Genomic DNA, 72,089 nt, shown 5'->3' on the forward strand with positions numbered 1-72,089 from the left:
GGGGGCTGGGTGGCATTACCTACAGGGGGCAGGGTGGTATTACCTGCAGGGGGCAGGGTGGCATTACCTGCAAGGGGCTGGGTGGCATTACCTACAGGGGGCAGGGTGGCATTACCTGCAGGGGGCAGGGTGACATTACCTGCAGGGGGCTGTGTGGCATTACCTACAGGGGACTGGGTGACATTACCTACAGGGGGCAGGGTGGCATTACCTACAGGGGGCAGGGTGGCATTGCCTGCAGGGGGCTGGGTGGAATTACCAACAGGCAGCAGTGTGGCATTACCCGCAGGGGGCTGTGTGGCATTGCCTACAGGGGACTGGGTGACATTACCTACAGGGGGCAGGGTGGTATTACCTACAGGGGGCAGGGTGGCATTGCCTGCAGGGGGCTGGTGGAATTACCAACAGGGGGCTGGGTGGCATTACCTGCAGGGGGCAGGGTGACATTACCTACAGGGGGCAGGGTGGCATTGCCTGCAGGGGGCTGGGTGGAATTACCAACAGGCTGCAGGGTGGCATTACCTGCAGGGGGCTGTGTGGCATTGCCTGCAGGGGGCTGGGTGGCATTACCTGCAGGGGGCTGGGTGGCATTACCAACAGGGGGCTGGGTGGCATTACCTACAGGGTGCTGTGTGGCATTATCTACAGAGGGCTGTGTGTGGCAACAAATTTAAATGAAATTCATCCGATTTTAAAAAGGACAGGGAAAAAAACGGATTCAAAACGGGTCAAAATCGGCCGTTAAAAACGGCAACACGGAATCGGAATGGATGCAAAACGGATGCAAACCGGTCGTGATTTTATCGGCCGACACTCGGACCCTGTCGTGTGAATGAGGCGTAAGTATAGGATAAAAATTGTGGTTTTTTTCTGTGTGTGGAGGGACAAACAAATAATATAGTAAATCATGTGAGAGAAGATATTTCGTCCCCTAAAACTTAAAGGGGTTGGTCGGTTTCAGTAAAATAATGTTATTTTTTGTATAATTAAAAGTTATACATTTTTTCAATATCCTTTCTGTAATAATTCCTCACGATTTTCAAGATCTCTACTTCCTGTTATTCATTAGAAACATTCATTACATTGTGGATAAAATTCTGTCCATGGTCATGTGATGAACTCAAAGGTGCTAGGATCGTTAGAAGACACAACTCTGATACACATACTGTAACTGTAACAAGCTGTGCACCTCTGTGTTTATCACATGACAATGGAAATAATTTTACCCACTGGAAATAAACAGTTAATATTCCAGAAAAAAATCACAACATGCTCCATCAGATGCTGTATTACACAGTTTCTAGAGGAGAACAGTTTTGTAATATAATGCTAGATAAAGGAATTATACTGCAGCACACAAAATACATATAGCTCTTTAGTATGTTCCTTTCTTGGTGCCTAGTTATCGTTAGTCCCATCCACATATTTCGAAATGGAAATACAGCAAACATAAATTGTAGAAAAATACAAAACACAATTGCGGGATCTTGTATTATAGTTTAGTGTGATATTCTAAAATAAAATGAATCAAGTCAAAGGAATTACATTTTTTGCATATTTTTTTTAATTAAAAATGATCTAAACTTCTGAACAATAGCATACTTTTACAAGCTTATATCTACCATAGAGCTGTTAGACATAAATGTAGGGTAATGAGCACGCACAAGAGCTGAATAATTGTTTAACAAGATCAATTAAATCAATATAGTAGAAACAAAAGTCTTTTTATTTTTAATAGAAATCCTCTGGGAAAAAAATCAATTGTAGGAATAAGTTGGAATGTAAATACAATCAATCTACTCATTGCATACAAAAGAAGCATCACTAATGAAAATGAATGTCAGAAAAGTTCATAAAACATAATCACAGTCAAATATTCATTATTGAGTGTTACATTTAATGAGAACTTTAAGAGTGTTTTACTTACTATGCAAAAAAAGTAAATCTGGTAAGTTCTTGTAAAACTTTCATGAAATGTAATAGATTCCATACTTCTTCATGTTTTAAAATTACCAGTCCCTTAAAATAAATATGCATAGGAAAATCATATAATGTTGGTCGATATTTCTATAGATAATGTTTCGGTGAATCTTCCAAAATATCTGAGAATGGTAAATATGCTAAATACATTAAATAACTTTAGAAATGTAAAATGGGAAATCAATGCAACCAGCAAAAATACTGAAAAGTTAATTCATGAATCAATCATTTCCTAAACTTTCTGAACTAGAATTTGGAAACCAAAAGCTAACAACTGTTATATAGGGTATTATTGTACTATTGTGTCAGTGGTAACACTTATGATAGAGATCAAATCAACAAAAATGCTACTCTACATTGAATATTCATAATACGAACAATTCTAATTTGCTGTTAAACTGTTAAATTCTTTCTACAATCTAAAGTCAATTGTCTTGACCCCTGTTCACTACACTGTAGATACTATAAAAAGCCAGTTATTTCTCAAATTTAAAATGAGATATAAGGCCCACACTGGCATAATTTGCTTTCTGTCATAAGTTCTGGTATTTTTTACAGCAAGAGTAGTATAGCCTGGAGATGATATTTGACCTTTAGCACTTACTGCTAAAATTGTCAATCCTGCCATTCCCTCCCTCGGCATTGTGCTATTCGAGCCTACATACCTTTCCACCGGCAACTAAAGTACTCATAGTGCATGATAATGGTGCAGCAAATTCTACTCTGCACTTTAAAGAATTCCTTAGGCTGGGTTCCCATGTAGCGCAAATGCTGCGGAATTTCCGCAACAGAATTCTGTGTTGAAATTCCGCAGAATTTACAGTAGCAGCAAAGTGAATGAGATTTGGAAAATCTCATGCCCATGCTGCGGAAAAAAACCTCAGAAAAGTCATGAAAGTGTTCTGCGGTGCGTTTTTCAATTCCGCAGCTTGTCAATTTATGCTGCGTTTTCTGTGAGGAGATGCTGAGTGTTTGGCCCATACATTTCCATGGGGAGCAGAAATTCTGCAACAGATTTATGTTGTTGCGGTTTTTACAGCGTACACGCATCGGAAACGTAGTAAAACCGCTGGAAATCCGCAGGTGCACATATACTTTGCTATAACCAATGTTTAACACTAAATACGCAGGTAAAACTGCTGAGGAAATTACGCAGCGTTTCCGCAGCAATATGAGCAGAAAAAGCGCACTATTTGGTGCGGATTTCTGTGACCGATTTACCAGCGTTTTTCTGGAGATTCTGCTGCAGATTTTCCGTTGCAGAAACTATGCAGCGTATCCTGTGTGTGGGAACATGCCTTTAGTATTCTAAAAATTCCTATGCACAGTAGATTGCATTTTTGTTTATATGGCAATTTAAATGATTCACCTTTTTGATAAAGTGATCCCTTTTCATCAAATATAAAGCGACAAATTACAATTCTTCATCCAAACATACAAGACGAGGTAGTCTGACAACTGTTTGATCTGTGCTCTTAGTATGATATAAGCTTATCAACATTAGTGCTATGGTGCCTCAGGTTGTCTTATTGTATGGCTTCCTTCCATAAGTCTGGCTGGCCTACCCATCCCCACACATTCTCTTTATTTGCTTCTGCGATGTTGCTCATGTGCTTATTCTATCATGCGCTATGTTCTTATTTGTGTTAACCCCTTCCCTCTTTGGCCACTTTTGACCTTCCTGACAGAGCCTCATTTTTCAAATCTGACATGTTTCACTTTATGTGGTAATAACTCCGGAATGCTTTTACCTATCCAAGCAATTCTGAGATTGTTTTCTCGTGACACATTGGACTTTATGTTACTGGCAAAATTTGCCCAATACATTCAGTATTTAATTGTGAAAAACACCAAAATTTTGTGAAAAATTTAAATGTATCTGCTTGTAGGACAGGCAGTTATACCACACAAAAATGTTGCTAATTAACATCACCCATATGTCTACTTTAGTTTAGCATCGTTTTTTGAACATCATTTTATTTTTCTAGGACGTTACAAGGCTTAGAACTTTAGCAGCAATTTCTCACATTTTCAAGAAAATTTCAAAATGCTATTTTTACAGGGGCCAGTTCAGTTGTGAAGTGGCTTTGAGGTCCTTAGATATTAGAAACCCCCAATAAGTCACCCCATTTTAAAAACGGCACCCCTCAAAGTATTCAAAACAGCATTTATGAAGTTTCTTAACCCTTTAGACATTGCGCAGGAATTAAGGCAAAGTAAAGGTGAAATTTACAAAGTTCATTATTTTTTTCCAGAAGTTCATTTTGAATCCATTTTTTTTGTACCACAGAATGTTTTACCCAAGAAATGCAACTCAATATTTATTACCCAGGTTCTGCAGTTTAGGAAATATCCCACATGTGGCCCTAGTGTGCTAATGGACTGACGCACCGGCCTCCGAAGCAAAAGGAGCACCTAGTGGATTTTGGGCCTCCTTTTTATTAGAATATATTTTAGGCACCATGTCAGCTTTGAAGAGGTCTTGTGGAACTAAAACAGTGGAAACCCCCCAAAAGTGAACCCATTTGGAAAACTACACCCCTCGAGGAATTTATTTAGGGGTGTAGCAAGCATTTTGACCCGCCAGTTTTTTTTGCAAAAATTTTTGGAACTAGGCCATGAAAATGAAAATCTACATTTTTTCAAATAAAATGTAGGTTTAGCTAATTTTTTTTCATTTCCAAAAGAACTAAAGTAGAAAAAGCACCACAACATTTGTAGAGCAATTTCTCCAGAGTAAAACAATACCCCACATGTGGTAATAAACGGTTGTTTGGTCAGGGCTTAGAAGGGAAAGAGCGCCATTTGGCTCTTGGAGCTCAAATTTATCAGGAATGGTTTGCGGAGGCTATGTTGCATTTGCAAAGCTCCTGAGGGGACAAAATAGTGGATACACCCAACAAGTGACCCCATTTTGGAAAATATACCCCTTGAGGCAATTATCTAGGGATATAGTGAGCATTTTGACCCCACAGGTTTTTTGCAGAAATTTTTGGAAGAAGGCTGTGAAAATGAAAATCTTCATTTTCTCAAATAAAATGTAGGTTTAGCTAATTTTTTTTTTCATTTCCACATAGACTAAAGGAGAAAAAACACCATACAATTTGTAAAGAAATTTCTCCCGAGTAAAACAATACTCCACATGTGGTAATAAACGGCTGTTTAGACACACGGTGAGGCTGAGAAGGGAAAGAGCGCCATTTGGCTTTTGGAACTCAAATTTAGCAGGAATGGTTTGCGGTGGCCATGTCACATTTGCAAAGCCCCTGAGGGGACAAAACAGTGGAAACCCCCAACAAGTGACCCCATTTTGGAAACTACACCCCATGAAGAAATTATCTAGGGGTACAGTGAGCAGTTTGACCCCACAGGTGTTTTACAGAACTTATTGGAAGTAGGCCGTAAAAATGAAAATCTACATTTTTTTCAAAGAAAATGTAGGTTTTGGTCTTTTTTTTTCATTTCCACAAGGACTGAAGGAGAAAAAGCACTGCAACATTTGTAAAGCAATTTCTCCCGAGTAAAACAATACCCTACATGTGGTCATAAACATCTGTTTGGACACACAGTATGGCTCAGAGTGGAAGGAGCACCATTTGGATTTTGGAATGGTTTCTGGGTGCCATGTCACATTTGCTGAGCCCCTGTAGTACTAGTACAATGGAAACACCCCAAAAGTGACTCCATTTTGGAAACTGCACCCCCTGAGGAATCATCTAGGGGTATAGTGAAAATTTTGATCCCAAAGGTTTTTTGCTGAATTAATTAGAATTAAGACATGAAAATGAAAATATTTTTTTTTCCCAACAACATGTAGTTTTAGATCAACATTTTTAATTTTTACAAGGAATAAAGAAGAAAAAGCACCCCAACATTTGTAAAGAAATTTCTTCTGAGTACGGTAACACCCCATTTGTGGTTATAATCAGCTGTTTACATATATGGGAGCATTCAGAAGAAAAGGAGCGGTATTTATCTTTTGGCGCGTAGATTTTGCTGGAATGGTTTGCGGACGCCATGTTGCATTTGCAAAAACAATGATGTACCAAACAAAAGTGACCCCATTTTAGAAACTACACCCCTAAAGGCATTTATCAAGGGGTGTAGTGAGAATTTAAACTCCACATGTGTTTTTCAGAAATTAATACGCAGTGGATGGTGCAAAGTGAAATTTGCAATTTTTCCACTGATCTGCCTATTCATCGCACAATATGTTGTGCCCCTGGAGAATCTTACCCCATAAATTGTGAAGTGGGTTCTCCCGTGTATGGCAGTGCCTTATTTGTGGCCATAAATTTCTGTTTGGGCACACTGTAGGGTTAAGAAGGGAAAGACCGCCATTTTGAGCATGGATTTTGCTTGGTAATAGTTCTGTTTGGGGTTTTGCTGGTATTTCAGTTTATAATGTGGGGGCATATGTAAGCTGTGCGGAGTACATCAGGGCATAATAAGAGGGTATAATAATGGGGTAAATAATACAATTATCAATTAAATTTAGCAGATTCTTTTGCGGCTCTGCCTAAAATGGGCATTAAATTGATGCAGACTAGCCGTTGCGTATTGAGGTGAAAGTACTTCCCTTCTCTCTATCAGTGCAGGATAGAGAGAAGGGACAGCCCTTTCCCTAGTAAAAGTAAAAAAAAATCATACTTACCCGGCCATTGGCTTGGTGACGCGTCCCTCTTTCAACATCCAGCCCGACCTCCCTGGATGACGCGGCAGTCCATGTGACCGCTGCAGTCTGTGATTGGCTGCAGCCATCACTTGGACTGAAACGTCATCCCGGGAGCCCGGACTGGAGGAAGAAGCAGGAAGTTTTCGGTAAGTAGGAACTTCTATTTTTTTTACAGGTTGATGTATATTGTGATCGGAAGTCACTGTCCAGGGTGCTGAAACAGTTACTGCCGATCGTTTAACTCTTTCAGCACCCTGGACAGTGACTATTTACTGACGTCGCCTAGCAACGCTCCCGTAATTACGGGTGCACACACGTAGTCACCCGTAATTACGGGAGCCCCATTGACTTCTATGGGCCTGCCCGTGCCGTAATAACGGCCCATGATTACGGGCATTTTTACATTAGTGTGCATGGGGCCTCAGTCTAGCTGTAGACCTAGAAATACATAGGTCCAGCCAGAATGAAGAAATGTCATGTTCATAAAACAATACGCCACGCAGCACACATAACATCTGCGGACTTCATTGCGGAATTTTGACTCTCCATTGAAGTCAATGGAGAAATTCTGCAATGAGTCCGCAACAAGTCCGCTACACGTCCGCAACAACCAGTGTATGCTGCGGACACCAAATTCCGCACCGCAGCCTATGATCCGCAGCGGAGTTTTCCGCAACGTGTAAACGGACCTCACTAAAAAGCTCTGGAAAGCAATGGAGAAACGTGTACGCTGCGGATTTCCGCAGCAGACTGTACGCAGCGGAATTCCATAGCAATTCTGCCACGTCTGGTCATGCCCTTAAACTATATTTGCTTGTTAAAAAAATGAAAAACCTAATAAAAACTATTTGTTAAAAAAAATCTGTATACTTTAGTGCTATTCCTGTCATTAATATAAGCCAGTGGACTAGCTGTATCCATACAAATCTTTTAAAAATGGATTTGTCAAAGCAGATATGCCTTTTCTGTTCTTTTAAAAAATTACTTATTTTAATTTTTGGCATACATACACAGGGCCGTCAGGGGCCCAGCCAAAATGATGAAAAATAGGGGCCCGTCGCTTCTCAGCAACTTTACACATTTCATTGGGGGCCCCAGCGTTAATCACTTGGAGAAAGGAATGGACCCTGCGATGTAACAGGGCCCGTTCCTTACTCTGAAGTAACTAGCACTGGGTCCCTGAGAGGAGTTACAGTAGGGGAAGATGCAGCATGTAGAACCTCCGTGTGGAGATCCCGCCCCCGTCAGCTCCATCTCTACACCGCGGACTGGACCTGCAGGCTGGTGAGTGTGTCCCTCTCTCTATCCTGCTTCACATGCCTCCTGACCCCACTTGATTATATAAAGTATGTTAAAATTGTTTCCCTAGCGTTTTTTGTCGCAATTTTCACAATCGCGGCAAAAATGGCGCAGTTTTGCCGCGGTTTTTTAAAAATCGCTGCAAAACCGCGTGATTTGTGCCGCGATTACGAAAATTGCATAAAAAAGGGTACAAAACATGGTAAAACAGTACTGTTAGGCTATAGTCAAAGTGCGGTAAAATCACGTTTTTGTTGCCATTTTGCAAAAAAATTTGATTTGACCACACTGTGTAAATAGACTAAAGCCTTATTCAGACGGCCGTGCTCGGTCCGTTTTATATGGACCGTGTATCGGCCATATTTCTCGGACCAACCACAGTTCAGGGAGCCGGGCTCCTAGCAACATAGTTATCTATGACGCTAGGTGTCCCTTTCTCTCCGCTGGAAAACTGTCCTGTACTGTAATCATGTATTCAGTATTGGACCGGGGACAGTATTCCTGCCGAGAGACAGGGACTCCTAGCGTCATAGATAACTATGATGCTAGGAGCCCCGCTGCCTGAACTGTGGTCGTTCCAGGAAATACTGCCGACATACGGTCCATATAAAACGGACCGAACACGGACATTTCAACAAGGCCACTTCAGATTTGTCTCCTATTTCTTGTGCGGATTGCGTACTGAAAATTCACTACAAATGCTCACGAACGTGTGCGAAATGGCCGTTTTTCACTGCCAATTTGCACCCGTGTGGGACCCATTCTCACGGATCTCTCATAGACTTGAGTCTATTGAGGGATCTGTAAAAACAGACATAAATGAGACATGTACTATTTTTTCACGGCCCCTTACACGGTCCGTTAAAACAACGGCTGTGTAAATAGCCCCATCTAAATACATGCAACCATGTGACGGCTGTTAAAACAACGGCTGTCCCACCGACATTTAACACGTTCGTCTGAATAAGCCCTAACTCATTTTCAAAACCCCATACACATGCAGCAGAAAAAATTTAGAACGTTCTGCTGATTATTAAATCAGCAGCATGCCTATTATGTTGCAGAATTGGAACGTATTTTACTCTTTAGGGTATGTTCACACAGCAAACAAAAAACGGCCGTAAAATACGGAGCTTTTCAAGGGAAAACAGCCCCTGATTTTCAGCCGTTTTTTATGCATCAAGCATTTTTTTATGCGTTCTTTACAGCTGTTTTTTAAGCTGTTTTTCTATTGAGACAATGAAAAACAGCTCCAAAAAGGGTTCAAGACGGGACATGCACTTCTTTTTTACGTTGTGTTTTTTTCACGCTGTTTTTACAAACGGCCGCGTAAAAAAATTCCCCGTTGGAACGAAACACCTTTTTTCCCATTTTAAAATATCGGCACATGTTTGGGGGCAAATCCCTAGCAAAATCTGTAAGGTTACACGCACACGTTGAGGAATTCTGAGGCAGATTTTTTCTGCCTTACAAAAAACGCTGTGTGAACAGACCCTAAGGGTATAGTACTTGTTGTTAGCCGTTTCCTGTCTTTCTCAAAACTATTTTTGGTAGGAGTGCCCTGAGGAATTTTTTTTTCCCAGGGGTGCCTCTAGTCTGAAAAGGTTGGAAAACTTCCGTCGTGGAGAAGCTCAGTTCTTGGGTGAGGTGGGGGGTTATATGGCACGATCTATAAAGGGGAGGTGTGGGGATGTATGGCACTGTCTACAAGGAGGAGGTGGGGGATTATGGCACTGTCTACAGGGAGGATGTATGGCACAATCTACAGGGGGCACTATCTACAAGTGTGTATGGCAGCCATTGGAGGGGGGCATTATACTGTGTGGAGGCCACTAAGGGTACATTATATTGTGTAGGGGCACTACAGGGGGGCAATATACTGTGTGTGGCATTTGGGGGCATAATACTGTGTGGGCACAAGTAGAGCACAAAATACTGTATCCTTGAAGGTGTTATAATATATTATATTATTAACCCCTTCCCGACATCCGCTGTATATATACGGCGCTGCCGGGAAGGTGTTCCCGCAAACCGCAGTACAGTTACGTGGCAGTGATGGTGCGGGCTCAGAAGCAGAGCCGGCACCATCACCGCGGGGTGACAGCTGTATTATACAGCTGGCACCCTCCTGTAACTGCCAGGACCGGAGCTATTCTCCGATCCGGCTGATTAACCCCTCAGATGCTGCGCTCAATAACCCGACCGGCAACCCAGCAACGCAATCGCTGGGTTTCTGTGGCAATCGGAGGCCAAATAATGGCGTCCAAGTCTGCCTTGTACGGGAGCCGACAGCGCTAATACACTGCACTACGTATTTAGTGCAGTGTATTAGAGTAGCGATCGGAGCATCAGGCCCTCAAGTGCCCTAGTGAGACAAGTCAAAAAAGTTAAAAAAGTTAACAAAAATGTCGTAAAACTATAAAAACACACATATTTCTAATAAAAAAAAAAAGCTAAACTGACTTTTTTCCCATAGTAAGTCTTTTATTATGGGAAGAACCGTAAAAATTAAAAAAACTATATATAATTTGTATCGCCGCGTCCGTAACGACCCAAACTACAAAACTATTATGTAATTTATCCCGCACGGTGAACGCCGTAAAAACAAAACATGAAAAGCAACGCCAGAATCTTTGTTTTTAGGTCACATCTCCTTCCAAAAAATGCTATAAAAAGTGATCAAAAAGTCACATTTACTCCAAAATAACAGCATGAAAAACGACAATCCGTCCCGCAAAAAATAATCCCTGACACAGCTTTGTCCACGCAAAAATAAAAAATTTATGGGTCTTAGAATATGGCGACACAGAAAACAAATGATTTTATAAAATAAGTGATTTTATTGTGCAAAAGCTGCAATACATAAAAAAAACGATATAAATTTGGTATCGCCGTAATCGTATCGACCCGCAGAATAAAGTTAACATGTAATTTAGGGTGCACTGTGGATGCCGAAAAAAAAAAAACAATATAAAACTATTCCAGAATTGCTTGATTTTGGTAATTTCTTTTACATAAAAAAATGAAATAAAAAGTGATCAAAAAGTCGTATGTGTTCCAAAATGGTACCAATAAAATCTACAGCCCGTTTCGCAAAAAAACAAGCCCGCACACTGCTCAATCAACTGACAAATAAAAAAGTTATGGCACTAGTAATGCGGTGATGAAAAAAACAAACCCATGCGCAGGCCGGAGGGGAACATTCCTTCAGTTTCAGGGCCCTAGTTTTTAGGAACTAGGAAAGGGAAGGGACATAGCACATCCGCTGGAAGCGAGGGCGCCCGTATTATACCAGCGCAAAACTTTCCCAGCAAAATTTCCCAAACTACAAAGGAGAAAAAGACCCCAAAAGGTGCAGAGCATTAGAAAAGGGGGATAAGAAAGAAAACTGTTTATCAGTGTGACACCGGCCTGTGCATAACGGATCGCTTCACATCGTAACACACATCTATGGATAATTGTATTATTTACCCCATTATTATACCCTCTTATTATGCCCTGATGTACTCCGCACAGAAAACATATGCCACCACATTATAAACTGAAATACCCGCAAAACCCCAAACAGAACTACTACCAAGCAAAATCCATGCTTAAAATGGTGGTCTTTCCCTTCTTAGCCCAACAGTGTGCCCAAACAGCAATTTATGTCCACAAGTAAGGCATTACCATACCCGGGACAACCCGCTTAACAATTTATGGGGTAAGATTCTCCAGGGGCACAACATATTGTGCGGTGAAAAGGCAGATCATTGGAAAAATTGCAATTTTCACTTTGCACCATCCACTGCGTATTCATTTCTGAAAAACACCTGTGGAGTCTAAATTCTCACTACACCCCTTGATAAATGCCTTTAGGGGTGTAGTTTCTGAAACGGGTTCACTTTTGTTTGGTACATCAGTGGTTTTGCAAATGCAACATGCTGTCCGCAAACCATTCCAGCAAAATCTACGCTCCAAAAGATAAATACCGCTCCTTTTCTTCTGAATGCTCCCATATATGTAAACAGTCGATTATAACCACATATGGGGTGTTACCGTACTCGGGAGAAATTTATTTACAAATGTTTGGGTGCTTTTTCTTCTCTATTCCTTGTAAAAATGTAAAATGTTGATCTAAAACTACATCTTGTTGGAAAAAATTTTTTTTTTTCCATTTTCATGGCTTAATTCTAATTAATTCAGCAAAAAACCTTTGGGATCAACATTTTCACTATACCCCTAGATGATTCCTCAGGGGGTGCAGTTTCCCAAATGGAGTAACTTTTGGGGTGTTTCCACTGTACTAGTACTACAGGGGCTCAGCAAATGTGACATGGCGCCCAGAAACCATTCCAAAATCCAAATGGTGCTCCTTCCACTCTGAGCCATACTGTGTGTCCAAACAGATGTTTATGACCACATGTAGGGTATTGTTTTACTCGGGAGAAATTGCTTTACAAATGTTGCAGTGCTTTTTCTCCTTCAGTCCTTGTGGAAATGAAAAAAAAAGACCAAAACCTACATTTTCTTTGAAAAAAATGTAGATTTTCATTTTTACGGCCTACTTCCAATAAGTTTTGTAAAACACCTGTGGGGTCAAACTGCTCACTGTACCCCTAGATAATTTCTTCATGGGGTGTAGTTTCCAAAATAGGGTCACTTGTTGGGGGTTTCCACTGTTTTGTCCCCTCAGGGGCTTTGCAAATGTGACATGGCCACCGCAAACCATTCCTGCTAAATTTGAGTTCCAAAAGCCAAATGGCGCTCTTTCCCTTCTCAGCCTCACCGTGTGTCCAAACAGCCGTTTATTACCACATGTGGAGTATTGTTTTACTCGGGAGAAATTTCTTTACAAATTGTATGGTGTTTTTTCTCCTTTAGTCTATGTGGAAATGAAAAAAAAAATTAGCTAAACCTACATTTTATTTGAGAAAATGAAGATTTTCATTTTCACAGCCTTGTTTCAAAAATTTCTGCAAAAAACCTGTGGGGTCAAAATGCTCACTATATCCCTAGATAATTGCCTCAAGGGGTATATTTTCCAAAATGGGGTCACTTGGGTGTATCCACTGTTTTGTCCCCTCAGGAGCTTTGCAAATGCAACATAGCCTCCGCAAACCATTCCTGATAAATTTGAGCTCCAAGAGCCAAATGGCGCTCTTTCCCTTCTAAGCCCTGACCAAACAACCGTTTATTACCACATGTGGGGTATTGTTTTACTCTGGAGAAATTGCTCTACAAATGTTGTGGTGCTTTTTCTACTTTAGTTCTTTTGGAAATGAAAAAAAATTAGCTAAACCTACATTTTATTTGAAAAAATGTAGATTTTCATTTTCATGGCCTAGTTCCAAAAATTTTTGCAAAAAAAACTGGCGGGTCAAAATGCTTGCTACACCCCTAAGTAAATTCCTCGAGGGGTGTAGTTTTCCAAATGGGGTCACTTTTGGGGGGTTTCCACTGTTTTAGTTCCACAAGACCTCTTCAAAGCTGACATGGTGCCTAAAATATATTCTAATAAAAAGGAGGCCCAAAATCCACTAGATGCTACTTTGCTTCGGAGGCCGGTGCTTCAGTCCAGTAGCACACTAGAGCCATATGTGGGATATTTCCCAAACCTGTAGAATCTGGGCAATAAATATTGAGTTGCATTTCTCTGGTAAAACCTTCTGTCTTACAAAAAAAATGGATTAAAAATGAATTTCTGGAAAAAAATAATGAACTTTGTAAATTTCACCTCTAGTTTGCCTTAATTCCTGCAAATTGTCTTAAGGGTTAAGAAACTTTCTAAATGCTGTTTTGAATACTTTGAGGGGTGCAGTTTTTAAAATGGGGTGACTTATTGGGGGTTTCTAATATCTAAGGTCCTCAAAGCCACTTCACAACTGAACTGGCCCCTGTAAAAATAGCCTTTTGAAATTTTCTTGAAAATGTGAGAAATTGCTTCTAAAGTTCTAAGCCTTGTAACATCCTAGAAAAATAAATGGCTGTTCAAAAAACAATGCCAATCTAAAGTAGACATATGGGTGATGTTAATTATCAACAATTTTGTGTGGTATTACTATCTGTCTTTCAAGCAAATACATTTAAATTTAGAAAAATGCTAATTTTTGCAACATTTTGGTGTTTTTCACAATTAAATACTTAATGTATCGAGCAAATTTTGCCAGTAACATAAAGTCCAATGTGGCCCGAGAAAACAATCTCAGAATCGGTTGGATAGGTAAAAGCATTCCTGAGTTATTACCACATAAATTGAAACATGTCAGATTTGAAAAATGAGGCTCTGTCAGGAAGGTCAAAAGTGGCCACAGCGGGAAGGGGTTAAATATTATTATACTGTACGGGGGGCACTAAAGGGGCATTATACTGTGTGGGGGCGCTATATAGGGCATTATTCTGTGGGAGGCATTTGTTTTTATGATGGGGTGGGGCGCTGAAAATAATTTTGCACAGGGTGCTATCTATCTGAAGGTCAGCCTTGGGGTCATTATACTGTGTCGGGGCCGCTATGGGGATATTATACTGTGTGGGGACTGCTTTACTGGCATTAACCTGTGTGGAGGCACTACAGGGGCATTATACTGTGTGGGGGCAGCTAAGGGGGCATTATACTGTATGGGGAGGCACTATAAGGCATTATCCTGTGTTTTGGCAGCTATAAGGGCATTATAATTTTTTTGGGCCACTAAGGGATCATTATGCTGTGTGGGGGGGCACTGGGTTGGGGCTCACTCAGATGTTTTCCGCCCCCTGTGCTAAACCCCTAGCTATGCTTCTGATGGCCATTGATGGATGGGTCGACCCACTATCAGATTCCTAAGTCGGGCCTCAGCGACACACAGCAGCAGGATACCTTGAGCCCTCCCCATACCCCACCCATACAATAGTCATTGTTTTCGATGTTGCAGGGACTTATTTTTCTAATGGAGCTCGAATGGAGCAAAGTACCATCTAAATACAAATGATGTTGACATACGTCAGATGAAATAGGGCTCAGTTCGGTAGTGGGGGGTCCAAAACAAAAGTCTCGGCCAAAAGTGGGTCCCGGCCTCAGAACGTTTGGGAACCACCATTCTAGAGTAAATTCTTAATATAGTGATAGCACCAATATCAGTAGTTTACAAACCTTTATGCTAAAGTGTGAGAGAGGTGAGCAAATTAGGTTGCCTCAAGAATTTCGGTATTTGATCTATGTAGGAAATCTAGTAATAAACTCATCATGATTATTTATCTCAGAAAGTCTTTACATATGATATACTTTATCTCTCCGCTCTAAGATGGTAGGTGGTTTGTTAAGGGAGCTCTAATAAGTAGATACTAATAGTCTCACAGCTGAGAGAAGAGGTTGTGCTAACTTGATTTATGGGGGGGAGAGGCGGAGTAGCATGCCCTCTATAATGAAGAGTATTGAAATGATACAGATGTGATTGCTTATAATTAAGAACTCTTCCCAGTAGCTCCTCACTTTAATATAAAACCACTGCATATGAATATATGAGCCTACAGCACCCTGACAAGGAATTCCATATTGGAGATATGCAGCAAAGTGAACAATTTTGAAATGTAGGATTAGATCCCGACACCAGCAGGATATTGTGAGAACTTTAGTTTGCATAAATCCCTTGTCAGGAGTGAATTTGCACAGCTGTAGCAATTTGTAGAGTCGGTGAGGGATAGGAAGTAAGTGGATATTTACTCTGGAGGGTGCCATTTGTTATCTCAAGAGGCTTGGACAAGGTGTTATTAACCGCTATTTTAGCTGAGGGATTATGGTACATCATGAAGATAGCATTAACAAATTGTTGTGGTATATTTAATTTAAGCAAGGTTTTCCTCATAAAGTCCATGCAAGCCATGTTGGGCGCATAAGAACTTTAGTACCAGAGGATGAAGAGTACATACGGTAAGCTAAATAATACCAGTGATGTCAAGGGAACTAATGATATCATCTTCCCCTTATACCCACAGTTTGCGTGAGGGTTGTGTCATCCAATCAAATATTCTATTAAAGGGGACTGATTCCTCCATTATTCTCTGATCTGATTCGAGTTTTGAAGGCGATTCTGGGGCATTTGGTATGCCAAAAGAAATTGGTTATAATTTTTGGATAGCATGATAGAAAGATTATGGAAGATAAATAGGTAAAGTTTGGAGCTTATATAAAATTTTCGGCTTAACATTCATTTAACTAGATTTTCATCATCCGTGAAGGCCACTAACAGATGTTCTCTTCTTCCACACAACAGGCACCTGATTTGTGGTGGTTGTTGGATCTTTTGGAGGAGGGTTTCTGAGGTAAGAACAAATAAGGGGTGGGGAGAGCAGACACCCCTGGAGGGTGTTACTGGTTATCTTGAGAGATGTGGAGAAGGTGTTATTAAGGCTTCGTTCACATCTGAATCAGGGCTCTATTCCGGCGTTCAGTCTGAGCTTTCCGTCAGGGGAAACCATGAATGGAAACCTGACTGAAACAAACAGAAACAGCACAGCACGACTACAGCACAGCACGGCACTTGACCAGGATAGCACGGGATACAGGATACAGGTACAGGGAACACTGGGAACTGGAAAACATTAGGAGACCATTTGCATAGACAAACTAGGATACGACAAACAACACTCAGGCCTGGGAGGAAGAGGTTGGGTTCTTCTTATAGCCCAGGGTGCTATGGGAGCAATCAGCTCAATCTCCCACATGCGTGCGCTTTGGCTTCTTAAGTCTGGACTGAGCTCGCGAGCGCACCCTGGTGGTCACTGTGGAACAGGACGGCCGTATGTGCAGACATCTCTGTAGAGAAGGGCGTCGACCTCATGGAAGGAGTTTGTGGTCAGCGACCATGGACATTACAGTATCCCCCCTCTTATGCCCCCTCCTCTTGGGACCAGAACGAGAGAGAAACCTCTTAATGAGGGTAGGAGCATTGAGATTCTCTACTGCCTCCCAGGACCTCTCTTCTGGAACAAACCCCTTCCAATCTACTAAATAAAAGGTTCTTACTCTTACATTTTTAATGTCCAGGATCTCCTTAACCTCAAAGCTGTCTTAAGGACCGCTGGAGGCAACCACAGGGCTAAGAGTCTTGGTAAAGCGGTTCAGAACCACCGGTTTCAGTTGGGAGACATGGATGGAGTTGGGGATCTTGAGGATAGGAGGCAGCCGAAGCTTGTAGGCGATAGGGTTGATCTGCTGTAGAATCTCGAAGGGTCCGAGGAACCTGGGAGCAAATTTGTATGATGGCACCCTCAGTCAAATATTCCTGGGGAACAGCCAAACCTTTGTGCCAGGAAGAAACTGAGGAGGTTCTCTTCTGCTTGGGTCCACCTTCCGCTTCATACGGTTGACCGCCAGCAGGATGGATCTGCATCTAGCAGAGAGAGGCAGGTCAGTGATAAAGTCCATAGCTATATGCTGCCAGGGAGCATCGGGCATGGGCAATGGCTGGAGCAGGCCTGGAGTGAGCGACCGTGTTAGCTGCACACACTGGGCAGGAAGAAACAAAGTCCATAATGTCTTTGGGCAGTGTGGGCCACCATAAATGATGAGTAATCAGATCTCGGGTCTTACGGGTCCCCGCGTGACCTGCCAGTCTAGAGGAGTGTCCCCAGCGAAGGATTCTCCCTCTGTCAGCCAGGCGCACAAAAGTCCTCCCTGGAGGAGTGTCCACAACTTGTAGGGGGTTGACAGAGACAATGCAAGATGGATCAATAATGTTCTGTGGAATTTCCATGGTGTCTTCTGTCTCGAAAGACCTGGACAAGGCATCGGCCCTCACATTCTTGTCAGCCGGGCGATAATGGAGCTCAAACTGGAACCTGGTAAAGAACAGCGACCACCTGGCCTGACAAGGATTCAGCCGTTGGGCCGTCTAGATGAGATTCTTGTGGTCCGTAAGAATCAGGATGGGATGAGCTCCGCCCTCTAGTAGATGAGTCCACTCTTCCAGGGCCAATTTGATGGGCAATAACTCCCGATCCCCAATCGAGTAGTTGCGTTCTGCTGAAGAGAAGAGCTTAGAGAAATATACACATACCATTGACTTGCCCTTGGAACCTCTCTGAAATAGGAGTGCACCAGCACCGACAGAGGATGCGTCCACCTCCAACAAGAACTGTAGAGTAACATCTGGATGATGGAGGATAGAGGCTGACGTGAAGGCACTCTTCAGGCTATTAAATGCGGACTCTGCCTCAGGAGTCCACACCTTGGCAATCATGCACTTCTTAGTGAGGTTAGAGATAGGAGATGTCAGTGAGGAATGGATAGCAACACCGCAGATGAAATGCCTCCCGATCTGTCCCCCTTAGACTTTTATCTTTGGGGTCATCTGAAGGCAATTGTCTATGCTGTGAAGATACGAGATGTGCAGCAACTGAAACTACGGATACTGGAAGCCTGTGCTAGCATTTCTTCTGCAGTGTTGCTATCAGTGTGTGAAGAGTGGGAGAAGAACACAATGGGCAGCACTTTGAACACATTTTATAAGTGGTCAGAAACTTGTAAATAACTCATGAAAGAATAAAGTAACGTTAAAACCAAGCACACCATTGTTTTTCTTGTGAAATTCTCAATAAGTTTGATGTGTCACATGACCCTCTTCCCATTGAAAAAACTAAAGTTGGATACAAAATGGCCGACTTAAAAATGGCCGCCATGGTCAACACCCAGCTTGAAAAGTTTCCCCCCTCCCATATACTAATGTGCCACAAACAGGAAGTTAATATCACCAACCATTCCCATTTTATTTAGGTGTATCCATATAAATGGCCCACCCTGTAGATTAAAAAAAATTGTGTAAGAGGGGGGGCATATGCTTTGGGTCTTGCAACACTTCTGAACGTACTAGAAATGAGGAATGCAGTTCTCTGCACAAACTCTTCTGATTTGACTGCATTATTGATACAGTAGTTCAGAATTTGGGGCTCCACTTTTAAATTTGCCCAGGGACACACTTTGTCTAAAACCGGCCCTGCTTACAGTATTACTCAGGTCTCCTTTTCCTTAATTTACGCTATCAAATTATTTGCCCTGAATCCTCTATTGCTTTAGGGTTTCCTATGTTCGGCCACTTCATAGCTTATTTGGAGTCCCTTCTTTAAGTGGCTTTCCAACAGGATTTCTTCAGGCTTAGGAACCTGATTTCATTATGGTTATTTTAGTTTTGTAGTTAATCTTTTTACATATTGTTTCTATATGCAAATTCAATTAAAAACCCTTAAAGTATTGAAACTAAAATAAATAATGTAAAACACTGGCCCACATTCATCAATGTATTTTTGCTTTTTTTGGCTAATTGAACTCAAAAATTTTGTTGTATCTGCTGTGCGGAATACAGTATTTCTTAACAATTTCTGTCAGAATTTAGAGCCATATGCTTCATTTAAGTCAGTTTGTAAAAGTGGAGTGAGTATGGGGCATGTCTTACTGCTTGGCCAGAATTTAAACAAATTTGATAGAATATGACTTTTCGAAAGGTCGCAAAACAATCGCAAATGACAGAAAAGGTTACATCTCTATTCCCCACAGACCGTGATATAGGCAAAGCGCCGTAATTTTAGTCAGTATGAAAGTTAATGTCTATTGTTATGGCTGCGGTCATGGACCGCTGCTGTTCACCCCCGCGAACGGCCGCGACAGCAACTTCCTGGCCGTTTGCCAGCGTCTCCCCGGAGACGCCAGGTGGTCGCGGCCTCACCTTCTTGGACTGTGCGATAGGGCAGGGACGCACTCCTTAAAAGTTCCCTATCCTATCCCCAGTGCACCCTGGACTATAAAAAGGGCTCCGCCCTTCCACTCCTTGCCTGAGCATTGTTGTAGTTTTCCCATGTTTGTATTGCAAATGGTCCCTTAGAATTTTCCTGCTCCCAGTGTTCCCGTGCCCTGCTTCCTATCTCCTGTATCCCATGCTGTGTTTAGTTTCTGAGCCTGCCTAGTATCGGAGTCATGTTGTGCCGCCTGTTGAATACACCGCGTCTGGTGTCATCTGCCATCCCTAATACCATCCGCCACGTCTGGAGCAACCCGCCACGCCTGCTGGAATACACCACGTCTGTTGTCATCTGCTACTCCTGGTGCCAGCCACCACGTCTGGCGCAACCTGCCACATCTAGCCCCATCTGTGCCAGAGCCCTGCCGCCGTATGGACTATCTCAGGTACCCTTGTGCTACGAACCTCTTCCATAAGACTTTGCATAGACTGTAAGTTGGTCAGCTACCACTCCGCTATGGCGGAGTGGTCTAATGGGTTCACATACCCCTGGATCGTGACATCTATGATGTATGCTGTGACTAATTTGTCAAAGAAGGCACAAGCAGTCAGAAATTTGTCACAAGATATCAAGAAACTAACTAATCAACTATTCGCAGAGGTGTTATGGCATCCATTTTTAGAGGAGCCATGTTAGATATCATGGAAACCATTGACTTATAATGGGTCAAGTTTTTGTTGTTATTACTGGATAGAATAGAGCAGCATGCTATCCTATTATGGCCATCAAACTGCAGAGGAAACCTGATGGAAAAGAAAAGAAGTGTGAACAGAGCCTATTACATTCACAAACTTTTAACACATATGAAATATAACAAGCATAAGCATAGACATAACACATGCCAATGCTACAGTTGGTGACTGCTATGTGCAATTATATCTCACATTACACAGGTGTAGCAAAGTTAACTTGACTCTAATAACTTGCTGCAGTGTGATATCACACAACAAAAGCCATTGAAAAAGTCAAGTTACATTTTCTTGCCAAGAATTTCTAAATCTGTACACTGAATAGCAGCAATAATTAGCATCTGATAGCTTTGTCACCTCTTAATTACCTCAGAAGCAACAAGTTGTCTTATGTTAAAGTGGTGCTTGCTTCATTAGTTCCCTTTAATATGCCTGTACAATTAGTAGTCAATAGGCCTATGTTGGCCTCCGTCCCGGCCTGATGTCAAAATCGAAATAATTTTAATGATTATTATGTAATTAATCAAATAATTCTCACTGTCCATTATTTGCTAGTTGCTGATGTGTCGGGATAAATATGTCTTAATATATTAATTTATAGTTCCTAGTTTCCTTATAACAAGCATACAAACATGCCAAGGCAACAGTCACTGATGATTAGTCAAAACACGTACTGTAACACGTCTGTACAATTTATATTGGGGTGTCAGTTGGTAATGAGCATAAGACAGCAATGCCGTGCTTCTGACATGTAAACAAGCAGTGCAGTGCAAAATGCTGTTATACAACATGCCATTTTTTACCTTATATAGGATCTATAAGTTGTAAAAGAATGATGGGGAAATTCAAATGATTGTTTTGATTTTTCATGCTGATGAGAATTATAAAAAAAAAAATCTGTTATTTATGTTTTAAAAAGATTGTGGGATTTCTTTTAAAAAAAGTACTTTTTATTGTTTAGTCCATTCGTGATGAGCAGTAAAGCTTTATACAGTTATCGGTGACTTTTATTTTGAATTATGAGCTCTGTTCCGTTTTTTTCGAATAAACCATGTGACCTGCACTCTGACACCAAGAATAGTACAATGTCTTATGTGTGGACTGGAAATCAGTCTCTGCATGCATTACTATGAGACAAACATTGAGGTTCTCATAGGAATCCACACTGAAATTTTAGTTTTTTGTTTAATTTGATACATTTTTGCTTTTAAAATATTGTTGCATTCTGTTGATTTCTATGGGACTTCTTGCTCATGCACAATTCAGATCTCTGTGCACTGAGTCTAGAATGTATGGCACTGCACAGAAACTGATAAGTCCTCTGATACATCAGATGATAAAGATTAAAATCTAATGTTGTTCACCACATCAAATTTTATTTAATGTGGTATTTAAGCTGATCGGGAACTTTCACTCTAAATGTTTCTAACAAAAAGGTGGCAAATATGTGAATGGAATGTTTAAAATAATGTATTGAAAAACAAAGGACATTTTTACTTTGTTTACATTGAATGAGACCGTAATGCAATAACTTGCACCGCCACTACAAATGTAACGGCGCTTGCAAGTACAAACAGTAAGGTAGAGTGTTCACTGTACAGGCTCTGTGCACTGCCACGGCCCCTTCAAACAGCTGATTGGCGGGGGTGCCAAGAGTTGGACCCCCGCCGATCTAAAATTTATGTCCTATCCTAAGGATAGGTCATCAATTTTAGAAACCCTGATAACCCCTTTAACAATCTTTAATGTTTGTCTCAACAGTTCTGTAAGTAGTTGAAACACTAAACATCTTAGTGCATCATTTCAAGTTAAGGATGATGATAACATTGCTTAGAAATTACCCACTTGCTAATGAATATTTGAAATCCATTTAATTTTTGCTTTAGGTTTGTACAAATGGGAATATGAATGAAAAATTTAAGAAGAGTAAAATTAACACTGGGACGGAAGCATTGAAAAGCTTTGTTAAGTTACATACTGTAATGCTTCTGCCACTTGGCGTTATATATTCAAGCGACCTTTTAAAATATGTAGAGAAGTTGCCACAAATTGTCAGTTTAAATGTAACTAGAACGTATAAATATTTTATGCGTTGTTATGCTTATGTAAATAATAAAAACAATGTAAAAATGTCCTTTGTTTTTTAATACAAAATTGTAAAAATCTCATTAACATATTTGCCACCTTTTTGTTAGAAACATTTAGAGTAAATTTACCAACCTTTCATCTTCAAATGCTGCATTAAATAAAATTTGATGTGGTGAACAACAATAGAAATTTATCTTTATCATCTGATGTATCAGAGGACTTATTTGAATAGGTTCTTGTCTGTTTTCTCTCATTTGTAGAGTTGTTCTCTGGTGGTAGATCATTAACTAGGAATAGCTTGTTGTATTGAATGACCCTTTATAGTTTGTGGCATATCTTTGATTTTACTCTATATATCCTTTGGCCTTACCTGTTCATCCATTTTGCAGACTACTTGTTCCTAATAAGCCTGACAATCTGACCTACCTCTGACATCTGACAATTTTTTTCACCATATTGCATTTTGGTTATGTGGGCTTAGGACAAGTATATTTTTTAACTGATGTAGCACACTGGTTTCATGACCTTTCTTGCACCACTTAGGGTAACTTTCTCTTGAATTGTGTATACTATGACTAAGGCCTGATTCACACGAGCACTGCGAATCTCGGACATGAAAAACTGCCATTTTTCACGTCCGAGGTGCATCCGTGCTCAGCGCTGCGGGACGCGATGTCAAGCATCCCCCATAGTTGAGAGTCTATGGAGGGATGCGTGATGCGCGAAAAGAACGGACATGTCCTATTTTCGCACGGACCCTTCACACGGTCCGTTGAAACAACGACTGTGTGAACGACCACATTGAATTACATAGGTCCGTGGGACGGCCGCTGTTTCAACGGCCGTCCCACGGACGTTTAACACGCTCGTGTAAATAAGGCCTAAGACAGACTTTAGATGCTTAGTTGTGTTTTGAGCAGAAATTGCTGATGTTATAATCATCTATTGCAAACTCTTATTTCCTGCATATGAGAAAATGGAGGCTGAAATGCTGAACTATGGCTTAATATATCAACCTCTGTTATCTCAAATGGGTGAATATAGCTCCATAATAGGCACCTGTTTACTATGAATCATATTCTTTGGGTCAATGCTGTATGTTTGTGCATGCGGTAGACTTTTTGGTACTTTTTATCATCAGTGATCACTGTCATACTTTCTCATTTACAAAAGGTTATAGATTTTAAATACAAAGCGGACCAATGACAGTTAGGGTATGTTTACACCAGGCGAAAATCTGCACCAAAACATATATGATTTGATGTAGATTGTCGGACAAATTTCCTGCTAGGGAAGCAGAAGAGAGGATAAAATAAAATAATCATACTCACCTCCTCTGGTCTCCTTTTCACTGGTGTCTATGCTGCCGACCTCCTGGGATGATGATTTTTAAATATGCAACAATTCTGTAGCATTAATTGACATGCTGCAGAATAAAAAAATCTGTACTGCAGGTCAATTTCTGCATGGAAATTTTCTGCAGTGAGTGGATGAGATTTGTTGAAAAATGTTCTTCCTCTTTGCTGCTACTGTAATACGCTGCAGAATTTCAGCTCGCAAATCCGGATGGAAAATCCACAAATATTCTGCTTCATGTGGACATAGACTTTAGTTTCCCAAAACATATTTAACCAGAGTTACTATATCTTACTATATCTCTTTATATATTTTGTCTCAATGACCATATCCCATGGCCACTTGGACCAGCCTCTCGGCTGCTATTCTAACTGCTTTATTTATAATAGAAAACAAATTTACTTGTCAGAAGGAAGATGTTTATCACACTTATCTTCTTAAATACCTCCTCTACACTATGTTCCTGAATCTATATATTTTGTGATTCCTGTCATCAAGTTGCTGCCTTTTACAAATGTCTTCAGGGGTCTAGGGAGATGTTAGGGATAGTAACCATTGCTATGTCTATGAAAAGGTGTTTAAACCCAGTCATAAGGCACAGGTTTTTTTTAATTTTGTTATTTGAGATCCAAGTCTCTTCATGCCATTTAATAATTTATTATGTGACGTCTGATTGCTGTGGCAATGACACGTGATTAGTCAGTGGCAAAATGAATACTAAGGGCATTAATGTATGCACAGGTGGAAGGAGTGTCCAATGTCTTTTGATAGCTCTTCTACAGGTATTTGCCTTCAACTTACTCACAAACTGTTTAAAAGTGGGCTATAATAAAGCATTTGGATTTTGTGAATAAAGGTGGGTGATTTATTCTGTCACCAGGACCAATAAGGCTGGAGAAAGTAAATCCCCCACTGCACAAACTTATCTAAAGCACCTACCAGACACTCCCAGCAGGAAGGATGAGGTATGATAAAATACAACAAGGCTTATCCTTGTTCATTCCAATAGCAGACATCTGTGTACAGTCAGGCTGCCCTCATAAACATTAGATTATTAGCGGTTCCTGACCACATCGGCACAATTTTCCTAAACTAACTAATGTGTATGGCCACAGATTATATGTCACTGTCATTGAGACCTCCTACAATTTCCACCAGCCTTGATCCGGCCCTGAAAAACAGACAGAAGTGTAAAAGTAAGGCTCCACAGAGCGGCATTGATGTGGCCACGATGCAATTAATGCATAGTGACCCTTGTGGCCACACGATTTTGCAGGTTAACAACAGTTTTACCCGAGCAACACTGAGCGGCTATTAACAAGCAATTTGAAGACCGACAGCACACTGGTGTGGTTTTCAGCCGCATCGTGGGCGTACGATTGCTTCCCCATGGGGCCTTACCTTTATCATGTAACTGAGACAGAAGTCAAGCCAGTAGAACAGACCAATTAAAGTGACAAGTGAAGGGATGAGATGAGACAGAAACTACAGACAAAGCCAAAGGACTGGAGAACAAAAACAAGGACGTGTCATGTGGGTTTTCCGGATACTAAAGGACATCTGCTATGTCAACTATATTGACATCACTACAGCAGGTTGTCAGGCAGGAGTGTAAAGATTGAAGCTGAGCAGATGAAGTGAGGAAAATGTGAAGATTTTATAAGTACAGATGTAGCCATCTTTATCTTGACTCAGTTAACTTACTGCAGCGTGATATCACAAAACAAAAGTCATTGAAAAGTCAAGATAAAGGAATTTTGCACTGTGTATTTAATGTGTTAAATGTCAAGATAAAGATGGCTACATCTGTATACTGAGAATTAAATTATTTCAGCATTTGGGGAAATTTAAGATATTAAAGGGGAGAGCCCATTTAACCCTGTGGCGACATCTAAAGAACAGTTACGTCGAATGTGTGCTACCCCAAGATAACGCAAGCTCAGGAGAAAAGACTGCAACATATGGGGCGGTTGTTGGTTGTTTCAAACAGCTGACACTCACCTGCAGTGACCAGGATTGGAGATAATTCCGATCCTGGCCGTTTAACCCTTCAAATGTGGCAGTCAATAGCGACGGTGCAATCTGAGCAGTTTTATAGAAACATGGGACTTTCCCCCTGGTCAACCCCACTCCGTAACAGCGTTGCGGGGTGATGATCGGTTGCCATGGCAGTCGGAGGCCTGTGGAAGGCCTCCATGTCTGTAATCAGTGACAAGTCTGTTTATTTACAGTGGATAAATTCTGTCCATGGTCATGATGGTTACACAGGTGACCAAGTGACAGAATCTTATCCCCCTGGAAGTAAGCAATAAATGTTCCTACTGAATAACACCAAGCAGGGGTTTTGAAAACCATGAGGAATTAATACAGAAAGAATATTGGAAAATTGTATGACTTTCAATTATACAAAAAAATAACTTTATTTTGCTGAAACCGGACAACCCCTTAAATAGTAGAGTACAGATGAAGGCAATTCACTGCAATACAAAAGTACCGCAGTGCACTGCATGAGCAATCTAACATCACATGGTATAGTCCCGTAAGGGGAGAAAAAAGGAAAGTAAAACAATGTTTAACCCCTTAATGACTAGTCCTGTTTTTGCCCTTAATAACCTGGCATTCCTCTTTCTATTTTCACTGTCGCATTCCAAGTGTCATAACTTTCTTATTTTTCCATCGACACAGCCGTATGAGCGTTTTTGGTTTTTTTGCAGCTTGAGTTGAATTTTTCAATGATACATATATTATATTGATTATCTTTTATTAACTTTTTGGGGAGGGAGTTGAACCCCCCCCCCCCCAGCTATTTCAGCATTGTTTTTTGTGCTTAAAGGCAATGTGTTGCCAGAAAAACATGTTTGTTTTTTTTTAATTAAACATTTAGTGTGTGGGTGATTAAACATTGTTCAAATTTTTTTTATTTTTTTCACGAGTCAGGAAATATTATAAATTAATTCTAATTTATAGTATTTCCCATTTCTGGTCACTAGATGGAGCTATTCCCAAAATTGCAGCATTGCAAAATTGGGTAAAAAGCCCTCGCTCTAGTGAGCTCTCAGCATCCCCCCCTCTTTTATCCTGGCTAGTGCCGGGATAAACGAGGGGTTTGAACGGTCTAACCTCCTACACTGTGTGTCGCCATTTTTTGAGCTAACACACAGTGTAGTAGGTTTACATACAGTAGTAAACACACACAAACACGAACATACATTGAAATCTCTTACCTGCTCCTGCCGCCGCGGCTCCCTCCGGCCCGTCCACTCCGTCTGCTGCCGCTGGTCCAAGTGCACAAGTCCGGAAGCCGCGACCGGAAGTAGTAATATTACTGTCCGGCCGCGACTTCCGGTCCACAGGAAAATGGCGCCAGACGGCGCCAATTTCAAGTTGGACTGTGTGGGAGCGGCGCATGCGCAGTTCCCACACAGACGCCGTACACACAAGTGAATGGGACGGGAGCCGTTCGTCGTCCCTATGGGACTGTGGCTGCCGTATTCCATGTCTGTATGTGTCGTTAATCGACACACACAGAAATGGAACAAAAAATGGCAGCCCCCATAGGGAAGAAAAAGTGTAAAAATAAGAAAAAGTAAAACACAAACACACAAATAAATATAAACGTTTTTAATAAAGCACTAACATCTTGAACATATGAAAAAATTTTCTGTGATGACACTGTTCCTTTAACCTCTTAAAGACCAGGCTTTTTTTTTTTTCAATTCCACCCTGGAAAGATTTTTTTTAAAGTTTCCCAGTACATTATATGGTATATTAAATGGTAGCATTAAAAACAAGTCCTCAAATAGCTATGTTGATGGCAAAACAAAGATGAAAAACAAGTCTCCAAGTAGGTATGCACAAAATACATTTCTGTGTGATATCCTGTTCAGATTTGTTACAAGTGTTATCAAGGACAAGGCAGCTTATATTACTCTGTCGTGCTGATTGAATTAAAAGAGCATACTGGTTGCTTTAAAAGGGGGATGGCACTTGAAATCATTGTCTTCTTCTGTTAACCATCGTTAACTCCAAGGAAACACGTGCAGTCATCATTGCTTTGCACCAAAGGGCTTTACAGGAAAGGACATTGCTGCTTGTAAGATTGTCACAAAATCAACCATGTATCGGATCATCAAGAACTTCCAGAAGAAAGGTTCAATTGCTGTGAAGATGGCTTCAGGGTACCCAAGAAAGTCCAGCAAGTGACAGGACATCTTCTAAAAAGGATTCAGCTACAGGATCAGTTCAACACCAGTGCAGAGCTTGCTCAGGTACGACTGCAGGCAGGTGTCAGCGCATCTGCACGCACAGTGAGGCAAAGGCTTTTGGAGGCTGGCCTGGTGTCAAGAAAGGGCAGCAAAGAAGCTACGTCTCTCCAAGAAAAACATCAAGGACACACTGACATTCTGCAGGAAATACAGAGATTGGACTGCAAAGGAGTGGGGTAAAGTTATTTTATCTGATGAAGCCCCCTTCAGAGTATTTGGGACATCTGGAAGAATGATTGTCTGGAGAAGAAAAGGTGAGCGCTACGAGTACTGTGTCATGCTGTCACGAACATGGCAGGGAGGATGGGATTCCTTTTCGCCAACTTCTAGTAGTATTTAAAAGCACTGAGGCGTCGTTACTAACAGATCCCCTGGTTTTCACCAGGGACTGTTGCAAGGCTGTTTGGACCTCGCTGCGGGGAATCTGCAAATCGCATCCCTTAAAAGAAGTGGCCTTGAACCATACTTATGTTACCGCAGATGCAGTACAGAAACAGGATACAGTAGTATGGTCAGGAATAGCCATGGTCAGGGTCACAGGCACAGATGCAGAGGTCAGAGATACAAGCAGAAGTCGTAACACAGGAAGTCAGATCAGGTATAGTACAATGCTGAAGCTAGGTAGAAATAACCTGATACTCTGGCACCAGTTGGTGCTCAGAGAGAGGCTTATATGGGCTGTCCTATAGTTATGCCGGGTTTATACGAGCATGTTCGGTCCGTAAAATACGGACCATATGTCGGCCGCATCTCCCGGACTAAACACACTGCAGGGAGCCGAGCTCGAGGCATCATAGTTATGTATGACGCTAGGAGTCCCTGCCTCACTGCAGAAAACTTTCCTGTACTGTAATCATGTTTTCAGTACGGTACAGTAGTTCCATGGAGAGTCAGGGACTCCTAGTGTCATACATAACTTTGATGCTAGGAGACCGGCTCCGTGCAGTGTGTTCGGTCCGGGAAATGCGGTCGACATATGGTCCGTATTTTATGGACCAAACATGCTCGTGTGAACTCGGCCTTACCAGAATTGAGGTAATGCCATGTACTAGCCACTAGAGGGATTTCCATATTGTATTTTGAATTCCAGCCACTACCGGGAGCTCCTGCCCCGTCTCTGAAACTGTCTGCCAGGTAAGTACGGACTGAGCGTTGTTTTGTGACACATGCCGACAGTAAAGCATCCTGAGACCATTCATGTGTGGGGTTGCTTTTCATTCAAGGGAGTGGGCTTACCCACAATTTTACCTAAGAACACTTCCATGAATAAAGAATGGCACCTAAACATCCTCCCAGAGCAACTTCTCCCAATATACCAATTTGGTGATGAACAATGCCTTTTTCCAGCATGGTAGAGCACCATGTCACCAGGCAAAAGTGGTAACTAAGTGGCTCGGTGAACAAAACATTGAAATTTTAGGTCCATGGCCAGGAAACTCCCCAGATCTGAAAAAGCTAGTGGACAAACAAAAACACAGAAATTGTGATAAACTCCCAAGCACTGATTAGGCAAGAATGGGTAGCCATAAGTCAGCATTTGGCCCAGACGCTATTTACTGCGCCAAAAAAACTGAAACCTTAAGGAATGGCGACAAACAGAAACCATTAGCAACGGAAGGGTTACCATTGAAGTCAATGGTAATGCAAACGGAAAGCTATGGTTTCCGTTTGGTCTCCATTCATGGGTTCCCCTGACGGAAGGAACCCATGAACGGAACCCCGACGCAGATGTAAACGAAGCCTAAAAGATCTGAAAACACTGAAGCAGCAAACTTTGTGAAAACCAAAATTTGTGTCAGTCTCAAATCTTTTGGCCAGGACTGTATATATATATATATATATATATTGATATACAGATATTGCAGTATATTATTTTAGTGATCAAAGCATTGCACATTTAAGTACCTTAGTGGTAGTAAAAGTTTAAAATAAAGAAAATCATTAAATAAAGTTTTTTGTTTTTTTTAAAAAAGGTTTAAAATAAAAAAAATATGAAATCTTTCATTTTCCATTGAAGATACAATTATAGCACAAAAATAGTGAAAATATTGAATATATATATATATATATATATATATACATATTTATTTAATTTTAGGTATTGGCGCATTCATGACAACACTTGCAATAAAGTTAAAATGTTGTTTATACAGCATGGTAAATAATGGAAAAAAAATCCTACAAAACCAATGATGGAAAAGCTGCTTTTTTTCATTAACCCCTAAAAATATTGAAAAATCCTACTCATCCAACAAAAAGCTAAGTACTCATGAAGCCGATACAAAAAGAAAAAGTTGTGGCTCTCGGAATATGGCAATGCAAACAAATTTCTATGAATAAGAATTTTATTGTTCAAAAATACAGAACAAAGATAATAACAATGACAAAATTGCTGTTCCCTCAATTTTTTTTTAAATAAAAGTTAATCAATGAGTAATAGCTAGCCCAAAATGGTACCAATGAAATACAGTATGTAACTTTTACTGCAAAAAAACAAGCCTTCATAGTGCTACGTTGATGGGAAAATAAAAAAGTTGTGGCTTTTGGAAGGTCACAATTAAAAAATGAAATAATAGCTGTGTCCTGATCGACAAAATAGGTTGCATCTATAAGGCCTTAAAGTGTCTATAGGAATACTTGAGAGAGAGAAAATGATCAACTTCAACACAACAATAATCGAAATATAAAAATAAACTTTATTACACATTAAACATAACAGAATAAAAAAGATGAGTCACAATGAAAAAGGCGTCAACCATTGCTAGACCACGAATATTACATTAGTTCTCATAAACATATCATATGCAAATGTAGGATTGTATAAACACGTGCGTACCAGAAAGTCTCAAAAAGTTATAGCCAAGCAATCTGCAGAGAATATCACAATAATTGATGAAGATAAATTAGAAGTACTAAGGTTATGATAATTACTATGCAATATTTGTGTTATGTACACATGAAAAAGTCAATGATTGCTATGTCCAGAGGCTAGTAAGTATTGAGACTACCAGAATAAATTGATGCGTGTCAAAAGTGATTACCTACCCAAGGTCATGGTTGCACACAGGAGACGCCCACACCCGACGTGCGTTTCGGCGAATGCCTTCGTCTGGGGGTGGCTACATCTACCAGGGGTCTGTGTAGCACTCCCTACCAGGGGGCTGTGTGGCGCTATCTACAAGGGCGCTGTGTGGCACTATCTACAAGTGGGCCGTGTGGCGCTATCTACAAGGGGGCTGTGTGGCGCTACCTACAAGGGGGCTGTGTGGCGCTACCTACAAGGGGGCTGTGTGGCGCTACCTACAAGGGGGCTGTGTGGCGCTACCTACAAGGGGGTTGTGTGACGCTATCTACAAGGGGGCTGTGTGGCGCTATCCACAAGGGGGCTGTGTGGCGCTATCCACAAGGGGGCTCTGTGGTGCTATCTACAAGGGGGCTGTGTGGCGCTATCTACAAGGGGGCTGTGTGGCGCTACCTACAAGGGGGATGTATGGCGCTACCTACAAGGGGGCTGTGTGGTGCTACCTACAAGGGGCTGTGTGGCACTACCTACAGGGGGAATCTGTGAGTGGTGGGCTGATGGTCATTTTACTGTGAGTGGGGGGCTGATGGTCTTCAAGTGGTATCCGCCTCTGACCTCCAATTGAAATTAATAGGAGGCAGGAAATACCTGCAGCGCTTTTTTGGAGCTGTTTTTCCTGCGTCTTTTGCATTAGCTTCAACGGCTTAAGAAAAAATGCAAAAAAAAAAAAGGTCAAACAACGCTGTCAATTCCTGAAGGAATTTTGAGGCAGATTTTTTTTGCCTTAAAAAAAAGGTGTGTGAACATACCCTAAGAGTGTAGTACTTGTTTTTAGCCATTTTCTGTCTTTCTCTAAACAATTTTTGGTTGGGGTGCCCTGAGGAAATTTTATTTTTCCAGTGCTGCCTCGAGTCCGAAAAGGTTGGGAAACTCTGTACTACGCTACAGGATTACGCCGGCATACGCAAGGATCACATCGTGGAGCAGCTCAGTTCGCTGGGGGAACTAGGTGAGTAAAATTTTTGTTTTTGTTTGCGGGCACAGTCTACAAGGGGGAGGTGCGGGCTGTATGGCACGATCTACAAGGAGGAGGAGGGGGATTATGGCACTGTCTACAGGGAGTCTGTATGGCAAAATCTACAGGGGGCACTATACTGTGTGGGGGCCACTAAGCGTACATTATACTGTGTAGGGGTACTACAGGGGGCATAATACTGTGGGCACAATTAGAGGACAAAATACTGTGTCCTTGAAGAGGTGTCCTTAAATATTATTATTATTATTATTATATTGTATGGGGGCACTAAAGGGGCATTAGAATTTTCTTAAGGGGCATTTTTTTAAATGATGGGGTGGGGCGCCGAAAGATCATTTTGCACGGGGCGCCATCTATCCTAAGGCCTGCCCTGGATGTATGTTACAGCTGACACCCTGCTGTTATGGCAGGGACTAGAGCTAGCTCCATAAGCCGTTAGATTCCGCGGTCAAGGGGGTGATGATGGTTGCTATGGTAACCTGGAGGCCTAACAATAGCCACCTGGTCTGCCAAGTACTTAGCAATAAAATGTAACATTTCAAGTTAAAAATAACAAAAAAAATGCCTTTTTTCCATTAATAAGGCCTCATGAACACGACCATAATTTTCAACCGTTATTACAGAATCTGTAATTACGTCCCATTCATTTCTATTGGCCACGGACTCCTTTCTGTATATTTACAGATGGGTGTCCGGGCTGTAGAAATAATCCACAAAATATAGAACACGTCCTATTCTTGTCCACAATTGAGGTACGGACTCGCCCATAGAAGTCTATGGGCACTTTTGCGTAGGATCCGTATTTGCAGACAGTAAAAACCCTTACGGTCGTGTGCAAAAGTATTTTATAGGAAAAAATTAAAACAGTAAAAAAAAGTACATATATTTGGTATTACCACGTTCGTAATGACCCAAACTATAAATCTATCATGTTTTTCCCCCCGCATGCTGAACACCGTAAAAAAAAAAAAACAATGCCAGAATTGCTGTCTTTTGGTCACTACCCCTCCCAAAACATAGATAGAAAAACTATGACCTGTTGCAAAAAACAAGCCCTCACACAGCTTTTTTGGCGGGAAAAATAATAGTAATGGCTCTTAGAATATGGTGACACAAAAAAAATTTTTTTTTTTTTAAAAAAGTGATTTTATTGTGCAATCGTTATTGTGTTGGTATCGCAGTAATCGTATCGACCTGCAAAATAAAAAGTAAATATGTAATTTATAAGGCACGGTAAACACTGCAAACAAAAAAAGAGTAAAAAACAATGTCAGAAAAGTTTGCTCCTAGGTTTATTGGTCCATATGAAATTGTTGAAGTTAATAACTTTGTGTCTTTTCGTCTTCTTTCGTCTTTCATAATTCATAATGTTTTTCACAAATCTCTCCTTTTTTTTTTACATCATCTAATCCACTCAAGAAAATTACCCCTCCAATTCAAGTAGAAGGAGATATGGAGTTTAAGGTGCAGAGGATTTAGGATTCAGGAAGGGTCAGGGGTACTCTCCAGTACTTGGTGCACTGGAAAGGGTATGGGCCAGAAGAACGAACTTGGGTTTCTGCCTATTCAGTACATGCTAATGGTTTAGTTAAAGTCTTTCATTTGAAATTTCCTTTGAAACCTAGGCCAGGGTTTAGGGGTTTGGTGGCCCCTCGTAGAAAGGGGGTACTGTCAGGAAACGTCTGTCCCTTTAAGATTGCCATGACTACTAGTTTGGTTTTACTTGCAGAGCCCATCCCACTTCTCTGTCTTTCTTCCTATCAGATTGAAGGGTGAAGTATTTAAATTTGGTTTGGTTCTGTCTTCTTTGCTTGTGATTCTCCTTGTGTGCATGTGTTTGATCAAGCTCCTGATTATACCCTGTACATTTGACTATTTGAACTTTTGGAACAGGACCTCGGCTTGTCTCTGGATTATTGTCTTGTTATCTGCTCTGGTATTGACTGCATGGCACCGCTTATCCAACGCTGAACTCCGTTAAAACAACCTTGGTTCAATGCTGCAAAGTCCAACCTGCTTTGTGGTGGGTTCTGGCAAAAACCATAGAGTAGCCTTAGGTACTGTTGATCAAAGTTGTGACAGATTTGGAATTGCGTATTTATTTGCACGCTTATTCCTGTCAGTCTCCAGCAGCCTTTGGGAAATTGCTCACCTAGCAATTCCATAAACTTCCACCATGGGAATTGCTCAACTGGTGATTCCATAACACTCCGCACAACTTACATATAACCTGATGTACTCTGCCCAGCTAACAGATGCCCCCACATTAACCCCTTAAGGACGCAGCCTAGTTTTGGCCTTAAGGCTCAGAGCCCATTTTTCAAATCTGACATATTTCACTTTATGTGGTAATAACGTTGGAATGCTTAAACCTACCCAAGCGATTCTGAGACTGTTTTCTCGTGACACATTGGGCTTCATGTTCGTGGTAAAATTTGGTCGATATATTCAGTGTTTATTGGTGAAAAATTGCAAAATTTAGAGAAAATTTTGAAAAAATTGAATTTTTCAGAATTTAAATGCATCTGCTTGTAAAACAGACGGTTATACCACCCAAAATAGTTACTAGTTCACATTTCCCATATGTCTACTTTAGATTGGCATCGTTTTTTGAACATTCTTTTATTTTTCTTGGACGTTACAAGGCTTAGAACATAAATAGCAATTTCTCATATTTTTAAGAAAATTTCAAAAGCCTTTTTTTTAAGGTACCTCTTGAGTTCTGAAGTGGCTTTGTGGGGCCTATGTATTAGAAACCCTGTTAAAACCCCCCATTTTAAAAACTAGACCCATCAAAGTATTCAAAACAGCATTTAGAAAGTTTATTAACCCTTCAGGCATTTCACAGGAATTAAAGCAAAGTGGAGGTGAAATTTGCAAATTTCATTTATCTTTCTGAATTTCAATTTTATTCATTTTTTTTTCTGTAACACAGAAGGTTTTACCAGAGAAACACTACTAAATATGTATTGTCCAGATACTGCAGTTTTTAGAAATGTCCAACATGTGGCCCTACTGCGCTCGTGGACTAAAACACAAGCCCTAGAAGCAAAGAAGCACCTAGTGCATTTTGAGTCCTCTTTTTTATTAGAATATATTTTAGGCAGCATGCCAGGTTTGAAGAGGTGTTGAGGTGCCAAAACAGTAGGAATCCCCGAATAGTGACCCCATTTTGGAAACTACACCCCTCAAGGAATTCATTTATGGTTGTTGTTACCATTTTGACCGCACAGTGTTTTCACAGCACGTATTTGAAGTGGGCTGTGAAATGAAAAAAATGTCATTTTTTCCAATAAAATGTCATTTGTGAACAAAATTTCTTATATTCACAGGGAACAAAATACCCCATTTTGTTGCCCAATTTGTCCTTAGTGTGGCAATACCCCATTTGTGGTGATAAACTGCCGTTTGGGCCCATGGGAGGGCTCAGAAGGAAAGGAGCGCTATATGTTTGTTGGAGTCCAGATTTTGCTGGATTGGTTTTCGGGTGCCTTGTCGCATTTGCAGAGCCTCAGAGGTATCAAAGCAATGGAAACCTACCAAAAGTGACCCCATTTTGGAAACTACACCCCTCAAGGAATTCATTTATGGTTGTTGTTAGCATTTTGACTACACAGTTTTTTTCACAGCACCTATTTCAATCGGGCTGTGACATTAAAAAAATGTCATTTTTTCCAATAAGTTGTAATTTTTTATCAAAATTTCTTATTTTCACAAGGAACAAAATACTCAATTTTGTTGCCCAATTTCTCCTGAGTGTAGCAATACCCCATTTGTCGCAATAAACTGCCGTTTGGGCCCATGGGAGGCCTCAGAAGGGAAGGAGTGCTGTGTGTCTTTGGAGTACAGATTTTGCTGGTTTGGTTTTCGGGTGCCATGTTGCATTTGCAGAGCCCCAGAGGTATCAAAGCAATGGAAACCCACCGGAAGTGACCCCATTTTGGAAACTACACCCCTCAATGAATTCATTTATGGGTAATGTGACCATTTAGACCCCATAGTTTCTTCACAGAACTTATTTGAATTGGGCTGGGAATTAAAAATATATATATTTTTTCCAATAATATGTCATTTTAGCTCAAAAATTCTTATTTTCACAAGAAATAAAATACTCCATTTTGTTGCCTAATTTGTTCTGAGTGCGGCAATACCCCATTTGTGGTGATAAACTGCCGTTTGGGCCCATGGGAGGGCTCAGAAGGAAAGGAGCGCTGTGTGTTCTTTGGAGTCCAGATTTTGCTGGATTGGTTTTCGGGTGCCATGTCGCATTTGCAGAGCCCCAGAGGTATCAAAGCAATAGAAACCAACCACAAATTACCCCATTTTGGAAACTACACCCCTCAAGGAATTCATTTATGGGTGTTGTGACCATTTTGACCCCATAGTTTCTTCACAGAACTTATTTGAATTGGGCTGGGAATTAAAAAAATATATATTTTTTCCAATAATATGTCATTTTAGCTCAAAAATTCTTATTTTCACAAGAAACAAAATACCCCATTCTGTTGCGCAATTTGTTCTGAGTGCAGCAATACCCCATTTGTGGTGATAAATTGCTGTTTGGGCCCATGGGAGGGCTCAGAAGGAAAGGACCACCATTTGGCCTACTGGGGATTTTCTTCTGCAAAGTCATGTATGCAGAAGCACCTGAGATACCAGTACAGTTGAAACCCGCAAGAAGTGACCCCGTTTTAAAAACTACACCCTTAAGGCATTCATCTAGAGGTGTAGTGAGAATTTTGACCGGAGACCTACTCCCCATAAACTGTAATGTGGGTTCTCCCGGGTATGGCAATACCCTACATGTGGCTGTTATCAGCTGCCTGGGCACACAGCAGGGCCCAGAGGGGAAAGACGAGGGGGGATAAGCTGTGCGGAGTGCATCAGGGTAAGTAAAATTGGGGTAAATTATAAACCAAAGGATGTATGATCAATTTTAAAACACTCTTTCATACAGAGCTCTGGTTATTCGGGACACGTGTCACATTGATATATTGTGTCATCCCTTATCGCCCTCTTATAGCAGACTTTGCACCTCTTTTGACTTTTTCCCTTCTTGCCAGTTTGGGGAACTTCTCCTGGAAAGTGTTGCCGCCCTGATACGATGCGTGTGGCCTCGCTTCCAGACATACTGGGTGCCCCCCCTTCTTGGTCCCTAAAGATTAGGTTCTTGATAATCACCTCTTGAAATTCCAGGAAAGTTCCCGTCTGGCCTGCACATCGACGTAGCACGTACGCATTGTACAAAGCCATCTTGATGATGTGCCCGGCCAGCTTCTTATACCACAATGCATGGCGCTGTAGGGCTTCAGGACTTGATCTGAAAAGTCCATCCCTACCATGTACCTATTGTAGTCCAGGATGCAGTCTGGTTTGGGGGTGTCCTTTCCTTCATATATCCTAAACCTGTAGGTATACCCTGATGCACTCTCGCAGCTTATACATCTTCACACCATACCTTGCCCTCTTACCCGGCTGGTACTCACGGAATTGAACCCTCCCTTTAAAATGTACCAGGGACTCATCAATAGAAATACACTTCTCGGGGGTGCATGCTTGGGAAAACTGGGCACTGAAACGGTCTAATAGGGGTCTCCGTTTACACAAACGGTCAAAACTGGGGTCATCTCGGGGTGGGCACGGCTCATTATCAGTATAATGTAAGAAGTGAAGTATTGCCTCATTTATTTATTTTTTTAGATTCCAGTTCAGTTCTGAAGTTTCTTTGAGGGGCCCATATATTAGAAACCCCTATCAAATACCCCATTTTAGAAACTAGACCCCTCAAAGTATTCACAACAGCATTTAGAAAGTTTATGAACCCTTTAGGTGTTTCACAGAAATTTAGAGCAAAGTAGAGGTGAAATTTACATTTTTTTTTTGTCAGAAAATCCTTTTTATACCATTTTTTTTATAACACAAAAAGTTTTATCAGAGAAACACAACTTAATACGTATTGCCCAGATTCTGCAGTTTTGAGAAATATCCCACATGTGGCTCTCGGGCGGTAATGGACTGAAGCACCGGCTTCCGAAGCAAAGGAGCACCTAGTGGATTTTGAGGCCTCTTTTTTATTAGGCACCATGTCCGGTTTGAAGAGGTCTTGTGGTGCCAAAACATTGGAAACCCCCCAAAAGTGACCCCAATTTTGAAACTAGACCCCTTGAGAAATCCATTGTAGTTTTCTTGGGGTGCATGCGGCTTTTTGATCAGTTTTTATTCTATTTTTAGGAGGCGTGGTGACTAAAAAACAGCAATTCTACTATTGTATTTTTATTCTTTTTTTTTTTACAGCGTTCACCGTGCGCTATAAATGACATATTCACTTTATTCTGCGGGGCTATACGATTATGGCGATACCAAATGTTTATAGTTTTTTTTATGTCTTATGGTGTTTGCACAATAAAATAAGTTTTGTAAACAGTCATTTACTTTTTGTGTTACCTTATTCTAAGAGCCAGAACTTTTTTATTTTTCAATCAATAAAGCCGTGCGAGGACTTATTTTTTGCGTAACGAACTGTAGTTTCGATCAGCACCATTTTTCGGTACATGCGACTTTTTGATCTGTTTTTATTCAATTTTTTGGGAGGTGAAGTGACCAAACAATTGTGATTGTGGTACGGTTTATTATTATTTTCTTTTACGACGTTCACCGTGCGGGATAAATAATGAAATAATTTTGTAGTTCAGGCCGTTACGGACGCGGCGATACCAATTATGTATAGTTTATTCGTTTGTTTATATATTTTTATTAATAATAAATGACTGAATAGGGAAAAAGGGGGATTTTTACTTTTAATACTTTTAAAACTTTTATTTTCTTATTTTTACACATCTTTTTTTTACTTTTTTTTTACTTTATTACTTTGTCCCACTAGGGGACTTGAGGGCAGGAGGCTCTGATCACTATTCTAATACACTGCACTACATGCGTAGTGCAGTGTATTAGAACTGTCAGCTACTCACTGACAGCAAGCATAGTGGGTCCTGACGTTGTCAGGACCCACTAGGCTTCCGTCTATGGCATAGCCGGATGCCATTGTTTGGTGTCCGGTTGCCATAGTCACCATCGCCGGCCGCTATCGCGTAGCAGGCCGGCGATGGCAGCTTAACCCCTAAAAAGCCGCAATCTCTATAGAACGCGGTTTTTAAGGGGTTAATCAGCGAGGACACAGCGATCGGTCCCCGCTGTAGGAGCTGTGACAGCTGCTGAACAAGACAGCAGCTGTCACAGCTCCTGTATGTGTCGGGAGGACGGCCGAAACGGCCGTTATTCCCGGGACGTACTATTAGGTCATGGAGCGCGAACGATACAGCTGCCATGACCTAATAGTACGTCCAGGAGCGGGAAGGGGTTAAAAACTGAAATAGCAGCAAAAACCCCAAAGCAATTAAAATTGTCCCTCCAAAACCCATATGGCTCTCCCTCCCTTCTGAGCCCTACAGTGTGTCCAAACAACAGTTTACAGATAATGTAGTAGTGTTACCTGCAGTCCTATGTGACACCACAGATGACACACAGTGATAACTCTCTGAGTACAGATAATGTAGTATATTTTACCTGCCGTCCTATGTAGTAGTGTTACCTGCAGTCCTATGTAACACCACAGATAACACACAGTGATAACCCTCTGAGAACAGATAATCTAGCAGGTGTTAGTTGCAGTCCTATGTAACACACAGTGATAACTCTCTGTGTACAGATAATGCAGTAGAAGTTATCTGCAGTACTATGTAACACCAAAAATAACACAGTGAGAACTCTCTGAGTACAGATAATGTAGTAGATGTTACCTGCAGTCCAATGTAACAACACAGATAACACACAGTGATACCTCTTTGAGAACAGATAATGTAGTAGGTGTTGCCTGCAGTCCTATGTAACACCACAGATATAACACTGTTAACTATACCCACACAGGCACACAAACACCCCCCTTAGAAAATATACACATACAGACACATATATAAACACATAGGCACACATAACACACACATACTGGAACATATACACACACAGAGACATATACACACATAGGCACTTACCATCTCTCCTTGCTGACAGTCTCACAGGCTTCTTGCAGGACAGGCTGTGTGTGGAGCTTCCTCCTCTGCTCTTGCTGCTCTTGTTCCCTCCATTTGTGCAACGAGGAGCAGAGAGCAAAGAGCTCAAACGACTTGCCCAATGGCCCTCGCACAGGTCACACGCCCCTAAGGCCAGCCCTGCCCGGAAGAACCCATTTAACTGTTTATGAGGTATTTGTCTTCAGTGGCACAAACTGGACATAAAATATTGTGTAATAAATGGCATAGCAGTGGAAAATTGCAATTTGTTTTTGCACCATCCGCTGTGCATTAATTTCTAATGAAAAAAAAACCGTGTGTGATCAAAATGCTCACTACACCCCTTAAAATGCCTTCCTTAAGGGGTGTAGCTTCCATAATAGGGGTCACTACTTGGGGGTTTGTTTTACTATTTGACCTCAGAGCCCTGCAATTGTGGGCCAATGCTGTGAAAATAATCAAAATAGGCCTCAAATGAGCATGGTGATCTTTCACTCCTTGCTCTTTATCCTTTATTCCTCATGAATATGAAAAAATCGGAGCTAAAAATACTAAAAATAAATTTTATGAACATTTTTTTTACATTTAATTTTCACTGCCTATATCCAAAGATTTCAGCAAAAAAAAAACCTGTGGGGTCAAAATGCTTACTTTACCCCTAGATAATTTCTTTATTGGGTGTAGTGTTACAAATGGGGTCACTTTTGGGGTGTTTCCACTGTTTTGGTCACTCAAGAGCTTTGCAAATGTGGCATGGCACCATTACAACTAAATTTGAGCTCCAAAAGCTAAAAGGTGCTCCTTCCCTTCGGAGCCCTGCCGTGTGTCCAAACAGAAGTTTACTACCACATATGGGGTATTGCCGTAATTGGGAGAAATTTCTTTGAAAATGTTGGCGTGCTTTTTGGCTTTTTTTTTTTCTTTGTAGAAATTGAACATTTCTATGCTTTTTCAGAAAAAAAATTGATTTTCTTTTTCTCAGCCTAATTCCAATAAAAAAAACTTGTGGAGTCAAAATGCTCACTATACCTCTAGATTGATTCCTTTAGGGGTGTAGTTTACCAAATGGGTTTAATTTTCACTGCTTTGGCACCACAAGACCTCTTCAAACCTGACATGGTGCCTAAAATGTATTCTAGTAAAAAGGAGGTCCCAAAAGCCACTAGGTGCTCCTTCATTCCTGAGGCCTGTGTTTGAGTTAATAGCACACCAAGGCCGCATGTGGGATATTTCTAAAACGGCAGAATCAGAAAAAACATGAAATTTGTAAATTTTAACTCTGCTTTACTTTAATTATTTCATTAAAAACACCTAAATGGTTAAGACATTTTCTAAAGCTCTTTTGAATACTTTGAGGGGTGCAGTTTTCAAAATGGGGGGATTTATGGGGTTTTTAAATATATAGGGCCTTAACAGCCACTTCAGAACTGAACTGATCCCTAAAACAACAAGCTTTTGAAATTTTCTTGAAAATGTGAGAAATTGCTGCTAAAGTTAGAAGACTTGTAACATCCTAGAAAAATAAAAGGATGTTCAAAAAATTATGCAAACAAGTAGACATATGGGAAATGTAAACTAGTAACTATTTTGTATGACATCACTATCTGTCTTATAAGCAGATACATTTAAATTTAGAAAATGCTAATATTTGCAAATTTTCTCTACATTTTAGTGTTTTTCACAGATAAACACTGAATGTATCGACCAAATGTTATCATTAACATAAAGTACTATGTGTCAAGAGTAAACAATCTCAGACTCTCTTATATAAATAAAAGAATTGGCTGTGTCCTTAACCCCTTAAGGACGCAGCCTAGTTTGGGCCTTAAGGCTCAGAGCCCATTTTTCAAATCTGACATATTTCACTTTATGTGGTAATAACGTCAGAATGCTTAAACCTATCCAAGCGATTCTGAGATTGTTTTCTCGTGACACTTTGGGCTTCATGCTCGTGGTAAAATTTGGTCGATATATTCAGTCTTTATTTGTGAAAAATTGCAAAATGTAGAGAAAATTTACAAAAAATAGCATTTTTCAGAATTTAAATGCATCTGCTTGAAAAACAGACGGTTATACCACCCAAAATAGTCACTAGTTCACATTTCCCATATGTCTACTTTAGATTGGCATCGTTTTTTGAACATTATTTTATTTTTCTTGGACGTTACAAGGCTTAGAACATAAACAGCAATTTCTCATATTCTTAAGAAAATTTCAAAAGCCTTTTTTTGAAGGTGCCAGTTCAGTTCTGAAGTGGATTTGAGGGGCCTATGTATGATAAACCCCCATAAAACACCCCATTTTAAAAACTAGACCCCTCAAAGTATTCAAAACAGCATTTAGAAAGTTTTTTAACCCTTCAGGCATTTCACAGGAATTAAAGCAAAGTGGAAATGAAATTTGCAAATTTCATTTTTTCTGCTGAATTTCCATTTTTTTCAATTTTTTTTTAGTAACAGAGACGGTTTTACCAGAGAAACACTACTAAATATGTATTGTCCAGATTCTGCAGTTTTTAGAAATGTCCCACATGTGCCTCTAGTGCGCTCGTGGACTAAAACACAAGCCCTAGAAGCAAAGAAGCACCTAGTGCATTTTGAGGCCTCTTTTTTTATTAGAATATATTTTAGGCAGCATGCCAGGTTTGAAGAGGTGTTGAGGTATCAAAACAATGGAAACCCACCAGAAGTGACCCCATTTTGGAAATTACACCCCTCAAGGAATTCATTTATGGTTTTTGTTATCATTTTGACCGCACAGTTTTTTCACAGCACCTATTTGAATTGGGCTGTGAAATGAAAAAAATGATATTTTTTCCAATAAGATGTCATTTTTGATCAAAATTTCTTATTTTCACAGGGAACAACATACCCCATTTTGTTGCCCAATTTGTCCTTAGTGCGGCAATACCCCATTTGTGGTGATAAACTGCCGTTTGGGCCCATGGGAGGGCTCAGAAAGAAAGGAGCGCTATGTGTTTGTTGGAGTCCAAATTTTGCTTGATTGGTTTTCGGGTGCATGTCGCATTTGCAGAGCCCCAGAGGTATCAAAGCAATGGAAACCCACCAGAAGTGACCCCATTTTGGAAACTACACCCTTCAAGGAATTCATTTATGGATTTTGTTATCATTTTGACCGCACAGTTTTTTCACAGCACCTATTTGAATTGGGCTGTGAAATGAAAAAAAATGATATTTTTTCTAATAAGATGTCATTTTTGATCAAAATTTCTTATTTTCACAGGGAACAACATACCCCATTTTGTTGCCCAATTTGTCCTTAGTGCGGCAATACCCCATTTGTGGTGATAAACTGCCGTTTGGGCCCATGGGAGGGCTCAGACGGAAAGGAGCGCTATGTGTTTGTTGGAGTCCAGATTTTGCTGGATTGGTTTTCGGGTGCCATGTCACATTTACAGAGGCCCAGAGGTATCAAAGCAATGGAAACCCACCAGAAGTGACCCCATTTTGGAAACTACACCCCTCAAGGAATTAATTAATGGTTTTTGTTATTATTTTGACCGCACGGTTTTTTCACAGCACCTATTTGAATTGGGCTGTGAAATGAAAAAAATTATATTTTTTCCAATAAGCTGTCATTTTTGATCAAAATGTCTTATTTTCACAAGGAACAACATATCCCATTTTGTTGCCCAATTTGTCCTTAGTGCAGCAATACCCCATTTGTGGTGATAAACTGCCGTTTGGGCCCATGGGAGGGCTCAGAAGAAAAGGACCACCATTTGGCCTACTGGAGCTTTTCTGGTGCTAAGTCATGTATGCAGAAGCCCCTGAGGTTCCAGTACAGTTGAAACCCCCGAGAAGTGACCCCATTTTAAAAACTACACCCCTTAAGACATTCATCTAGAGGTGTAGTGAGCAATTTGACACCACAGGTACTGTGTAAAAGATAATGCGCAGCAGATGGTGCAGTGTGAGATTTGCAATTTTATATTTATATATGCCATTTCAGTGTCCAATATATTGTGCCCAGCATGCGCCACCGGAGATATACACCCCTTAAATTGTAATGTGGGTTCTCCTGGGTACGGCAATACCCTACATGTGGCTGTTATCAGCTGCCTGGGCATACGGCAGGGCTCAGAAGGGAAAGATGAGGGGGGTAAGCTGTGCGGAGTGCATCAGGGTAAATTAAAAATCAAGGGATGTATGATACATTTTAAAACAATCTTTTATACAGAGCCCTGGTTTTTCGGGACACGTGTCACATTGGTATATTGTGTTCTACCTTATCCCCCTCTTATAGCAGACTCTGCACCTCTTTTGACTCTTTCCCTTTCCACCGGTTTGGGGAACTTCTCCTGGAAAGTGTTGCCCTGGTACGATGCGTGTGGCCCCGCTTCCAGAAGTACTGGGTGCCCCCCCCTTCCTGGTCCCTAAAGATTAGATCTTGAAATTCCAGGAAAGTTCCCCTCTGGCCTGCACATCGACGTAGCACGTACACATTGTACAAAGCCATCTGTATGATGTGCCCGGCCAGCTTCTTCTACCACACCGCATGGCGCTGTAGGGCTTCAGGACTTGATTTGACAAGTCCATCCCTCCCATGTACCTATTGTAGTCCAGGATGAAGTCTGGTTTTGGGGTGGCCTTTCCTTCATATATCCTAAATCTGTAGGTATACCCTGATGCACTCTCACAGCTTATACATCTTCACGCCATACCTTGCCCTCTTACCCGGCAGGTACTCGCGGAATTGAACCCTCCCTTTAAAATGTACCAGGGACTCATCAATAGAAAAACACTTCTCGGGGGTGTATGCTTGGCAAAACCGGGCACTGGAACGGTCTAATAGGGGTCTCCATTTATACAAACGGTCAAAACTGGGGTAATCTTGGGGTGGGCACGGCTCATTATCAGTATAATGTAAGAAGCGAAGTATTGCCTCATTTATTTATTTTTTTAGGTTCCAGTTCAGTTCTGAAGTTGCTTTGAGGGGCCCATATATTAGAAACCCCCATCAAACACCCCATTTTAGAAACTAGACCCCTCAAAGTATTCACAACAGCATTTAGAAGTTTATGAACCCTTTAGGTGTTTCACAGAAATTTAGAGCAAAGTAGAGGTGAAATTTACTCTTTTTATACCATTTTTTTTATAACACAAAAGGATTTATCAGAGAAACGCAACTCAATATTTATTGCCCAGATTCTGCAGTTTTGAGAAATATCCCACATGTGGCCCTCGGGCGGTAATGGACTGAAGCACCGGCCTCCGAAGCAAAGGAGCACCTAGAGGATTTTGAGCCCTCTTTTTTATTAGGCACCATGTCTGGTTTGAAGAGGTCTTGTGGTGCCAAAACAGTGGAAACCCCCCAAAAGTGACCCCAATTTGGAAACTAGACCCCTTGAGGAATCCATTGTAGTTTTCTTGGGGTGCATGCGGCTTTTTGATCAGTTTTTATTCCATTTTTAGGTGGCGTGGTGACTAATAAACAGCAATTCTACTATTGTTTTTGTATACTTTTTTTTTTACAGCGTTCACCGTGCGCTATAAATGATATATTCACTTTATTCTGCGTGGCGATACGATTACGGCGATACCAGATGTTTATAGGTTTTTTTTATGTCTTATGGCGTTTGCACAATAAAATACGTTTTGTAAACAATCATTCACTTTTGGTGTTACCTTATTCTTAGAGCCAGAACGTTTTTATTTTTCAATCAATAAAGCCGAGCGAGGACTTATTTTTTGCGTAACGAACTGTAGTTTCAATCATTACCATTTTTCGGTACATGCGACTTTTTGATCTCTTTTTATTCCATTTTTTGGGAGGTGAAGTGACCAAACAATTGTGATTGTGGTACGGTTTATTAATATTTTTTTTTACGGCGTTCACCGCGCGGGATAAATAACAAAATAATTTTGTAGTTCAGGCCGTTACGGACGCAGCGATACCAATTATGTATAGTTTATTTGTTTGTTTATATATTTTTATTAATAATAAATGACTGATAAGGGAAAAAGTGGGACTTTTACTTTTATTACTTTTAAAACTTTTATTTTCTTATTTTTACACATCTTTTTTGAACTTTTTTACTTTGTCCCACCAGGGGACATGAGGGCAGGAGGCCCTGATCGCTATTCTAATACACTGCACTACATGCGTAGTGCAGTGTATTAGAGCTGTCAGCTACTCACTGACAGCAAGCATAGTGGGTCCTGACGTTGTCAGGACCCACTAGGCTTCCGTCTATGGCATAGCCGGACGCCATTGTTTGGTGTCCGGTTGCCATAGTCACCATCGCCGGCCGCTATCGTGTAGCAGGCCGGCGATGGCGGATTAACCCCTAAGAAGCCGCGATCGCTATTGAACGCGGCTTCTGAGGGGTTAATCGGCGGGGGAGATCCGCGATCGGTCCCGGCACATTGAGCAGTGATAGTCTGCTGTCGGAAACAGCAGCTATCACAGCTCATGAACGCGCCCCGCGCGAACGGCGCCGTGTTTACTCCATGACCTACTATTAGGTCACTGAGCGCGAACGCTACAGTTAGCATGACCTAATAGTAGGTCATGGAGCGTTAAGGGGTTAAGGGGTTAAGTACTGTTCTGGGAAATGTTGATTATTTAAAATATGATAATATAAAACTTGAGATGGATATAAGACAAAACCTGCAAAAGAAATCCCATGGATATTAAATTCAAGGTTTTCCTTGATATACTAGAAGAACTTCTCATTTTAAGGCAATAAAACATTTAATAAGTCATGTTTCATTCAAAAATACATGACAAAAGTATTTATAGCAATTATTCCTTTTAATTGCAGTGTCAGATTTAATAATTATGCACTTAGTTTTTATTGTCTCAAAAGGCAAATCAAAATATCTCCAATTAAAGTTTGCAGTCCTGGAAATGTTTCAGTAATTTTGTTTACTATTTATTTGCCACAATGTGACTAAATATTGAAATGGAGCTTTCAATTATGCTCTATAATCCAAAATATATATTACTGGTAGATTAAGTTTGGATTGTGTCAAGTTTTAAGACTATATTAAAATAACATTCAGCTGAAGGTTTTCATGTTAATGTCATAAAAATATTACAGCTTAGAGCAATGTAACAAATTTATTCTTAATTAACAATAGGCAAAAGGGTTCATCAAAGTCAAAAAGTATGAGTTCTACAAATTATAATGAAGGTTCAGAGTAAATGAACGTGCATTAGTTTTTTTCATTTGGAGACACAACTTCTTAATATATACATGAAATAATATATATTAGCACTTATTAACAGTAGTAATTCAGCTCACTGAAGGTCTTTTCAGCAAAGTGGCCACCCACAGTTAATTTTAAATATATAATTTACATGATGCTAATGAAAAGACAGATGTTAACATTTTACTACAGTAAATCTGTTATTACTAAGTATTATACATGAAGGAGTTGGATTCGGAGCTGGTTTAGGAGTCACACAGTGGAAAAACATAGGAGTCAGGTTTGGAAGTTTGGCTTATTGACTCCACGGCCCTATAGATATATATTTCTGTCGACATAGCCATATGAGGGCTTATTTTTTGCAGGACAAGTTGTAGTTTTTCATGGCACCATTTAACGCAACATATAATGTACTGGGAAAGTGAAAAATGTACTGGGATACTAAAAAAAATATTTGTGGGGTGAAATGGGCAAAAAAACGTGATTCCACCATAGTTTTTTCGGGTTTCGTTTTTGCGGCGTTCATCATGCAGTGAAAATTGCATGTTAACTTTATTCTACAGGTTGATACCATTACGGTGATACCAAATTTATATAGTTTTTTTAATATTTTACCAGTTTTACAAGGAAAAAAGTATTTGTTAAAAAAAAATGTTTTGTCACCACATTCTGAGAGTCATAATTTTTTTTATTTGTCTGTTCTTGAAACAACATTTGTTAGATCGCTTTCGCTATATACACTGCAATACTAATGTATTACAGTATATTGTGATTTTTACAGGCTTCTATTAAAGGGGTTATTCGTGGACCAAAAATTGCATTGCAATAATATATTTATGTGAAACATAGTAACTTACTAATGTACTTTAATTTAAAATTCGGTACTAAATGGTGCAGTTCAAACCTCCTGAATTGTTCCCGGAAGTCCTGGAGCTTTTCTAATAATGATGATGTTCCGACACGGCCCCACGTGACTAAGGGCTTGCTTCATTTGCTGTTCGTGAACATGACTGCAATGTGCTGTCACATTGCCTATTGCTTGAGTCCCGAGCAGAGCATCAGCTAGCGTTTTGCTCAGGTCTCCAGCACTGCTCCCGACGTCCATATTTGGTCAATTCAGGGGTTTCCTATCACTGGATTTATCCTGATGCTCTGCCTGAGGACTCTAGCACTTCTGCCCACGTTACTGTCACTGTCCATATTTGGACAGTGAATTCGGCAGTAGTACTGGAGTCCCCGAGCAAATCATCAGCGGATGCTCTACTCAGGGACTCCAGCATTTCTGCCCACATCACCATCACTGTCCATATATGGACAGTGACGTCGGCAGCAGTACTGGAGTCCCTGAGCAGAGCATTAGCTGATGCTCTACCCTGGAATTCCAGCTCTGCTTCCGACGTCACTGTCCTTTTATGGTCAGTGACTTCAGGGGTTTCCTATTGCTGGAGTTCCCAAGCAGAGCATCAGCTGATGCTCTGTTCGGGGATTTCAGTACTACTGCCGACGTCATTGTCCATATATACACAGTGACAGTGACGTTGGCAGAAGTGCTGTAGTCCCCAGGCAGTGCATCAGCTGATGCTCTGCTCGGGAACTCCAGCAACAGGAAACCCCTGAATTGAACAAATATGGATGTCGGGAGCAGTGCTGGAATCCCGAGCAAAGTGCTAGATGATGCTCTGCTCGGGACGCAAGCAAAAGGAATTGTGACAGTCACTTGCAGTCATGTTCACAAACAGAACATGAAGCAAGCCCTCAGTCACATGGGGCCGTGTCAGAGCGTCATCATTATTAGAAAAGCTACAGGGAACAATTCACGAGGTTTAACTGCACCATTTAATACAGAATTTTAAATTAAATTACATTAGTAAGTTACTTAGATTCACATAAATATATTAAGGCAATGCTTTTTTTGGTCCCCGGATAACCCCTTTAAGGCCTCGCTTAGATGCCACGGGCACTATTCAACATGCAATCTAAGTAGTTATATAAGTGATCTTTGATTCTGCCTGTTGCAGTGAGGTGTCAGCTATATCATACAGCCGGCACCCACTAAGTATGGATCGCGCTCAGCCCGTGAGACCGCTCCATACTTCCCCTGAATGGCTGCCACGTACATGTAAGTGGTAAGTCATTAAGGGTTTATTGTAAATAGTTTTTCTAGTTGGATCAGAAAACCCTTTTGCAGGATGTTTGAAAACAAAAAACAAAACTCAGTCTTAAGAATGACTGACTATTTATAGCATTATGGCACATTCTTCACCTGCTGCTGGTCGTCCAGGTATTGATGTCACTTTCTTTGAGACTACATGATATCACATGATCATAGCAGCCATTGCATTCAATATAGGCCGCCAAAGTCATGTGACTTCTTAATAAATATAATGTAGCTACCCAGAGGACCAGTGGCTGGAGAAACAGTCAAAAAACAAGTCATGTCATTGCAGAAGAAAGGTTTACTCCAAGCTGCTCTGCTGAGAACGCTGTTATACAAGCTAATACTTCTTTAAACACTTACTTAGAATACAGCCTCAATAACAGTTTTGGAGAGTTAAAAAAATATATAATCTACGTAAAAACAATCTAAACATTTTTTGGGCTAGCTTTAGGGGTGGAGGTACAACGAATAGTATATGGCTAGCTAGGAATCTGGGATTGTTAGTGCTTGTGCTGCCTAGGTCTTCTACACTCTGGCTGGCTGACAATCCACACTAAGAAGCAAAGCACAACAAAAATAGTAGAAATTAGCAATAAGCAAATTGACGCTGTAAATAGCGTGAATAGTAAATAGAGAATAGATTATGTGGAACTGATTTATATAGTGGGATTATGTAATACACATACACTACCGTTCAAAAAGTTAGGGTCACTTAGAAATTTCCTTATTTTTGCAAGAAAAGCACATTTTTTTTCAATGAAGATAACATTAAATTAATCAGAAATACACTCTATACATTGTTAATGTGCTAAATGACTATTCTAGCTGCAAACGTCTGGTTTTTAATGCAATATCTGCATAGATGTATAGAGGCCCATTTCCAGCAACCATCACTCCAGTGTTCTTATGGTACATTGTGTTTGCTAACTGTGTTAGAAGGCTAATGGATGATTAGAAAACACTTGAAAACCCTTGTGCAATTATGTTAGCACCGCTGTAAACAGTTTTGCTGTTTAGAGGAGCTATAAAACTGACCCTCCTTTGAGCTAGTTGAGAATCTGGAGTATTACATTTGTGGGTTCGATTAACCCCTTCAGTAACCAACCTGTTTTGTCCTTCAAGACCCAGCCGATTTTTTCAAATCTGACATGTGTTACTTTATGTTGTAATAACATTGGAATGCTTTTACCTATTCAATCGATTCTGAGATTGTTTTCTCATGACATGTTGTACTTTATGTTAGTGAAAAAATGTTGTCGATAATTTTGGTATTTATTTCTGAAAAACACCACAATTTAGAAAAAATTTGCAAACATTTGCATTTTTCTAAATTTAAACGTATCTGCTTGTAAAACAGATAGTAATACCACACAAAAGAGTTACTAGTTAACATTTCCCATATGTCTATTTTATGTTTGCATCGTTTTTTGAACGTCCTTTTATTTTTCTAGGACGTTACAAGGCTTAGAACTTTAGCAGCAATTTCTCATATTTGAAAGAAAATTTCAAAAGGCTATTTTTTCAGGGACCAGTTCAGTTCTGAGGTGGCTTTGAGGGCCTCATATATTAGAAAATCCCCAGAAGTCACCCCATTTTGAAAACTGCACCCCTGAAGGTATTCAAATCAGCATTCACAAAGTATTCTAACACTTTAGGCGTTTCAAAAGAATTAAAGCAAAGTAGAGGTGAAATTTACAAATGTATTTATTTTTGCCGAAATTCATTTCTAATACATTTTTTTTTGTAGCACAGAAGGTTTTACCAGAGAAATGCAACTCAATATTTATTGCCCAGATTCTGAAGTTTTTAGAAATAACCCACATGTGGTCCTAGTGTGGTACTGGACCGAAGCACCGGCCTCAGAAGCAAAGCACCCAGTGGATTTTGGGCCTTCTTTTTTTTTTAGAATATATTTTAGGCACCTTGTCAGGTTTGAAGAAGTCTTGTGGTGCCAAAACAGTGGAAACACCCCAAAAGTTACCCCATTTTGGAAACTACACCCCTCAAAGAATTTATCTAGGTGTATAGTTAGCATTTTGACCACACAGGTTTTTCGCTAAATTTATTAGAATTAGTCAGTAAAAATTAAAATCTACTTTTTTTTCTGAAAAAACATAGAAATTTTAAATATTTACAAGAAGTAATAAAGAAAATGCACCCCAACATATGTAAAGCAATGTCTCCCGATTACGGCAATATCCCATATGTGGTAATAAACTGCTGATTGGACCCACAGCAGGTCTCAGAAGGGAAGGAGCGCCATTTGGATTTTGGAGCACGTATTTTGCTGGATTGGTTTTCGGTGCCATGTCGCGTTTGCAACGCCCTGGAGAGACCAAAACAGGGGAAACACCCCAAAAGTGACCCATTTTGGAAACTACACCTCTCAAGGAATTTATATAGGGGTATAGTTATATATATAAAATAATTTATTTTCTGTTTCACCATATTCTGAGAGCCATAACGTTTTTATTTTTCAGTCAAAAAAGCTGTGTAAGGGCTTGTTTTTTGCGGGACGGTTTGCAGTTTTTATCGGTACTATTTTCGGGTACATGCGACTTTTTGATCAGTTTTTATTCTCTATTTTGGGAGGGGTGGTGACCAAAAAATAGCGATTCTGGTGTCGTTTTTTTATTGATTTTTATTTGGGGTGTTCATCGTGCGGGAAAAATAACATTATAGTTTTATAGTTGGGGTCGTTACGAACGCGGTGATACCAGATATGTGTACTTTTTTTAACGTGTTCATTTTTTTCCTATAATGAAAGACTTATTATAGGAAAAAAATTCAGTGTTTGTTTATATAACTTATAACTTTTATTTTTACACTTTTTTAAAACATTTTTATTACTTTTTTTAACTTTTTTTACTTGTCCCACAAGGGGACTCTTAGACTTGCAGCTTTGATCGCTGCTAGAGTACATTACACTACACACGTAGTGTAATGTACTCTAACTGTCATTGTGACGTGACAGTCACACTGACAGGAAGCCTCGGAGGACCGGCCGGAGGCTGCTCCTCCGAGGCTTCCGTACATGGCAACCCGGAGGTCATTGTCTGACCTCCGATTGCCACGACAAGCATCGGCAGCCCCCACGATCACTTCGTGGGGGCTGCCGATGTGCTTCACACCACTTAAATGCGGCGACGGCAATCTGTCGCCGCATTTATGGGGTTAATAGCCTAAATCAGCGGCGATGGTCTGCTGACCGGCAAGACTGGAGTGTCAGCTGTCAGGGACAGATGACCTCCCGGTTCCCGGACATTGTCCATCAGGACAGTGTACGCCGGGAACTTCTCTGCAACTGTACGTCCTGATGCGGGAACTAACCCCTCTGCGGGACGTACTATTGCGGAGCAGCGCGGCAAGAGGTTAAACTCTCAAAATAGCTAGAAATAGAGAGCTTTCATGTGAAACTCGACAGTCTGTTCTTGTTCTTAGAAATTAAGGCTATTCCGTGCGAGAAATTGCCAAGAAACTGAAGATTTCCTACAACGGTGTGTACTACTCCCTTCAGAGGACAGCACAAACAGGCTCTAACCAGAGTATAAAGAGAAGTGGGAGGCCCCGCTGCACAACTGAGCAACAAGACAAGTACATTAGAGTCTCTTGTTTGAGAAATAGTTGCCTCACAGGTCCTCAGCTGGCAGCTTCATTAAATAGTACCCGCAAAACGCCAGTGTCAACGTCTACAGTGAAGAGGCGACTCCGGGATGCTGGTCTTCAGGGCAGAGTGGCAAAGAAAAAGCCATATCTGAGACTGGCTAATAAAAGGAAAAGATTAATATGGGCAAAAGCACACAGACATTGGACAGAGGAAGATTGGAAAAAAGTGTTATGGACAGACGAATCGAAGTTTGAGGTGTTTGGATCACACAGAAGAACATTTGTGAGACGCAGAACAACTGACAAGATGTTGGAAGAGTGCCTGACGCCATCTGTCAAGCATGGTGGAGGTAATGTGATGGTCTGGTTGCTTTGGTGCTGGTAAAGTGGGAGATTTGTACAAGGTAAAAGGGATTTTGAATAAGGAAGGCTATCACTCCATTTTGCAACGCCATGCCATACCCTGTGGACAGCGCTTGATTTGAGCCAATTTCATCCTGCAACAGGACAATGACCCAAAGCACACCTCCAAATTATGCAAGAACTATTTAGGGAAGAAGCAGGTATTCTATCTGTAATGGAGTGGCCAGCGCAGTCACCAGATCTCAACCCCATAAAGCTGTTGTGGGAGCAGCTTGACTGTATGGTTCGCAAGAAGTGCCCATCAAGCCAATCCAACTTGTGGGAGGAGCTTCTGGAAACATGGGGTGAAATTTCTCCCGATTACCTCAGCAAATTAACAGCTAGAATGCCAAAGGTCTGCAATGCTGTAATTGCTGCAAATGGAGCATTTTTTGACGAAAGCAAAGTTTGAAGGAGAAAATTATTATTTGAAATAAAACTCATTATTTCTAACCTTGTCAATGTCTTGACTATATTTTCTAGTCATTTTGCAATTAATTTGATAAATATTAGTGTGAGTTTTCATGGAAAACACAAAATTGTCTGGGTGACCCCAAACTTTTGAACGGTAGTGTAAATCACAAGTGTGATGTCACATGATTTAAAACTTGTTCCAGATTGGCTGTCCAACATCTTGATTCATCACAAGCTTAAAGAGAACCCATACACATGCAGCTGAGTGCAGCATGTAATAGGCAGGGCTGCACAAACCCTATGGCACTTTACATTTTTTCCTACCCTCCGTTCCGCTATCGGTGTCGTTATATTTGGCGCCCGATATTTAAATAACCCCCTGAACTGTCAATGGGGCGTGTAATGGCAAGGGTGTGTGTAACATCACTGTAACACTGTCCAATCATCTACGGAAAGTGCCACAGCAAGAGAAAGAGAGAGGAGAGCACGTGCGAGAAATCACACATTCTTGTACTTGTCTGCCGAGAGCTGAAGCGTGAGAGCGTGCACACGCATCCACGCACAGCTCCGAGCTGCGAGTGTGTGCACACACGCTCTCCTCTCTCCAGTGTCACAGCGCTCAGCTGCACATGTATGGGCAGGTGAAGGGTTTTCTTTAAAAGAAAAAAAAATCTAAAAATGTTCTACTTTTTACTAAACGAGTTATACTGTGTGTGACTGAAAACTAGTGTGAATCTGGAAACGAGTAACACTTTTCCCACTTTTCAAACATTAACTGAAAGCTTAGTGTCAGATAACAGTTAAGAGCAGTATACAAGAACTGCAGAACGCACATACAGGAAATTCTGAAATGTAATGCATAAAAAAATACAAGAAACAGAAGTGGAAGACTGGGCTCGCCACAAGGGTGTGTGAAAAGTGCGGTTGCACAGGGCATATCACTTGTCACACTACTGTAGCGGCATTTCTAGCCCTGATGGCATGACCACACGGAGCTTGCACCTCTGATCTCACACTTCCCACCTGAAACGATTGAAAGATTAATGCATAGGATGCCGTTACATTTCCTAGCTTTTTGTAGTGTTATGTAGGTTATGGTCTGGTAGTCTTTTTTGGTCTCCTTAAAGAGGCTCTGTCACCACATTATAAGTGCCCTATCTCCTACATAAGGAGATGGGCATTATAATGTAGGTGACAGCAGTGCTTTTTATTTTAAAAAACGATCTATTTTTACCACGTTATTAGCGATATTAGCTTTATGCTAATTACTTTCTTAATGCCCAACTGGGCGTGTTTCTGTGGTACTTACAGCAGAGCAAGCGTAATCTCACGAGATCACGCTGTAAATGACAGGTTACAGCGAGATTACGCTTGCTCTGCTGTAAGTACCACAGAAACATTACCGAAGTGCCTGGATTGTGAATAGACATCCCGTCCTGGCTGGAAGGAATGTATATTCACTGTCAAGACACTTTAACGTTAATGTGTCAGTAAGTGACTGCACATACTGATCTAGCAGGATCCCTATGCGCTGACTAAATGAATGGAGAGAAGTGTATGACGCTGATTGGTCAGCGTGATACACTCCTCTGTACAACGCCCACTTGGTCTAAAGTAAAAATACGCCCAGTTGGACATTAATAATAACGTGGTCAAAATAGATTGTTTTTCTAAATAAAAAGCACTGCTTTCACCTACATTATAGCGCCCATCTCCTTATGTAGGAGATAGGGCACTTATAATGTGGTGACAGAGCCTCTTTCAGGGTATGTTCACACGGCCAAATTTCAGACGTATACGAGGCGTATTATGCCTCGTTTTACGTCTGAAAATAGGGCTACAATACGTCGGCAAACATCTGCCCATTCATTTGAATGGGTTTGCCGACGTACTGTGCAGACGACCTGTTCTTTACGAGTCGTCGTTTGACAGCTGTCAAACGACGACCCGTAAATTTACTGCCTCGGCAAAGAAGTGCAGGGCACTTCTTTGCCACGTAATTTGAGCCGTTCTTCATTTAAATCAATGAAGCACGGCTCAAGGTTTACTAGCGTCTCAGACGCCTCGTAAATTACGAGGAGGAGCTTTTACGTGTGAAACGAGGCAGCTGTTAACAGTCTGTCTTTTCACACGTAACTGCCTCTCAGCGTGTGAACATACCCTAAGGGAAATGTATTTAGACACTGCATTTTATTGCTATATGATAAACTGGGGGGACACCAATCGAAGGTACTGCACTGGGCACCAACCAACTTAAGGGGCTGGACCTGGTTAAATGTTACAAGTTAAATGGCTCTTAAACTAATTTAGTAATTTAATCAATAGATCAATCAATTAGTAATAAATTAATTAGTTTAATTCATGTTCACACTGGACTTTTCTTATGTTTTTGTTTTTAATAAAAACCTTGAGGAAAAGATAATTCAATGGATCCCACTGTTATACTTGCATACAATTTTTGGCATACATTTTTTTGTTTACATTTAATAAGCCAAGTTTGTAATAATTAATTCATTATTAATTAATAATGGAGGGGAGAAAAAAAATATTTTTTTCGTGATAAACAAGTAGCCCATACATTTTCCTACATTGCAAAATATATATTTTTTAGATCCAATTTTATCATACATTTTTGGAAACCAATATATTTTAAAACATAAAGAGAGAGACTGAATTATGGAAGAATCATTTTGGCAAAAAAAAAAATCAAGTGCTGGATTTTTCCACATTCAGAGGACTGAAAATAATGTGGAATTGTAATAGAACGGCAAAAACAGCACTCAAAACGCTGTTTATTTTTGTCCTCTAAAAAAATAATAATATATGAAATAGGAGCAAAGCGGTCTGCATAAATCTCTGTTTTATACTGCAACTTTGCTATGTAAAACAGTTCTAGTAAGAAGAGGTAATGCATATATGTGAACTTTTCACATTTGGTTATCCCTTGGCAAATGAGTTCACGAATTAATTGTGATCTATCCTTATTCTTACTAGAAGATAGAAAAGTTGACAACAACCTTTTATACAACAGTTTATAGTCCGTTAACCGCTATAAGAGTTTTCAGTATTTGTAGTTTTTGCTTTCTTTAAATCTTACCTCAGATGGTTTACATTTAATCTCACCCTCCTAGTACAATTTACACTGTGAGAACAATCTAGTCTAGCAGAGGCAAACTAGTGTGAATCAATATCTTTTTAAATATGTATTGATGAAATCTCTCAACTGTTATATACTTAAATCCTTTTCAAAAGTGGCAGTAATTTAATGTTATACATTAATAAAGTAAATCTGTAATTACCAGCTAAATATATCAATATAACTGTCACTGGGCTACTCTGCTTCATATAGATATTGCAAAAAGAATAATAATAACATTAAAAATGTCTACTCTTTTGCTTCTTTTGTCCAGTAAGTTTAATTTACAAGTTTTATTTGACTCTTACTTGATGCTTGATTTGACAGCATTACTGGTAAATCTTTACAGCATAGGTTCCGTCTCATTGAGATTTGCCACATGTTATTAAAAATTCAGCCAGGCAGTCAGTTGATCTTCAGTTATTCATTAGAAACAAACTACAAACTTCCACTTTGTCAGCATTCATTGTTATTTTACTCATTAAGAACTATTATTTTATTTATTTTTTTATATGTACCACTTATTATTCCAGGACTCAAGGCATCTATCCATCCTTGTTTTTTTTCATGAAAAGTTTTATTGTACATGATTTTTACGCCAATATAAACTTTCAAAAAAGGAAAAGATTAGCTCACCATTCTCCATGTGCTGTATTAGAAAGGTCATGTGGCTGTATTCTATTCATGGAAGGGAAAAAAAGTGTCAGAATAAAAGCCACAAGTCAAATAAAGCAATAATAAATATCCATAGTTTAAACTGCCGTTTCTAGCTTATGTGTTTTAGACCATTTTAGTCATAGCCCAATAGTACAGGGTGGGCCATTTATATGGATACACCTAAATAAAATGGGAATGGTTGGTGATATTAACTTCCTGTTTGTGGCACATCAGTATATGGGAGGGGGGAAACTTTTCAAGCTGGGTGTTGAACATGGCGGCAATTTTAAAGTCGGACATTTTGTATCCAACTTTAGTTTTTTCAATGGGAAGAGGGTCATGTGACACATCAAACTTATCGAGAATTTCACAAGAAAAACAATGGTGTGATTGGTTTTAACGTTACTTTATTCTTTCATGAGTTATTTACAAGTTTCTGACCACTTATAAAATGTGTTTAAAGTGCTGCCCATTGTGTTGGATTGTCAATGCAACCCTCTTCTCCCGCTCTTCACACACTGATAGCAACACCGCAGAAGAAATGCTAGCACAGGCTTCCAGTATCCGTAGTTTCAGTTGCTGCACATCTCGTATCTTCACAGCATAGACAATTGCCTTCAGATGACCCCAAAGATAAAAGTCTAAGGGGGTCAGATCGGGAGACCTAGGGGGCCATTCAACTGGCCCACGACGACCAATCCACTTTCCAGGAAACTGTTCATCTAGGAATGCTCGGACCTGACACCCATAATGTGGTGGTGCACCATCTTGCTGGAAAAACTCAGGGAACGTGCCAGCTTCAGTGCATAAAGAGGGAAACACATCATCATGTAGCAATTTCAGATATCCCGTGGCCTTGAGGTTTCCATTGATGAAGAATGGCCCCACTATCTTTGTACCCCATATACCACACCATACCATACATTTTTGTGTTCCAACAGTCTTGGAGGGATCTATCCAATGTGGGTTAGTGTCAGACCAATAGCGGTGGTTTTGTTTGTTAACTTCACCATTCACATAAAAGTTTGCCTCATCACTGAACAAAATGTTCTGTGTAAACTGAGGGTCCTGTTCCAATTTTTGTTTTGCCCATTCTGCAAATTCAGTGCGCCGATCTTGGTCATCCTCGTTGAGATGCTGCAGCAGCTGGAGTTTGTAAGGGTGCCATTTGTGAGTAGCTAATATCCGCCGAAGGGATGTTCGATTGATGCCACTCTCCAGTGACATGCGGCGAGTGCTACGCTGTGGGCTCTTGCTGAATGAAGCTAGGACAGCCACTGATGTTTCTTCATTAGTGACAGTTTTCATGCGTCCACATTTGGGCAAATCCAACACTGAACCAGTTTCACGAAACTTGGCAAGCAGTTTGCAAACTGTAGCATGGGAGATGGGTGGTCTCGTAGGGTGTCTTGCATTGAAATCTGCTGAAATGACCCGGGTACTGCGTTCACCAGACATCAACACAATTTCTATCCGCGCCTCACGTGTTAACCTCTGCGACTTGTCAATGGCTGTAAACAACTCATGAAAGAATAAAGTAACGTTAAAACCAAGCACACCATTGTTTTCTTGTGAAATTCTCGATAAGTTTGATGTGTCACATGACCCTCTTCCCATTGAAAAAACTAAAGTTGGATACAAAATGGCCGACTTCAAAATGGCCACCATGGTCAACACCCAGCTTGAAAAGTTTCCTCCCTCCCATATACTAATGTGCCACAAACAGGAAGTTAATATCACCAACCATTCCCATTTTATTTAGGTGTATCCATATAAATGGCCCACCCTGTATTATAAGTACACATTGTTATGGCTTTGCTTTCCTGTTTTACTTTATTCACATTATTTTTTTGTAAACCCTTTTGAACCATTATTTAATTTAGCCAGAACAAGTAATAAATTATGATGTCATCATAGCACAGTTAATACCACCAGCAGTCTGCTCCTTTGGGAACACAGATGAGAAACGTTTATTTATACCTCTGCCTTCTCAATGTCACCTGTGACCAGATTTCCTTCTAGATCAGTTATTCAGTTATGGGACCAACCGTTTCAGCAGAAGATTTTTTTACTATTAATATATTTGAAGAAATTTTGAGGATTCTGCAATTTGCTTCTCATTTTCTACTTTAACTAGTATAATTGCCTACTTGCAGTTTTTAATTACCAACTTTATACAGTATTTTACAGTATTTTATAAATGCAGATTATTATAGTTTTCAAATGCAGTATTGCAATGTATAATTTAAAAATCAAAAAGTATTAGGTTGAAGTCCCCTTGTGGTATTTAACATCAACATGTTATTTATACCGCACGGTTTTATTTATAACCCCAAAAAAATAAATAGATCAATAAGCTCTATGTATCCCAAAATGGTGGCAATGAGAACTATAACTCGTCCCTCAAAAAACCAGCCTTCATAAAGTTACGCCTATGGAAAGATAAAAAAAAGTTATGGCTCTCAAAGTGCAGACACAAAAGCAAATTATTTTCAATTAATTTTATTGTTCAAAATTAATAAAACATAAAAAACTACATGAATTTTATATCGCAATAATAAAAAAAAATGCAGGATAAAGGTAATATGTCAGTTATATCACACAGTGAACGGCTTAAAAAAAAATCCCAGAGAAGGATTAGTTAGTACACAATATCATATTCTATTATTTTCCAACACTAATTAAATTATTCCCATCATAGACCCAAAAAAGTACAAGGCAAACAAGTGATTTCATATTTAATTCAGATGTAGATGGCATTAGTTCTAATAATAATAATAATAATAATAATAATAATATCATGGAAGCATAATATGATCAATAGATATGTATGCCTATTATCATTAATATCATATTATATTTATTCTAATGTAAGTATCAAGAAAGTGTTGAATAATAAAAACAGAAATGTAAATTTCTTATAATAATAATTATATTTGAATTTTCTCTTTCTAGTGGATTGTAAATTACTTTGAATTATGTTTCTGTACAACTTCTAAAAATGTGTAATATAAAACTGTTGGCAGTGATACTCCTCAAATAACTGATAATAAAACTCTTAAATGTCAAAAGTCATTTCATTTTTCCAACAAGACAAATTAGGCCATCCCTAACCATATTAAAATATTATTCACTTTGACAATAGAACCACTTCCGAGACATGAACTATTGCTATATTAGAGAAAAGAGAGGTAATCAGTATTTTTCATCTTCTAAGAATCCCTTTAATGCAAAAATATCCATCACATCTAATGGAAATGGTATGCACCTAGAAGGGAAAAATGTCTTTTCATATTTCCAGCTTAAGGCTGATTTAAAATGGATAACTGTAAGTAATGTCTGTATCTAAAAATAATCATTCTGCTTCCTATTCAACAAATGACACAAATACATTTACTAAGTTAATTCTAATAAGCTTGAAAATTTATATTACATTTAAGGTAAGCTTATGTAAAATAAATGCAGGTATAGCGCATTAAAATCCATTTAATTATTTTCACTTCTTGCCAGCTACACAGTTGTGCTTTTCATTGAACACTGCAGGCTTATAAATACAGGAGCCGAAAAGTCAGATATGGGTGAAGATGAGTCTCTTATTTTCATTATTAAGGCCCTGTCCGCATAACGTTTGTGATGTACACTTAGCGTGTATGCCATGAAAGCTTCCGACTTACATGCTAAACGTGTCCATTAGCCCAATGGAAGCATTAGTGCTCCATTAGCCCGATGGAGGCCAAACGAGTGCCAGGCTGGTATATGTCAGCATGCTTTTGTTTTTTTAGCTACAGAATAGCATAGGAGACTACATTATTCCATATAACGGGATAGCTTTAACAAAACGTATGTTGTGCAGTGTACATTTTTTTTAGACATGGCATACACTGGCACCCGTTAAACATATATGTCAGGAGCTTTTCAATAGTTTTTAATGAGTAAATACGTTAAATGCCATAATAGTCTTTGGGTGACAGATGCCTGTGATGGATGCCCAAAGGCACTATTACATGGGCCAGTGATCAGGCAAACGAGTGTTCCAATCATCAAGAGATTGTAGTAACTAGCGTTCATCCCTATACAGATCCAATCATTACTCCGTGTGATAGGCGCAAAAGAGCACCGATCAACGAGCTGTCCCGTTGATCGGCGCTTGTTTACACAGCCCACGTTGGGCCCTGTAATAGAACCCTAACAGTAGAATTTATCTTTCATAGACTATTATAACATCCATTTAACTTATACATTATCAAAAAATTATGAGAGTTCATGATGTATATGTTAAACGGATCCTATAATACTTACAGCCTACGGTTAACATATACTTTGGAAGCTTTTCCTGGCAGATACATTAAAGGTAGGCCAAAAAAACCATTATATTCATTTGGACTTATACATTCTGAACATATATTAAACATATATTATAATAATCTAATTCTCTGCATCCAAAATAAATATTCAATAGAAAGTTCCAAAAGCTAAAGTGCAGCTTTATTACCAAGCATATTTTAGAATTATCCCAGTGGTCTGGGGAACTGTATCAATACATTTAAGTAAACATCCTTCTAGTCATAATATCTTCAATATATTTTCCATCCTAATATTTCTTACAATGACATAAAAAAATCTTTGCTCTATAATTGTCAATAGCCTAATATCAGAACAGAGCACATATGTTAGTAAGACTCTATCTGGACCATGCTTATAATATGTACAGGTATGTAGGGCACTTTGAAAACATACAGGGGGCTAAAAAAAACAAAACAACAATAATGAAAAGTGATGGACCTTTCTCAATTATATATAACTGAGTCTGTAGATTTAAAAAAAAATGAATCCATTGAACCCTGTTTAATATTTAACCCCTTCAGAACTGAGCCATTTTTTGATTTTTCATTTTCGTTTTTCACTCCCCACCTTCCAAGAGCCATAACTTTTTTATTTTTCCATCAGTAGAGTGGTGAGAGGGCTTATTTTTTGCGAGACGAGTTGTAGTTTCTATTGGTAGCATTTAAACTACCATTAAATGTACTGAGAAACTGACAAAATTGGAAATATCTGTGATTCCTCTATTTTTTTTGGGGTTTAGTTTTTACAACTTTCACTGTGTGGTAAAAACGACAACTTAACTTTATTCTGTGGCTCAATACAATTACTACTTTTATTTTAAAAAAAAAGAAAATAAAAAGAATATTTTTTGGTTTTACCACATTCTAAATCATTATTTTTTATTTTTTTCATGGATTGAGTGGTGTGAAGGCTTCATTTTTGCAAGACGAGCTGTACTTTTTATTTTTACCATTTTTCATACATACAACTTTTTGATCACTTTTTATGAAATTTTTTTTGAGACATAAGTTGACCAAAAAACAGCGATTTAAGTGTTTTTTTTTTACGGCGTTCACCGTGCACGCTAAATAATGGTATATTGTAATAATTCGGGCTTTTACGAATGCAGCGATACCAATTTTGTTTACTTTTTATTTTTTACATTACTTTAGAAATGGGAAAAAGTTTTTTTACTACTTAAAACTTCATTACATTTTATTTTACACATTATATTAGTCCCCCTAGGAGACTTGAACCAGCGTTAGATCACTAGTACAATACACTGCAATACTAATGTAGATGCTGCAGTCACAAATGACTGGAACAGCTATTCCTGGCCCTTAGTCCTGGGACCCCGCAGCGTATGGTGCGCGCTCTGCGCGCCAGCGTGCTCCATGCATAGCCCCAGCACCAGGACCTAATGGCACGTTGATGTTCACAAAGAGGTTAATTTTTTTTATAAAATGATATTGAAATAAAATTAAACGGGAGTTAGACTTCAAAACTTATATATACCCTTGACTATAATTTTACATTTTCTATAAAGATAAAAGATTGTATATATAAAAAATTAAGTAACTTCCCATACAGTCAAAGGTAACCTATATAGACTACATCTCGTCTTGCAAAAAACAAGACCACATTTAGCTGCAACAAAAAAATAAAAGTTATGACTCCTAGCATGCGACGATGCAAAAACAAAACTCATTTTTTTTTAAAGTGTTTTTATTGTTCATAAGTAGTAAAATAAAAAAAACTGTACATATTTTGCATCACCGTAATCGTACCGACTTATAGAATAAAGATAAGATGTTATTTATGCTGCACGGTCAACTGCATACATTTAAAATGTAAAATAAAATAATGGCAGAATTTCTGTTAGTTTTCCATTCCCTCAGACAGAGTTAAAAAAAGTTAATCAATATGTTATATGTACCCCAAAATGGTGCAATGGAAAAATACAACCCTGCCTGCAAAAACAAGCTCTCATACGACAATGGCGACGGAAAAAAAAAAAAGTAATGGCTCTCTAAATGAGGCTTCGCAAAAAAGAGAAAATTCCTGCAAGCCTTCCTTAAGTGCCCAGACTATTTAAAAATGTTTTTAATTTTGTGTCGCTGCTGTTTACACGGAATGTATGAACAGAATATTACCTATTGCTTAAACATACCTAAACTTTCAGATGGCTTTTCAGAATAAACTGTCATATGTGTGTACATGAGGTATGACACTATTTCTGTCCATGAAATTACTTTTATTCTGCAATTTTTAGCAGTTTTACCCTCTGTAGGATATATCTCAAATTCTCAGTTCTCCCTGAGCTAGTGGATGGAGTCTAACTACTATCATGTCTTCTATAAACTGCACAGATAGGGGAGCAAGATGTTTTCTTCCCTATCTCTATCTATTACATATACAGAAACAGCAGCATTATGGAGGACATTATAAAGCAGTAATGAACAGTTTAGCTGTAAATCCAGCACTGGGATGACATAGAACGCTTGCATCTCTTTCACTCTGCTCCTTCTTCCTCCTCTCCCCGCCTCTCTCCATAGACATCTAAGGGCAGCTGTAACCTGATCCTTCAGTGAGATGAGAGTCCCTCTTGTCTAAAGGCCCTTTTACACGGGCCAATGATCAGGTTAATGATCGTTTGTACAAACGCTCGTTCCCGATAATTGTCCTGTGTAAATAGGGGAGCGTTCAGCCGATGAGAAAATGAGAAATGAGAAAATGCCCCTTTGTTGGCTGATAGGATCTTTTCAGCCATAAAATGGTCATCATTTGTCAGTACATCTCCTGGTATAAACAGTACTTGCAGTCAGGGGCGTAACTAGGAAAGACTGGGCCCCATAGCAAACTTTTGACTGGGGCCCCCCCTCCCCTGGGTGTCACACAACCTCCCCTTGTAGATAGTGCCTTTTTTACAGCCCCCCTGTAGATAACGCCATACAGCCCCCCTGTAGATAACGCCATACAGCCCCCCTGTAGATAACGCCATACAGCCCCCTCTGTAGATAGCGCTATACATCCCCCTGTAGATAACGCCATACAACCCCCCCTGTAGTTAACGCCATACAGCCCCCCTGTAGATAACGCCATACAGCCCCCTTTGTAGATAACGCCATACAGCCCCCTTTGTAGATATCTACAGAGGGGGCTGTATGGCGTTATCTACAAAGGGGGCTGTATGGCGTTCTCTAAAGTGGGGGCTGTATGGCGTTCTCTACAGTGGGGGCTGTATGGCGTTCTCTACAGTGGGGGCTGTATGGCGTTCTCTAGAGTGGGGCTGTATGAAGCTTTCTACAGAGGGGGCTGTATGGCGTTATCTACAGGGGGGGCTGTATGGTGTTCTCTACAGTGGGGGCTGTATGGCATTCTCTACAGTGGGGGCTGTATGGCGTTATCTACAGAGGGGGCTGTATGGCGCTAACGCCATACAGCCCCCACTGTAGAGAACGCCATACAGCCCCCACTGTAGAGAATTCCATATAGCCCCCCTGTAGAGAACGCCATACAGCCCCCCCTGTAGGTAACGCTATACAGCCCCCCCTTGTAGGTAACGCTATACAGCCCCCCCTGTAGGTAACGCTATACAGCCCCCCTGTAGGTAATGCCATGCAGCCCAAACCCCCTCAAAAAAATCTGACCTACAGTGTGTCCTACAAAAGACATGTATCCCCTATGCACAGGATAGGGGATACATGTGTGATCGCTGGCAGCGATAGGGAGAACGGGGGACCGAAAGTCCCCCGAAGTTCTCCATGACTAACCTCAGACTTCCGGCGTCTGCGCAGCTCAATTAAAATGAAAGGAGGGCTGGTCACGCAAGTGCACAAGCGCGACCGGCGCACCATTCATTTCTACGGAGCTGCCGACACAGACCCCGGAACTCCGAGATTTGTGATGGAGAACTTCACGGGACTTTTGGTCCCCCGTTCTCCCTATCAATGTCAGCGATCACACATGTATCCCCTATCCTGTGGATAGGGGATACATGTCTTTTGTTTAATGGCAGAGCGGGGAGATACCTCCCTGCTCTGCCGTAGTGTTCAGTGGTGTCGCGCTGTAGCAGCCATAGCGGCTGCTAGCGGAGCCTCTGGCCATGGTGGGGGCCCGTGCCGGCGGGCGACATGGGCCCCCTCATGCCGCGGGCCCCGTTGCAGCCGCTACGGCTGCTACGGCGGTAGTTACGCCACTGCTTGCAGTCATTGCTCCATTTAAATGGAGCAAATGAGTGTCTTGTGACATGCTGTATTGTCAATCGAAGCTCATTTAATGGGCAGAATATATCTGCCTGTGTAATAGGACCTTAAGATAAGACGGAGAAAGCAGTTTATTCAAAGTTAGTGAATAGTTGGGGGAGGCGGGGAGTTTATATTCTAAACATATGAAAAATATAATTAATGGTGTTTTATAAAATTTTCTGTGTCACTTTATATATGAAAAAATACAGATAATACCTAAAAATTGGTATTATGAAACTATTGTATTTTACTTCCTTATTCTTTAAAACAGTTAGTTGTTAGGGTGAGTTAAGTGCAATTCTAAATATTATAAAAAGTGTGAAATTGACGCACCCAAATTGTGAAGTAAAAATACAATTATTTATGTATGTATCGATATTACATTTAGATAAATATAAGTAAATGTAAGTTTAACTTTACTCTTTTAACTGTTTTTTTTTTTTCTAAATTTCCAAATATTTCTGATGACAAATAGTGGCAGTTTTTAGTAACCACTTCAGGTTAAAAAAAAACGATATTTGACTAATCAATGTGACTTTTAGCATTGTCTACTCACTTTGAATTAAAATGCAAAATCTAAATCCACTTTCTGCCAGTAATTACTCAAGACTATCTTTTAACTACACTCCAGTGTATCATCTAAATACATAGTTATCTAAAGTAATTTCAGATAACGGTTTTGAGAATCTGCATTTTTATCAACGACAGCTTTTTGTCTATTTGGCAGTGCATTAAACTATTTCACAGATATAAATTATTTATTTTTCATTTTATTTATTATTATTATTATTATTATTATTATTATTATTATTATTATTATTATTATTATCTTTATTATTTGTATATATCATTTCATTTGTATTTTAACCCCTTAACGCACCATGACGTAACTGTACGTCATGGTGAGCAGTGAGTTCGCGCACCTTGACGTACAGTTACGTCATTGCTTTGACAGTTAACCGCCGCGCGGCGCTACACCGCAGCGGTGGTTAACTGTGCAGGGTGTCAGCCCTGCTCTCCCCGTTGCCGATCAGCGGCCTGTCGCCGCTGATATCGGCAGTTAACCCCTTAATTGCGGCGCTCGATTTTGAACGCCACAATTAAGGTCTTTAGTGCCGATCGGCAGCCCCCATGTGAAATCACGGGGGCTGGCGATGGTACCCATGGCAACCGGACGCCAGACAATGGCTTCCGGGTTGCCATGTACAGAAGCCTATGAGGACCACCCCGAGGGTGGTCGTCGTAGGCTTCCGGTCAGTGTGACTGTCACGTCACAATGACAGTTGAAATGCATTACACTACGTGTGTAGTGTAATGTATTCCAGCAGCGATCAGAGCTGCAAGACTAAGTGTCCCCTAGTGGGACAAGTGAAAAAAGTAAAAAAAAGAATAAAAATGTTTTAAAAAAAGTGTAAAAATAAAAGTTATAAGTGACATAAACAAGAACTGCTTTTTTTCCTATAATAAGTCTTTCATTATAGGAAAAAAAATGAGCACGTAAAAAAAAAGTACACATATTTGGTATCACCGCGTTCGTAACGACCCCAACTATAAAACTATAATATTATTTTTCCCGCACAGTGAACGCCGCAAAAAAAACAAACGAAAAACAATGCCAGAATCACTATTTTTTGGTCACCACCCCTCACAAAATATGTAATAAAAAGTGATCAAAAAGTCGCATGTACGCCAAAATTGTACCGATACAAACTACAACCCGTCCCGCAAAAAACAAGCCCTTACACAGCTTTTTTGACTGAAAAATAAAAAAGTTATGGCTCTCAGAATATGGTGACACAGAAAAGACATTATTTTCTAAATAAGTTATTTTATTGCGCAAACGCTGCAAAACATAAAAAAACGTATATACAAATGGTATCGCCGTAATCGTACCGACCCGCAGAATAAAGTATAATAGTCATTTATAGCCCAGGGTAAACGCTGTCAAAAATAAATAAAAATCATTGTCAGAATTGATGGTTTTTGGTCACCTTGCTTGCCGAAAAATTGAATAAAAAGTGATCAACAAAATCGCATGTACCCCAAAATGGTACCAATGAAAATTACAGATTTTCCCGCAACAAATAAGCTCTCACACGGCTCCGGTGGTGAAAAAATAAAAAAAGTTCCGGCTCCCAGATTATGGCGATGCAAAATGTGCAGAGTGTTCCAAAAGTGGATAAGATCGGGCGCCATTTATAAGTGCGACACTGGCCACATATCTGTGGATTATTATTTATTTACCCCATTATTATACCCTCTTATTATGCCATGATGTACTCTGCCCAGCCTACATGTGCCCCAACATTATAAACTGAAATACCAGCAAAACGCCAGAGCTACTACCAAGCAAAATATGCGCTCCAAAAGCCAAATGGCGTCCCTCCCTTCTGAGCCCTACAGTGTGCCCAAACAGCCGTTTATGTCCACCGATATGGCATCGTACCAAAAAATGGTACCAATAAAAACGACAACTCGTCCCGCAAAAAATAAGCCCCCACACCGCTCTATTGACAGAAAAATAAAAAAGTAGTGGCTCTTGGAAAGCGGAGAGGAAAAACGAAAAAGCAAAACATGAATCAGTTCGTAAAGGGTTAATTACTTTCTAATGAAAAAACATTTATGACCACATGTGGGGTATTGCCGTACTCGGGAGAAATTGCTTTACAAACGTTGGGGTGCATTTTCTCGTTTATCCTTTGTGAAATTGAAAAAATTCAACATTTTAGTGGAAATAATGTTGATATTAATTTTCACGGCCTAATTCTAATAAATTCTGCAAAAGACGTGTGGGGCCTAAATGCTCACTATACCGCTAGATAGATTCCTTAAGTGGTGTAGTTTCCCAAATGGGGTTACTTTTGTGGGGCTTCCACTGTTTCAGTCTCTCAGGGGCAAATTCGACATGACACCCAAAAACATTCCAGCTAAATTTGAGCTCCAAAAGCCAAATAGCGCTCCTTCCCTTCTAAGCCCCGGTGTGGGTCCAAACAGTAGTTTATTACCACATATGGGGTATTTACGTAATCAGGAGAAATTGTTTTACAAATGTTGGGGCGCTTTTTCTCCTTTATTCCTTGTAAAAATTAAAAATGGCTACCTTTTTTCAGAAAAAAAGTAGATTTTCATCTTCACATACTAATTCAAATAAATTTAGCAAAAAAACTGTGGGTTCAAAATGCTAACTATACCCATAGATAAATTCCTTGAGGGGTATCGTTTCCAAAATGGGGTCACTATTGGGGGGTTTCCACGGTTTTCTTCCCTCCAGTGCATTGCAAACGCGACACGGCACTGAAAACTATTTCAGCAAAATCAGAAATCCAAAATCCAAATGGTGCTCCTTCTCTTCTGAGGCCTGCTGTGGGTCCAAACAGCAATTTATTACCACATATGGGGTATTGCTATAATCGGAAGACATTGCTTTACATATGTTGGGGTGTTTTTTCTACTTTATTACTTGTAAAAATTAAAAATTTCCTAATTTTTTCACAAAAAAAGTAGATTTTCACCTTCACATACTAATTCAAATAAATTTAGCAAAAAAACTGTGGGTTCAAAATGCTAACTATACCCATAGATAAATTCCTTGAGGGGTATAGTTTCCAAAATGGGGTCACTTTTGGGGTGTTTCCACTGTTTTGGCAGCACAAGGCCTCCTCACACCTGACATGGTACCTAAAATATATTCTAATAAAATAGAGGCCCAAAATCCACTAGGTGCTCCTTTGCTTCGGAGGCCTGTGTTCCAGTCCATGACCGCGCTAGGGCCACATGTGGGGTATTTCTAAAAACTGCAGAATCTGGGCAATAAATCTTGAGTTGCATTTCTTGGGTAAAACCTTCTGTGGTACAGAAAAAATTTATTACAAATGAATTTTTGAAGAAAAAAAATGAAATTTGTAAATTTCACCTCTACTTTGCTTTAATTCCTGTGAAACGCCTAAAGGGTTAAAATACTTTCTGAATGTGGTTTTGAATACTTTGATGGGTGCAGTTTTCAAAATGGGGTGATTTATGGTGACTTTCTAATATATAAGGCCCTCAAAGCCATTTCAGAACTGAACTGGTCCCTGAAAAAATAGCCTTTTGAAATTTTCTTGAAAATATGAGAAATTGCTGCTAAAGTTCTAAGCCTTGTAACGTCCTAGAAAAATAAAAGAATGTTCAAAAAACGACGCAAACATAAAGTAGACATATGGGAAATATAAACTAGTATGTATTTTGTGTGGTATTACTATCTGTTTTACAAGTAAATACATTAAAATTTAGAAAAATGCTAATTTTTGCTAATTTTCTCTAAATCTTGGCGTTTCTTACAAATAAATATTGAATTTAATGACAAAATTTTTTCAGTATCATAAAGTACAACATGTCACGAGAAAACAATCCCAGAATCGCTTGGATAGGTAAAAGCATTCTGGAGTTATTACCACATAAAGTGACACATGTCAGATTGGCAAAAATGGGGCTGGTCCTGAAGGCCAAAACAGGCTTAGTCACTAAGGGGTTAAAGCAATCCAAATTTTGAATAACAACATAAGACTAATCTTATCATACGTCAAGAAAGAATATTGACACCATAATTAGGCCACTTTCACAGGTCAGTATTTTCGACGAAGGCCTGGAGCCGAAACGCGCGTCAAGGTGTGACGCCAGGCAGCCATCTCTATTTTTCATGGGTAAGTTACTATCATGTAACTATATATGATAACTATATATGTTAACTATACATGTCATCTATACACGATTGTAGCTTACCAAATGTTATTTACATTACATTTAAAACCTCCTCTTTTGTACCCATGCTGTGATATATGTTGGTTTTTATACCTTTATGTATTATCAATTGCTGCTATTTGGTATCCACTACCACACTGTGGTTAGTCATCTCTGAATTTTATATTGAGATATATGTGTTTTTATATTTTTGGATCTAATAAAAATGTATACTTTTATAATTATTGGAGTGTCATAGTCTGTTTCGTTATAGGTTATTATTCTCTATTTTGAGCTAAATTGCATTGTTTGTTATTTTTTGTCTAATATTAGGTATTTATATACCTCCCCCTACATATTGGTTACATATATGGGATTGCTCTCGTTATGGTAGAGGGGGTCTTTTGGTTGATCTCTGCTTTAGGTTTAATGCCGTGTGAAGGAGGTCTAATGGAGAAGTTGAAAAATGAATTAGAGGAAAGAAAACCATCAGATGAAATTAACAAAAAGTCAAAGAAAATATATATTTTGGATTTGACCAATGTGCATTATCAATCAGAAGATTTAGTATCAACAATTTGTGGCACATGTTTATTATACAAACTTTGATCCATCGTATAAGCTTTAAATACTTGTATTTGCAATATAAGTTAAAGTAATCAGACCTGGGAAGTTGCACACATAAAGGTTATTGCTTAACAGAGAATACATTTCATCAAATAATTAATTGTGTATGCATTTCAGTAAAAATGTTCATTATTTTCATTGCACTTGCATGAATATACTGTGTACACACTCGTAACATGCACCGTTCAAATATAACATTAACTCTTTTACTGTTTACTGACTTTGCCGCCTGAAGGAGATGCCTAGTTAGGGAACTTTTATAAATGTGTAATGGCATAGGGAACATAAATAAAAGAGCTGCCTCTGGAGAATTGGGAACAGAGACTCCAGTAACCTCTAATATTATTTTAAGTACCACATCCCAAAAACTCCTCAACGAGGGGCAACTCCACCAAACATGA

The sequence above is a fragment of the Rhinoderma darwinii genome, chromosome 1 (genome assembly GCF_050947455.1).
Source record: "Rhinoderma darwinii isolate aRhiDar2 chromosome 1, aRhiDar2.hap1, whole genome shotgun sequence".
Taxonomy (NCBI): domain Eukaryota; kingdom Metazoa; phylum Chordata; class Amphibia; order Anura; family Rhinodermatidae; genus Rhinoderma; species Rhinoderma darwinii.